Genomic DNA, 60948 nt, shown 5'->3' with positions numbered 1-60948 from the left:
AAGTTTCAGGAGTTTACCTCTACACAAAGCTCCCCCTGGAATATATGTCATGAGTTACCAAAAGGTGGATGGTCAGGGTTAACAATTGCATAGTATCTCTCTTGTTAGGAAAAGCACTTTATCTGGAGTTTCTGATCCACACTGACCCCAAGCTCTTTTGAAGTGTAGGCCAGAATGGGTCATTCTGATCTACTGCCATTTGGGATTTGCTTATTCGTCATTCTCTACGTACTTTTCATTACCCTTTCAGGAACAACCAAGTCTCTCATCTGCTTCTTCCTCTTCAAATGCTTGTCTGATTCTTTCTGAACTGTTACCTCTTCTGACACGTATCTGATTTCAGTTGGAAGGTGAGTAGCAGGGTGTTCTGTATTCTGCAAGGGCACATTCATCTGGAAAGAAGAAAGGAAGATGACATTTGCATGAGCGTGAGAAATCATTCTGGCTGCAGTCCATATGCACCTGTGGCTAACACATTATGAACCAAAAAACATTTGATAGAGTTTGTGGTAGTCTTCCAGTTGTCAAGGCAGGCAGTTGCAGGGGTGCACAGTAAGAACCCAGTGCACTCCTCTGGCCATTTGTCAGGGCACATCATTGATGTGAACATGCAACGTGGATCTGGTGTCAGAACATGCACTCCAGAGTCAATTATCTGGATACGGCTGCTAATCTGCTAATGTACAGTTCCCAAAGATTGTTCGCAAGCTTGAGAAAAGGATGTGGAAACCTGCATCACAATTTAGAGAAGTTCCATGACTGGGTAATGTCTGATACAATTGTAGTTCCTTGAGGTCAGGTTGAGAAGAGCAGTCAGGAACTTCATTTTCTAGTTAGGTGCTTACCTCCTCTTGAGGTCAGTGGGGCTGTCATTCCTACTTAAGTATTTAAATTACACTGAGAAAGTGCTCTCTGACTGTGGCCTACTACGGCAATATAAAGCAGTAATATGAGACAACCTAGATCAGAGAAGTTAGGAACACTGCTGCCTTTGAATTACTGATTTTAACCATCGTGTTCAAACTGTGGGAAGAAAGTGGAAACACACTTCTCTCTGTATGTAGTTTGTAAGAAAGCAGCTCCTGACATGTCACTTTCTAACCTGCTTTATGTTGAAATGAAGCAAGAAATGAAAAGCCGGGAAGCAGAAAGTCTCTATGCTCTGTAGATCTTTTGCAGGCTAGTAATCAAAAGCAGCAGAATTGCTGTCTTGCTCTCCACTTTTCTCTCCTGAGGAAAAAAAAACTGCAAATGCAGAAAAGTGAAGAGAAGCTTGCACAGAGAAAGCAAGGGAAAATCCACTGGCAGCAGCCTATAAATGTTGAGTTCATAGGTTTTGTTCAGGCCTCCTGAGGTCACCTACCCGTTTCATAGTAATCATACATATGTACTGGCGCTGGTTTGATATCTGAGACAGGCAGGCTTTGCTCCACACTGAAGGCGAAGCTGATTTCCTTTTGGGACACCTGGAAATGGCAAGACAGGGAAATGCATCAGACTTTCTTTTCATATCTAACCCTGAGACTAAGGTTGAACAGGTGCATTTTTGGGTCAGACTGGGTGACAAAGTGCCATTCTACCATTCTCTCTGGATTGTAAATTTGATGTCAAATCAGATAATTGTCTAAAAGCTGTTGCTAAATAGGTTTTGTTACTAACACTGTGTGCCCTTTTCTTTCTTCCTCTTCATACTTCTGTTGCCATTTGCCCCAGCCATTCCTTGGTTACTGCTGTTTTCAGCACATCAGCATTCATTTTGTCATTGAAAGTTGCTGATAGTTTCTTTCCTTACCAGATAAAGTCATCTCAGCACTCTTATGACTCTTATCCCCACTTTTCTCTCCTTAGTCCCTTTAAATTCAAGGTCTTCATCGTCCTCTGTTGTTCTGTTCCTCATTCCACACCACTGCAGCCAAATGTTCCCAAACTTCCCTCCTTACTCATCTTCCTCAGCTTCTCAAGCTTTCTCTTGTATGCATGAGACTACACCCTTGTTCTCACCTTGTGCTTGGTTTTATCTTGCTGATCTCTTTGTAGGAATGGAGCCACGGACAAGGGCTCTGGAGAACTTTCTGTATCACTGGTGCCCTGATAGGTAAACTTCACACATCTCAACGTCTCAGCCTCTCTGTGAATTCAGGATACTGTCTCCAATCTTTCTGATTAGATTCTTGCAGACCAATTAATAAAAATTACCATATGAGAGATAGATATTATGATTTCTTTTGGCTTCCTCTCTTCCTTCCTTCTGGTATTTTAAGATTCTTTGTGTTTTGATTGCCATCTTTTTCCTTTCTCATTCCTGTTATTAATGCTATTAATGTGGGAGGACTATTCATAACAAAATCTCTCTGAAACGGATGGGATGATACTGATTTCCTATAAAACACTCTCAGATCAACTAGGAGAAGCATTATGTAGAGGCTGAGGAATATCATATAGACTGAGTACAATATGGTATAAAATAAAATATATAATATAATATAATATGATATGATATGATATGATATAATATGCTATAATATAATATAATGTAATGTAATATAATGTAATGTAATATAATGTAATAGAATAGAATAGAATAGAATAGAATAGAAATTTATCTGTATTTGTGAAATCCAACTTAATCACACAGCATTCTTCACAACAAGCAATAAATGTCTATCTCTTCACTGTAGACTACAAATAGATTTGTTGTTGGACTGAGTGAAGTCACATTACGTCTTTAAGTCACTTGGATTGCTAACCTACTGTGAGATTTTACTTTTATCTGGGAGCTTCCAGTTTAATAAAACCAAAAAGAATCTCTCAAACTTACCTTCTGAAGGTAGAAAAGGATGTGGTTGTTCTTGATGTCTACACGATCGACAACAGAATTCTGGTCCTGAAGCTTTAAATAAGGCAAATGATAGCAATGTTATGATAGGAGACTTGCCAAGGAGACTTACAAGTAACTATTCCATTGCAAAACATGTTTAAAAGAGCTCCCACGCTCCTCTTTTGCTATTCCGCCATCTCGTGGCCGAAAAGAGAAATGCAAGCTAGGGATTTTCATGACGTGAGGAGTGCAAACAAATCACCCTGATAAATAATTCTGGTTCAGCACTGATGGGTGTCACTTTTATCATTGGCTCAAGAGTGTTCTTATTCCAATGCGAATTTACAGTTACATGACTGTTTCTGCAGGTCGAGTTGACTCGCCTGTCCGTTATATTTTTTAAAAAACAAAAGTTGAAAAAAAAATTTATAAAAGCACATGAGTAAAATTATTTAACAGTAAAAACACACAAAACCAAAATATTCCACTCGCTAAAACACAGCTGGTTTTTCCCAAAAAACATATAAAAAGGAGTATGATGGCAAGCAGTGTAACACCACCTCAATGGAAAAATCTTCCAAATAAAAGTTATGGATTTCATACAGTTCCATTCAAAAAGGAAATTCAGACCTGAATGCTGAATGATTATGAATGCATCAAGCTATGAACAAACTCCACAATGAAGCACATTCTTCTTCTTATCTACTTGAAGGTTACAGCTCATGGCTTGAAGCTAACGCATTTGTTGCAGAACCTAAACTGCACTAGGAACTGAAATGAGGTGCTTATCAGAGGTCTCCCTGGCATTGTTGTCATCATTATCAAATTTATGGATAGTAAAGGAAGACCAATACTCATTTTTCATTTGTTTGTTAAACTGTGCTGTTGAGGAAGGAATAAACATGTCACATAACATTGCAAAATGCCCATTTGAGCAATTTGACTATCACGGAAGTATTTCTTACATAGATTGTGTTGTGTGATTATAGGCTCATACACACAAACACTAAGGAGGACAGGGAAGCCCCAGTAACCTGAGCAGAGCATGGGAACATCCTGGCCCAAGTTCCCTCAGGGCTGCTACAGGGCAGTGACTACTCCTATTGCTAGGAATGGGACTCACCAGGTGAGTCAACAGTAGGGTATCCCTGGATCACCTTAGAGAATTAAGAGGAATGCTGCCTACAGGGGCACAGGGATGCTGGGAGTCAAGAAAGAGTCATTACAGGATGCTTAGGGGAAGAACCAGAGGAAACTAAGGATAATAAAGTAGAGGTGATAGAGTACATTTAAGAGCAAAAAGAGTAGAAAGATGGTATAAAGGGGACCAGCTCTGCATAAATCAGTTGATGGGCAGTATACCATGCCCTGTACCTGGTCACCACAGTCTCTCCTGCCTTCTTGCTAAACTCTCTTCATGTCTAATTTCCTGGATGAGAAGCTCTCTATTCTGTGTACATGTGTACGTGTGGAGTGCCAGCCACTGAAGAGAAGACCACAGATCACAGAAGCTGTGAGTGTAGGGTGCTGGTGTCTTGAGATACCAGACTTCAGGCTTATGCATAAGTATGTCTGTTAGTGTGTGATTACTAGTGAATATAAAGTTGGACTAGCTGGTGGGTGAATTTAGTGGCTTGCCAGCCAGTTACTGAAGCAAGCATAAGTCTGGGACAAACACTGAAGATACCAGAGGATCTGAGTCTGCTACTGGAGGGACCAGAAGGTCCAAATCTGTTACTGGAGAGACCATAAAGCTTTGGGGACACATATTGGTTAGGCTATTGGGCTGAAGCAGCTAGTGGAGACTCATTTTTGTGTGTTTGTGCACATGTCTGTGTGAAGCAACTGGGAAACCTGGGGATCCAAGCCCAGCTGCTGCAAAGGCTGTGTGTCTAAGGCTGGTTATTGGAGATATCCCTCATGCACACATGTGGGTGCTGGGAGGCTCAGTTCCAGTCACTGCAGTGGGATACAGCTTCGAGGATGCCAGTGAATGGGTAGAAAAAGTATCCAGACAGGGCAGACTGAGTTTCTGAAGTCAGCTGCCAGAGAGATCTGCATTGTCTATTATGTGTGTGTGTATGCATTTATTTATTTATCTTTTCCACAAATCTGCTTTCAGTCTGATCAGACAGAAAGGGAGATAGTCTAAGGCCATCTGTGTTATCTGTATTTATATTCTGTCTCTGTTGGTCTATGTGGTATGTATATGTATATATATATATATATGTAACGTGCATATCTGCCTATTGGGAGCACACACTCAACCTTGTTATTAGCTGAACCTGGGGATATGAAACCACGGCAATCTCATCTCTGTTGGGCTACTGGATTTGGCAGCTCATAACACAGTTATCTTCAACAGATGAATAGCTGTAAGTCTAAGACACAGAGTATGTAACAGAAGGCTTTGCCCAGAAACTCTGCAGGACTCCCATGGGGCTCCAATTTGCCAATCAGACTATTTTCATCAATTTCCTGTATTTTTAGGGTTGACTATTCACTTTGGTCCAATTCTTTACCTTTTTCAGGGAAGATCTCACAGGGACAAAACCAGACAGCATCTTCACATCAATAATAGCCATGTTGGAGACTTTGCGGCTTCCTGTGTAGCTGAAATGAGAAAAGTTCTGTAAGTCTGGTCTGCAAACAGAGAGGAGACAAGTTAAATTTTCAGCTTCCAATGATCCTCTTTATCTTCCTGCAGCTGCACAGTAGCAGCTAACTGCCAGTTGCTCATATCCTTTCTTGGATGCTCTACCAAACTGTGAATGCAAGGCAGTAAATCAACAAAAGGAATTTACCTGGAAGAGAGGACAAGGTCAAACTTTGGTGGGAAGTTGCTTGTACAGGATACATTGTCCATCCGTATGGAGAGTGAAAATCCTGCAACTTTTTTTGGCAAATGGACGTTGTACCTCAGGGTGGTCTAAAAGAGACAGGAAGTGTGAAATGGTCACAGGCTTTGGCATGAGGTATGGAGGGGAATGAGGCATGGTTCTGAGTTTCCAGTTTGCTTACCTGCAGATAGACACAGCCAGTGCCATTCACTTCCACACTGTAATTTCCTGGAACAGTGGATAAGGAAGCCTGCTGCAGTAAGAAACGGTTCTTCTTGTTCACCTGGAAAGCCTTGCTGGGGGAGTCCATGAAGTTGACTTTGACTGTGTTAAGACTTTTTTTAGAGAAGGTGATGTACCCATACTGGGCTAAAGCTTGGAGAGCTACAACAGTGTCCTGAAAAGAACATGATTCCTAGTTAGATAGGTAATCAGTTGTAAGGTGGTGCATGAGATTAACACAGCTCTTCCTTCCCTGGTGCTTTGTCAGTGCTCATGAATGGAGAGTGTCTTTGAAAAGAGCTAGGGAGATATGATACAAATTCTGGGACAATTGATTAGAATTATCACAGAAAAACTGGCATAATACTATGTCAATAGTGACTTTACTGCTAACTTGATATTTAAGTAAATTCCTATTTCCTAAAAGCAAAATATATATGAAACTACCTATGAAAATCATGATGTGCACTGACAAGGAGACTTACGTGAGCACCATTTATCTAATATTATGCAAACAAATATGCAGTCAAGAAGATATATCATACTATCAAGATCTAGCTTGCAGACTGGACTGCTCTCAGCAGCTTTTCTTTTTACCACACCCAGCTCTTACCTGGCTGGAGGAGAAACCACCATAGGGGTTCTGTTGTTTGACAAGCCAGTGCACAATACGAGAAATGTAAGATAAGTCTTCTAGAGTGAGTTTTGCTTTCTTGAGCAAGGCCAGGAGTACATAGCTAGTCATTTCTACCTCAGCAGAAGGGGCACGGGAATAGAAGACAGAAAAATGTTGTGCTGGTGGCTTATTTTCTCTCTGCCAATGAACTAAATCACCTGAAAATAGAGACGTGGAGTGTAAAAAGCATAGAAAACTTACTTGCTGGTTAATTCAATACAGTATCACATGGGAGATAGGCATACAATTCCCACTCTGCCTTTACCCAAAAATTTTTTCAGTCATCAGTGTCCTGAACTGGGGAAGTTTTAATTCTAGGATGGAAAAGAAAACAGGAAGGGATGAAAAGAAATTTAATAAAAGGAGGCCATATAAGTCAACAAAGAATTCAGATGAAGGCAGTGTAGCAGAGAGATACCAAGGTAGTCACAGACTGGAGCACATGACACAGTCCAGGGAAGCAGGTTCGTTCAGCATTGTGGAAGAGGAGGCTAATGGAGAAACTAGGTAGAATCTTCCATTACCTTGCATTGAGACTACCAAGGCTCTCTCTCCATCTACATTATTTCATAATTCTAAGAAAATCAGGCCAGATCTCAATCTTTTTTGAAGCCAAAAGAGACAGACAGAGAAGTCCATAGAGATAAACTCAGTGGCATGGCAGACGTGAAACGGGAAAGGAGGAGAATGAGTGAAAAAACTACATCAGAGTAGCTACTGTCATACCACAGGCCATTCCATCACCTGTGTTGCCTGTATCACAGTCATGCTGCCCTTACCATCTCTAGTAGCTGTTTTGTCCAGCTTCTTAAGGAAGAATTGGCTTCTTTCCTCTTTGTCAGCTAAGCCATAAGCATAGGCAAAGAGGGCCTGGTTATACAGGTTGTGGATCCCATTGCCAAATGCAGTCTCCAGACAGCTCATACCACTTTGAATGATAGGATGCTGGTAATGCAAAACATAGTAATCTTGTCAAGTACTTGGATTTGTGTCTCAGCCTCACTTTAAGTGCTTCCATCACTGTTTAAGTTGCCAGTACAAACCCTTCGTCATAAAAATGTGCATGATCCATAGCATATTTAAGGGCCTACAGTATGTATCCTGTAAAAAATGTCTTTCTAGTGGTTCTGCCTTCTTTCTGCATTTATTTACAGGAAGGATAGCTGGACTTAGCAGAGCACTCATTCTTTCCCTGGCTTGCAAGATGTCCATAGAGAGGTGAATCCTTTGTCCCCTCAATTGCATTAGCTCTAAAATGTGGATCATTTTTACAGAACTATGTAAAGTGTATTGAGACCTCTTGATGAAGCAGGTTCTCTCAGATGGGTGCTATTACTCATTTGCTAGCTATAGCTATCAAGATAACTTTTCAGCCCTTTTAGGTGTACAGGTTATCTCTGTGAGCTCTGTTGTAGCTCTCATCACCAGCATATCCTCCCTGGGCAGCTTCAATTATAGATGTGGCACCATGTTTTGGAGCTTCTTGAGAAGATATTGGGAGCTAAGCTCATGTTGCCAAAGTCCTATTTGATTCGGTGCAATGTTTTAATCCCCTCAGTCTCAAGTACTTTTATGATGCCCTAGTCTACAGTATCTGAGAGACTTGAAAAACTTAGCATACCTACAAGATATTTTTCTTGTTGGGAACGATTCTCATCTTCCTCAATTCACAAAGAATAAAAAATTAGCAAAAAAACTCTGTTGGTCTAAAGGACATGCAGGAATTATATTACAGAGAACAGAACTCAGCTTTCATTCCCCTATGCCCAGCAAGTATTCAGAACAGCATCTCATAATTTTCTTCAATTATTAACAACAACATACACATACAGCATCTAAATGCATAGAGAGACTTTGTAGGACTGAAGATTTGGATAGCTTGGACTTCAAACTGAGTAAACTCAGAGAAAAATCCAAACTGAACTCTGAGTGGAGTGGGGAAATTTTTACTGGACTTTGCTCCTACACAGACTTCCATTGTTTAACACAACTGGATTTCTCAGGGAGGAATTCATAGAAACTAGATACAGAATCAATCTGTAACACTCATAAAATACTTATAGCAACTGTATAGTTCTGGAGACAAATTTCCTCAGCTAATCCTACTGTCCTACAGTCAGTATTTATCACATTGCTAAAGAATATGGATGTAAGGACTATGACTCATACACTGTTTGACAAATGCCTGACTGGACTAATACAGCTAACAGCATCAAATACCTACCGCAGCAGAGTGTCCAGCCTCCAGCAATGCTGCTACAACATAGGCTGTGAGGGAGTGTTCACCTTCTTCTCCACCCTGATATAAAAACAAGCAAACAACAGGTTAATACAGATGCCCTAGAAAGAAACAAAATGAAAATTAGTTCATAGTTCAGATACCAATTAGATTTGAGAAGTAATTTCTGTCTCTCTGTGTTCACGGGAACAAGAACAATAAGCCAAAGTTATTTGATGCATTTTCTTGGCTTTTGCATGTATGCAATAAAGCACATTAGAACATAACACAGTAGTGGAAACCGAAACCTGAGGTTTCTGACTCAGAAAATTCTACTTGTTTCTGCCTCTGTTTCTACCAGACATGAGAATCATGCCCTGCTTGTATATGAGAGACACAAGAGAACAGAACTGGGAAGAATAAGGGTGTGATGATAAGCTTGTATCTGGCAGAAATTATTCAAATCAATCCCGATGGCAGGACTAGAAGTTTGGGACTGTACTTGTTTCAATTACCTTCAAAGCGTTGTTGAAATGTGACCCAGCATTTTCAAAACAGCCATCTGTCTTCTGCTTGCTTATCAGCCAGATCAAAGCTTGAGACTGGACATTGTCATCAATGTAGATGTAGTGCCTGGCTTGTGCAAATGACTTGTACACAAAGGCAGTGAGCCTGCAGGTGAACCAGAAACAGAAAGCAGGTAAGGTGTGAACAAGATCAAGAAGGTTTACCAGCAAATGGATATGCTTAGAAAGTGACATAAATTGAGCTCCACAATGTACAAGGTAAAAAATGAAGTGTTTTGTAAGTTTTAAATAAAAACTATAGTTTATATCCCAGTGTTAAAAAAGAACCTGAGGTTTCTCTGTCAGTTCACTGAAACCACTCAGAGCAGGGGTAAGTGTAGGCACAGTTTGATGACTGATGACAGTAATTTCTAATCTTAGTTAACAAAATTATGAAATTAACTGGGTAGGAAGAATGTCTGAAAGTCTCCAGTATGACTACCTGCTTAAACTAGAGCCAACTTCAAAGCTCTGTCAACTTGCTCAGCCTCTTGTCTGACCACCAATCTGAAGAGATATCTACATCCTCTGCGGGAATTTGTCTTAGTGCTGTGGCCTTCTCCTTGGGAAGAGGGGGTTTTTTTCCCTTCTATTCAATTGGAGTTTTCCCTGTTGCAACTTGAGTAAAGGGCAGTTCTTGTCCTTATTCTGTGCATCCTTGAAAAGAGGCTAACTCTGTCTTTTTTACACTTCCCATCTAGGTAGCAGAAAGCTTAACCTAAGTTCCCCATTAGCCTCCTCTTCTACAAACCTCCCCTTGAACATTATGTACTCCAGTCCCCAATATCCTTTTATTACTCTCTCCCATGTAGTAATCTCTCCTTTACTAAGGGGTTGAAGTTAATTGAGCTGTGTCTATTTAGTCTTTTAAAAACAAGAATCTTAATGCTTACATTTAATCTTCTGTCATTTTAAAGCCTAAAGATGCTGCACTAGAGAAATAGAAACTGTCATTAGTTACCATACACTCCCTTCCTTATCTTGAGTCCCAAAGGAGCTGTAGGATCCATCCTGGTGTTTGTATGACAGCTGTTTTTGGTATCCTGAAAGCACAATAAAGACGACATATTTTCTAATCAAAATTAGACAGATTTTGTAATCTAAAAGGACTAGTTCTCTTGTTTAGTCAACTGAAGCAGTGAGACTTTTGGATTTAAGTGATGTATATCCAGTGAATAATGTCAGCCACTCTGAATTCTATGAGCTTTTGGTCTTTGAAGTACAACATACTTCTTTGGGGTGCCGTCATTGTCTTCTTCTATGCAATAAACATGGTGTTAGAACTCAGAGGTCAGTGTCCATCATGTAAAGCTTTAGAATTCAATGCACACAATCACAATATTAGATGGAAGAATCTGAGAGTCTCTCACCCGTGGACAAATATCCAATACCCTTGACTCTAATCTCTTCAGTCAGCTGCCCAGTCTTATTCAGATAATTCAGGGCATAGATGTTGGGTGTGAATAAGGCCATGTTCTGTTCTCCACAGCCATAAGGCATATGGAGGAGATTCTCCATGTTCCTCAGGGCTGTACCCAAAATGTCTCCTGAAGAATGAAAGACAGGAGAAGTCAGTTCAGTTCAAACATGTTTTTATACAGCAGTATACATTACTTTATACTACCTTATTATAAACCCAGGAACAACAACCAATATAGAGTTATCAGAGTAACCAAAGATACAACTTAGAAGAAAAGTTTAAATGCTCCCATTTTTTATATTTCATGTTGATGCTAGACACCTGGGAGAATGTGAGAATTTGAGGAAAATCTGAGCACCAATACTAGCTAGCATGGATTCTGTGAAACAGCTCTAAACCCTCTAACCTCTGAAGGGTTAAACTTCCCTGCTGTTTACAACCTGCTTCCCATTTTGTGTGTATGTGTGAGAGTGAGGTGTGGGGTATGATGCTGATGGGCTACAGAAGCTGTATTGTACAGTGTCAGCACACCTAGCACTGGCCCAGGCATGCAGAAACAGCTGTACTTAGGAGGAAAGCTGAGTTCAGAATCTCAAAACATTTCACGGAAGAGAACTGTCAGTCTTAACAATGACTTTGAGATTAGTAGAGCTGATTGAGATTTGAAAGTCATTCTACAAGAACTTGTCAGCTGACAAATGTTTTCCATTGTGTGAAAGTACAATTGAAATTACTCAGTCAGTAAAGGTCTGAAATCTTCTTTCTAAGAAATCAATTTTTTTTTTCAAAAGTGTCTGCCTTATCCTACTTTTCAGTTGAATTAACCATTTTACTATAAAGAATAGGATATGTTAATGCAACATAACCTGAAAATCAATGTGTTGAAACAATGTGACTATTTTGTCTTCTTTTGATAAGCGAGAATTTCAAGCAACCTCTGTCTTTCACTGCTATTTTGCAAAGTAGGAAACGTTTCCTCTAGAATCAAGATTGTTTCCTCAATTTACATTAGTTTTGCACATGATGGCACTTAGTGCAGCACAAGAGAAGAGGAATTTACTTTTGTTTTTAGTATATGTACTAAACTTACCAATGACAGAAAAATAAGCTCTGGCCGATCCCTTAACTAGGTTTCTTGGCAGGCTGAGAGACATTGGTTCAGAAACTGTTATCCCTGATGAGAAAATGTAACAGGAAAAAATGTTAAAACCGTCTTTTTTTTTTCTTTTCTTTTTTTTTTTTTCCAGAAGTCTTCACTTTGTGAGCTATTACTACAGTGGCTCTTAGAGTCTGCAGTCCTGGTAGTGAAAAATGCTACAGACACTTGCCCAATGAGTCACGGATTTTCACTCTGAAAATCTTGAGTTGTATCTCAGCACCTTGACCTGAGACTCTCTTTTTTCCCCTGGAAGGTTGTCTGGTTTTACAGGACAAAACCTACGAGACAGTGAAGTAGTTCCACTGACTCCCTGGAAAGAATGAGTGAACTTGACTTACCTTTTGTACAGATGAGGGCGCTCTGAGTCAATTCCTTTTTAATACCTTCAGGCTGTTGGATTGCAGAAAATTGATCAGGAAGCAAAAGAAAAAGGTAGAACATCACCATGAAACCGTGATAATTCCACAGTATAGAACAGTATGTGGATGTGACTATCCAGACATCATACCCCTTGTACCCAATCCTACCCTGTCTCCACTAGAACGTCTTTTGGTCTATGGCTCCCACTCTCTTTTGCCCAACATCCTGTTCAGATCACCTTCCTTCTTAGAATACAGTTACAAAATAGACATTTCCAGCCTCTGAGAGGAACTCTGTCTAATTAATCCTTTGTGGTTGCTGCTTTATGATGCTCAAAATAAATCTTTTTGCTTTTATATCTGTCCTCCACTCCTTTTCCCAGTATTAGAGTCACAGGTTAATGTCACTTATAGGTAGCTATGGAATCTTGTTCTGGTTTAGCAAGGAGCAGCTTTTGGCTTAGTAACAGGGGGAGCGGGTTGCAGTGAAGACCCGGTAAAGAGTTTGCGGACCCTCCCCCGGCTCCTGGGTTCAGACCCACCTCCGGCCCGGCTGGGCCAATCTGGCGCCTCTGCGATCACTATTTAGGGGACGGGAATTTGGAATGCGGGTCAGGAGGTGTAAGAGGGATACAAGATGGAGGTGACCACGCGGACCCTTCAGCCAGAGGAGGAAGGAAGGAGGAGCAGTAGACCGGAGACCCTTCTGCAAGCCGTGGCGAGAATGCAAGCTGTGCCCCTGAAACCTGTGGAGATCCGTGGCAGGACTGAGAGCCACCAGCAGCTCCATGTGAGTGAGCCCGGACGGGCGAGGGACTGTGTGGGGAGACGGCCGTGGCCCAGGCAGTGTTGGAGAGCCTGTGCGCCGCAGAGCAGCCCCACACGAGAGGCAGAGAGGAGCTGCAGCCTTTGGAATGGGTGCACGTCGGAGCAGCCCGTGCAGGGCTGCCATGTGTGTGAGTTACCCCACGGACTCGCAGGGAGGACTGGTGCGGAGTTCACCCGTCCTGAGGAGGGACAGACGGCAGAAGCTATTGGGAGCAGACTGACTGAGACCTCCCCTGCCTGCCCCCCCGAACCGTTCGGGGGGGGCAAGGTAAAAACCCCGGGATCAGGGCTCTGAGCCCGGGAAGAGGGGAGGTGTGGCGGGAAGGTGTTCTTAAAAAGGCGGGTTGGGCTTTTCATTGACGTATTCCTCTGTGTTGTTTCGTTTTGGTTATGTTTTGGGTTTTTGTGGGTATGTTTTAGTTGATGTTGCATTAAATTATTTTCTGTTTTCTTCCCCAAACCGAGTGGCCTGGTCTGTTTTGTCCTGAACCTTAAGCGGCAATTAAGCCCTCCCTGCCCTTGAGCAATTCTCAGCCTCTTCGGTACTTGAGGCTAGTCGTGGTCTTTGTTCCCTGATGGGCCTAAACCACGACAAATCTCATCCCTTCTGGCTACATCTCTATTGACCTTGTGGTCCCAGGAAGGAGACAGTGGCAGGAGGACACTGATTGCTGTCATTTACATTCTCATTTTCACATGGAGAAGCATAGTGTACACAGCACCATTTGTGTCAGATGTCTTGCCTCCTCATCCTAGCTAAACTGCTTCTAACCATCCACAGCTACAGAAATTGCAGTTTCCACAAAGCAAAAATCACAGGCACATTTCCTACCGTACCTCAACAAGTAGGGTTTGAACCAGAGTGTCCCTGTGAATTGTCTCCTCTTCTGGGGATGTGCTGTTTCCAGTATCTCTGGTGATCAGCTTGGCCTCAGCAGTAATCATGAATTTCACCTCACCTGGAAAAACACCCACCAGCATAAGAAAAGAAAGTTAACTAATGTCTACAGTTACCGCTTGTTTTTATTGCTGCTTCTGGGCTGAGGTACTGCTGAGAATTCTTTCTGAAGCTAGCTCAGTAGAAAAAAATTTCATGAAGGTTCCTTGTCTGTCTGCTAGTGGCAAGGTGTTGTTGGCTGCTGCCCTAGCATGCATGAAATTAACTTGGGGTGATCTTGGACAAAAAAATGACAGTACTCACTACCAGTTTCCACCTGTTCTTAGCCTTAGTGCTGTGTATTTTCTGGCCTAGGGCAGTGTTGCAATAGTAATCTCTTCTGTTCCTTTCCTTCAGATGGAATTTTTTAACTGGAGAGAAGCATCAATGCTGCAGAAGCACTGAGGAATCACCCTAAAGTGAGTAACTTTGCAGATATTGATCACTTAACCCCTGAAACCATTGCAAACTAGAAATCCAAAGCGGTTTTTCACATGGAACAAAATACATTATTATCAGAGTTATCAGAGAGAGACAGCAGCTTTCTTTTTTTCCATTTCTACAGCATAACCAGTTTTCATCTCCTAACTTTGTATCTTTTCCAGTGAATTCAAACAAAATCAGTCATACTGAATACACGGTTTTAGAAATAATCTTTTCAAGAAAATTTTCATCTGTGGTTCATTTTGAGAAAAATTTTGCTATTTAAAAATTTTATGTACTTGAACTTTTGGGGCATTTATACATGCAAGTTGTTGTAACTGTATTTTAAAAAAGACAATGTTGACTTGAAGTCAGTATGAATTAACACAGATGTAAAAAAAAGGGGGGGAGGAATAATGTCCTCTTTGTCCAATAAGAATCCAGTCAAAAATTATTAGCAAATTTTATTCTTGCTAAACACATTTGGCTAGGTGTAAAACCATCAGCTGAAAGATCATAGGCACATGAAATCCTTCCTGCTACTATTTCACACATAATATGAGAAGTGAAGAGTTCTTCCTAAAATGGACAGGAAATGGACTACAAAAAAATCAAGAGAGATAAAACACCAGAACAATTCATCGTTCATTCAGTGAGTCTAAGGGGACTTCAGCTGAGGTCCAACACTAAATTTGTGGAGCACTTAATAGAGCTGTCCAGAAGTGCATTACTGTGAATTAGTGACGCTGAATGAAAAGGTGGGAAGGACAGAAGTAGGAAGATGAAACAGGGATATATCAAGCTGATGGAAAGATGAACTTACCAAGTGTGTGGGGGCTAACAGCCCAAATATAGGTTTTTCTTTCATTAGCACACAGCCTTGCTGTGTTGCCCTCTGGTGAAAGGATTTCCACCTTATAGTCACTCGACTTTGCCAATATGGCACTGATCTGAGACAATGAAAGATAGAGCAAGATTACAAATAAAGTAGGCTGCCCCTAAAATTAGGCTGCTGAGCAAGAGAGACTGCCTGGAGAAGCTGTTTTTCATTTAGTATTGTGAGATGGCACCAGGGCATTTCTGAGGAAATGGCAAACCTGTCTCTTTTCTGCACACCATTAGTGTCTATTTCTGACAGAAGTATAAGAAAGTGTCTGTGCTCATTAGTCAAGCCTTCTTGTGAGTTACTGCTATATACAACATGCTCAATATGTATTGTGTTTTGGCATAGCACAATACTCACGCCTTCTGCTCAAGTTCCTCCTCCAGGAGCAAAAAGAACAGCTAAATTATGTAGGCATAAGGAGAAAGTTCTTTATCTTCCATGGATCAGCCACAGTGATCATCAGTCACATTTTCCTAGTGTTAAAACCCATGGACGGGTCCAGGGAGATGTGTCAGACTAAAGTGTAAACACATATTTCTGCATTTCTGGTGCGCTATCAGGGAGAACTCTGGGAAACAGATGAACCATATAGGAAGCAAAGGGGAACTTTATGTACCTCAATGCATTTGTTGATGTAGTTGAAGACGTTGGCTATTAAATTAAATTTTTCCCCTCGAATGACAGAGTACGGCAAGGTGAGATCCACAAAGAATGGTTGGAATGCTGACAGTGAAACAGGTGAGGAGATGCCAAACCCAGCAGCATCCTGCACGCAGAAAGCGCTGGCTTTCCATTCTGTGATGGTGTCAGGAATGGTGTAAGAGATATCTGCCTCTCCACTGGAACTAAGGAACATAAGAAAAACAGAAAGAGAAATTATCTTTGGCATTTTAAAGCTGAATTATAGAACAGACGAGGCGTTTTTGTTTTGTTTTCATCTCACTTTCTGCAAGATATCTCTCCAGATTTAAAAAACAAACAAACAAACATTTTAAAGCTAGAAGTAAAGGGGATGGTGCTGGTGAGCTACATGTTAAAGTGCACTTGGAAGAACATTTATCATTTTAAATTTGGAAATACCCTGTGTTTATATACCATAGTGCCCAAATGTCCATATTAGAACCAATAAGTTTGGATTAATGTTCTAGAAAAGCCCCTGAATGCACAGTTAAAATGGGGATATTCTCATTGCAAATGCTGTGATAGCCTGAACCAAAAACCAGAAGAGCTTCTGTTTTTCTGCTGCCGAATTTAAAATGTTAGGAAAAACAATTGATTTTACTCCTGTTCTCTTGTAAAAAATTGCTTTTATTTACTCTTAGCCCTTATAATTTCTTCCCCTCAGAAGAATGGAGGACAAAGCACAGAACAGATGTCATTCATAGCTCGAGTAGGTTTGACACTGTGTGCAAGGTTGGGAGCTCAACGATCACTGAGCAAGATGGCAAAAGACACCCGCATCTACAAAGCAGACATATGCTCTATGGCTCCTTCTCAGAAGTAATTTCAGCACCATATATCAACTCAAAAATCCACATAGGAGGTAGGAACTGAAAATAAAAATACTTGCTTGGTATGAACCAGATCCCAAATCCAGGTCTCAGGGAAGAATTTCCGAACACTGTGACCACCACTCCCACCAGTTATCCTTGACTCATCGAGATCAGCACCTATAGTTAAAGTATAATATTAGAAAGGTCAGGCAATAAAGAATCTGCACTTCCATTACACATGCTCAATACCATAAATGAATGCTAAGTAATCTGTTTTGAGTATTTTCCCATTCTTTTTCCTATAAAAATGGAAAATTCTAACATATCCTGGGAGTGGGAAGAAATAATTTCTTATTTATTCTCTTTTCCCATGGGAAAATACTAGAAAATTTAGCTATTTCACAAGACATTTCCCTTTGCTTCATACTGAAAGGTCTCACCATCCAGTTAGAAAAGTAACTTCATCATGCTCTACCATTAGCTCCCTTTGATTTGCAAATGAGCAATGGTAGCTGGTATTGTTATTGATGCTTATAATGCTTTACGAAACTCCCTGAGAACTCAATCATTTTTACCCTGTTCACTAGCTAAACTAGAGCAGAATACTCAGGCAATTGAAAAAGTACTTTTGTTCATGTAGTACAACTACAGGTCTGATATTAGTAACAATGGTCCTCTTTCCAGTTTTGCCATGGACTCACTGGTGATGTCCAACAACTCATTTAACATGGAAGTACCTCAGAGTTCCTATCTGTGTCATGGAAATAACATTACTTTCTTATCTTGGTGGACTTAGAATCATGGAATTGTTGAAAAAATCTAGGTTGCGAGAAACCTCTGCAACTCTCTAGTCCAATCTCCTTGAAGTAGGACTGACTTAAAAGTCAGCTCATGTTGCTCAAAAGTCTTGACCATATCAGTTTTGAAAACTTCCAGCCACAGAGGTTCCAAAACCACCTGGAGAATCTCTTCTGGGGTAGCATGGCTGTCATGGGGAAGAACTTTTTCCTAGTGTTGAACACCAACTTCCCTTGTGGCAACCTGTGACTTCTACTTTTACTCTTTTGGTGAACAATCTGACTTGGAGAAAGATAATCATAACTCTTGCTGATATATAGAGACTGTAAGACTACATGCTAAGTATGCCAAGTGCCATGTGAATTCTTGTCATTGAGACTTGCCATTATTTTTCTGCTTTGGCATTTCCTTTTAACTACTTAATTAAACTGTGATTTGATTAAAGGTTCTAACCTGTATTTGCTCTGAACCTAAGTGAGAGAGGATTGACTTTACTGTAAGGACTACAGAAAGAGATTACTAAATGCAAACTGGGACATATAGACTCATTTCCCTCAAAATACCTCAGTGTACTGTTACTATATACAGACAAGAGTTTTGAAGACCAGGTAGATTGGGACTGGAGATACAGAATGAACTTTCTTTTACCTCCACCATAGCCAGCTATAGGGATGGCACCAGACTCATAGCCAGGGTAATCTTCCATATCTGACTTGTCTTCATTGCACAGAACTGGCTTCCGTAGCACTGAGTTGGTGAAAACCTTCAGGCCCATATCCTGAATGTGAAAGAATCAATCACGTCATTCAGGGCATGCACTAGCTACCAGCATATGTCACTTCTCCCACCCAGGTTATCATACCTCCTTTCTTTCCTTCCTCCTCACGTCTCATTCTTTCAACCCTAAACGTCACAACTGTTCCTCTTCAACCTCTATGCCTCTCTTATGGAGCAATGACACTTGGTGTTTGTCATGGTTTGACATGACAGCCTTTTCTGGTAAGGGGGAAGGGGCTGTAAAGATGGGTCCTGTAAGAAGTTGCTCACAACTCTCCCCAGCTCTGAGCCAGACCCACTTCTAGGGCTGAGCCAATTAGACACTTCCACGATCACTTTTTAAGAAGAAGCAGGAAGAGGAAGTTTCTTCCTTCTTCTCGTTTCTTCCTTCTTCTGTCCCTTCTTCTTCTGGCTGGTGGTGGTGCAAGGAGCAGGAACAGTGAGAGAAACAACCATGCAGACTCCAAGGTCAGTGATGAAAGAGAGGAGGAGGTGTGCTGGAGTAGAGACCCCACTGCATTCTACGGAGAGAACTGGTGAAGCTGAGATTTATTTTCATTTCTTTAAAGAGCCCACAGTAGCGGTAGAGGCTCATTTTGATAATGACTCTGTATCAGGGGCAGAGACTCGTTTTGCTAAAGTTGGCCCTGGACTAGAGGCAGCAGAATTGCTTAATTAAAGGCCCCAAGCCAGGGACAGTGACTATGGCCAGAAGAGGCTGTGTCCCTTGAGAGGGATCCACTCACTTCACTACAGACCCCAAGCCAAGGGCAGTGATTTTTTTCTTTAAAACTATGGCCAGAAGAGGTTGTGTCCCGAAGGAGGGACCCTTTATCAGTATGGCCAGAGCAGGCTGTGTCCCAAGGGAGGGACTCAATATCCACAGCTGTAACTGTGGGAAGGAACTTGCGACAAAGTAGCTTGTTAAACTTATGCCCAGAAGAGGCCTTGTCCCAAGAGAGGGACCCTATAACTGCAGAAACTGCAACCTTGGCAAAGAACTCACGACAAAGTTATCCACCAAGGACTGTGTCCTGTGTGAGGGATCCTGTATTGGCAGAAGCCACAGCTGTTGGGAACAATCCACACTGGAGGAGTTTGTTAAGGACCGTGTTCTGGGGTTGGAGCAGGGGAAGAATATCAGGAGACATCCTCATATGAGAAGACAGAAGCGGCAGAGCCCATCTGTGAGAGACTGACCACATCCCCCACTCCCTGACCCCCTGAGCCATTTATAGGGGGAGGAGGTAGAGATATTGGGAGAAGTGAGCTGGGCCCAGAAAGAAAGGAAGGATAGAGGAGAGAGATCTTAAAGTGCTGGTTGTAATTTCCTCATCATCCTACTCCCTTTTTGCTTTTATTCCGTTATGTTTCTTGTAGAATAAACTTTCCTACTTTCCTAAGTCGAGTACTGGAGTCTGTTTCACCTGGAACCATAACTGGCAGAGAGCCCTCCCTGCCCTTGTCTTAATCCACAACAACCTTGCTTATCTTTTTACTCCCATTTTGCTGGGGTCTGTGCCATCCTAATGAGGGTGAATGGGGGCATGGAGCGAGAGACTGTCATGGAGCTGTTGTACTAGCTGGGCCAAATCACGACAGTGTCATGTGAAGAGTGGTAGTAATGGAGCTCATGTTATATCTTAGGCAATGAGGCCAGTGAGGAGTGGAGGCAGGTATATTAGGAACAAAGTGGCCTGCATTATCAACTCAGATCTTTGCTAGGAATGCCTGAGATCATGAGCCAAGGTCATGGTCCTACTTAGGAAATGTCTAGTGAAGTATGGGCAGGATCGTAACAAATACATCTAATAGTGATTTTCAGTCTTCCTGAGACAGAGGTGGGGATAAGAAGGCAGTAACTGAGTGATCTGAGCCTTTAGGCAGTTAAAAGCACCAGCTGTCTTCTCGTAGTAGTAAGAATCACTACCTGAGAAAGTTGAATGCTAATGTGCACAAATTATTCTGGAACACCTCCCACATAAAAGAACCACACAGAGCACATACCCTGAAAATCCTGTAGGCATCACCATCACGACTGACATTCACAGGTTCATAGTATAAGCCATCAAAAAACATGGTTTTGACTGGTGTACAGCCCTCTGATTTGTCATCTTCCAGGTCTATCCCATTATAGTAGTAGCCATATAAATCATTCACACGAAGTTGGTAATATACCTGGAAAGTGAGAACAATCAGTATCAACACAAGAAAGATCCAAGGCAGGTGCAATATCACATATATTCAAAGCTGATGTTGATCCCCAAGTAATCCTGTTGGGGAACTACAGTGAATTTGCCTAATGATACCTAACCTAGACACAAATAAGCAATTTGGCTGGCGATATACAGGAAGGACTGCACTCTAACCTCCTCCTTCTGAGCTGCAATGACTTTGGCAGGTGAATTTCAGAAAAGAGCATGGAGATATACTCCTGAGTTATGCAAAGGCAAGACTGGAATCTGACAAGGTACTAGCTGACATCCACAGTCTTTGTTCTGGGCCCAGAGCCTATTTGAGTCATAGAATGCAATTTTGGAATAATTGCTTCCCAAAGAATAACTATGCTTTCAAGGACATGTTCTTGGAATATGTCTTACACTGCCATGCTTTCCAAAAGCAAGTGTTCCACTGTCAATTTATTTGAATTGTACAGTTGCCATAGACTTTTCTTTAATCACTGAGATGTCAGTTTCCAAGGGAAGAACAAAAATACAGCCACCAGCAGAGAGGTGGCAGGTGGCAACTGGCATATCATTCTGAGTGTCCCCAGGTCAAAAGAACACAGGACTGGCGATGTGACTTACCCTCTCAGCAGATAACTCTTGTGCAGGATGAAGTAGAAAGATGCTCTGATCTACAGCTCGCAGAGCACAGTAGGAGTTGGCAACAGCTTCAAGTTGGAGATGGACTTTAGAGCCTGGGAGACCCTGCTTCTCAGAGAACTGGAGCTGGAGCTAGAAATTAATAAATCCAAGACAATGACATTGAAATTAGGAGGATCAGCTTGGCACACAAATCTAAATCTTACTTTTACCAGTGCTTACTATAATTCTCTGTGAAACAAAGCTTCTACTGCTACACAACCCTTCTGAATCCCTCTTCTGTAAAAATTCACAGCCTCTGTAATTCCCCAGTCACCTCCCTCTCCCCACTCTATTGAGAACTTAGTCTGAGTCTGAACTTAGGCGTCAATTTCAGGGACAGCTCCTCACATTCTCAGGCACATCTGTACCTTTTCTATTCTGAGTGTGGAGCTCTTGATGAAGTCATTGCCTAATTGTTCTCTCAGCAAAGAGACGGTTAATGCAGGCCTTAATAAGAAAGCAAAAGTTTTCACCTTGTTTTTGAAGCATACATCACTGTATATCCTAGAGCTGTCAGCCACTACCTCCCCATGAGGATGCACCGTGTAGAGCAACAGTCTGGCACTGAGGGCAAGCTTCTCAGTGGCAGTCAGTGTGAAGGAGAATGTACCTCTGGGAGCTGTAGCAGGATCATGGAACAAGGGAGAGAGAGCCAGAAAAATAAATTAGACAGAACTCAGCTTGAGTGGAAGGACCACATACTTACCCATAGCCTATCAGCACCTACAAAAAACAGAGAACCTGGACTTTGGAAGATTTCTCTCCCAATGCCTGAGGAACACCTCCCATCAACAAAGCAATAGATACAAGCTGGAGGGTGATAAGAGCAGGGTGTTTTGCAGAGACCTGAGTAAAGTTGGAAACCTGTGCATGATGGCTAAGAAAAGAGTACAACATTACCTTTGGGTCTCAAATCTAGAACCTCCTATGCCAGAGGAGATAGGCCAATCTCCTGAGGTAAGAAAGTGCTCGCTTAACAGTAAGAAATTTGAAGTTCTGATCTACGTGGATGACAGCTACTGGAGTAGGTACAGGAAATAAGGCTTAAGACCAAAGATGACAAATACTAAACAAGTTTTATATGTGGAATGAGGTTTACTTAGGCCATCTATTCAGGACTAGGAACAGACCAGAATCCACAAGAAAAGATGTTTTTAACAATGAAACAACAAATTATTGATATTTTGTCATTGGTGGGTATCTGGAGATTTCTGAAATTCCAAGCAGTTAACTGCTAAATAACCCTGTCAAATGGAACATTTATTATTTCAAACTTTAAAAAGATTTAGTCTTCCACTTCGCAAAGACTTAGATGTCACAGAATAACTAAAACTGCAAATGCTCCTTGATAAGAATTAGAACAGGAGAAAGTCATATTCCTTGTGTTCAGTTGCCACAAAGTTTTTGTCTTTTCAACTAACAAGATAAATTTGATTATTGGCTAGATGCTACAGCAAAAGCAAACGATACTGTGAGTGGTGACAGGTCATGGGGTTTAAGAAGCAGCTGCAGCTCTCTGCTTTCATCGCTTCTTACAAAACTCACTAATGCTCTGGTTCTCAGAATGATGCTCTGAAGTATCATTAGTAACATGGTCTAGAACTTACCATCAGAGATACTGACTTCCTTCTGGCCACTAAGAACAATTTTTCCTTTTGTCATCACCTGGACATAGAAAAAATTAATGAGACAGGATCAAAATCACCTTCTCCCTTCCCTTATAAAATCATTGATTTTTAGTAGTGTTCTAAGAGGCTTCAAAGGGCATCAAGTCCATCTATGACCTGTAACTGCTCTCTGGTCTGGAGATTTATGCCTTATATGGTGTTCAAGAGAAGGTGAAAGAAAAGAGGTGTTTGGGGAGTCAAGATAGCGCTTACCACATAGTAGAAGTTTGTGTGTGTGGCATTCCTGTAGCCCTCTCTGTTCAGGACATAGTGAACGTTGATCATTTGTTGCTGGCCACAGCTGAGCTTCTCCTTGATTGGCTCTATTTTTACAAAGCTGTTAGTCCGTGAGTAGAAACGCCGGACAAAGAATGAAGCTTGTGGCTCATTATCATCCCTCCAGATGAAGAAGTCTTCACAGTCATCTGGTGCCTGCCTGACCTATGAAGCCGAAAAGTCATATATGGGGAATTATCAAGGGGGAAAATCAAAAAATGACAGGTGGGTGAGAGGCAAAGGCATCTAAAATATTCTGTTTGTATCCTGATTTTGTGGGGCTGTTTAAGCCAAGAGCAAGAGCTGGTGTAAAAACCTTATGCTTCATCAGTCCAGAGCAGGGAGGTTTCCTGGACAACTTAGTATATTCAGACATCTATGACATGTTATAATTATTTCAGACTCTTGCAGGCTAGGGAGAGGTTGTATAAACTGCTAGGACTTACTATGAGTTAAAATGGCATTGTTGTCAAAGAGCATTCCTTTTCTCAGGTCTTTCCATCACAGGCATGGCAACATAAGAATAACATATGATGCTAACAAGCATGAGTCTCTGTCAGCAGAAACACAGGGAAGTAGGCAGCAGCAGTGAAGGAGGATGATGTGCACCCAGGCTTGTTGGGGAACGAAGGGCAGTCTGTGAGGAAGGTCCCTCTATTGCATGAGAGTAAGGAGAAGATGGCTGCAGAAAGGTCTGCTGAGTGGAGGGAAAAGCAGAGGGGTGCTGAGGATCACCGTAGCCCAAACACTCCTGGGATGCAATCTGCCAGTTCTCAAACACTGATGTTTTCTCATATTAGTTTCACACAGGTTGCAGGTGTTGGTGGATGGATTGCCTACTTCTCTCATCTCAAAGAATCATGCCAGCAGCCACTGATTGCTTCTAATCCTCCAATGAAGTATTTTTTTTTTTTTAGGAATTAGACTGAAAGCTGTATTTACTTACTCTCAACTTAAAACTAGGATCAAAGAAGTTGGATGTGTCAATAGAAAAAGCAGCAGTGCCGTTCTTGTCAGTGGTATAGTTGGCCAGATAGTTTTCATTGAGCTCCAGCAGGACGGTCTTGTTGGCAACAGGCTTGTCATCTGCATTCATCACAGTGATCTGAACCCAAAGAATACCCAAGGGATTCAGAAAAAAACACCCGAAACAACAAAAAGAACAGCAAACCTCTGCTCACCAGAGGATGCACACTTAAGCACTGAGAACCACTGCAGAGAGTAGAAATCAAGAGCAAAACATATTTGAGAGGCAAATGGTCCTCAGTATTTTGAAGGAACAGGAGTTCTGTGGCAGACAAAGGCAGGCATCAGTACAAGGACAAACTATATGTCACAAAGGAAGAAAGGCCATATACATGGTATTGTATAAAATATTATTTTAGTGATAAGTACTCTGCTTCTCTTCAGTTTCCATTTGATCAGGGCCATTGCATAAATTTAAAATTACCAAAAGGAGAAATATTGGTTTAAATTCTTACCCTGTGTTCTCCCTTCCTGAGCAAATACAAAGATGGGCTCCAGAGCACATACTCTTTGGAGAGCATCAATTAACAAGCCTAAAACAATCAGATGACTGCATGGCCACAGGTAACCTATGGAGCTCATTAGCACTGCCCAGCTCCTAGGCATCTGTGCATATCCTCTGTTCCCGTTGCTTATCAGGATGATGCTCTGCAGCTCATTCACTTTTCTGTGCCTGGGTTTATACTACATGTGCAGGTTGCCAAGAAGTGGAAATATGCTCCAACAACTACACTGCTTTAAGAAAACACCTCTGGGACTGTGTGATGCAAGGCAGGGTAAATTCTACCTTCAGTGTAGGCACAGCTGTTGCTGAAATAGTTTTGAGACCCTAACACTCTAGATAGGATGTAATTTTGTCTTTTTCTCTAGGGACATCTACTGCAATAAGAGAACTGTACAGCAATCATTGTTACACAGCCTCATCATGGGAAATTGTCAGCAAGATTAAGGGACATCCATAAAAGGAGCAACACAGTGATTACCATGCTACACATCAGAGAGTCTTGATCTACATGTATCCTGTCAGGTACTCACCTCACCATGGTAAGGAATTCCCCTCTTGTAATACAGATCCATATTTCTGAACATCACTCTGTCCTTTTCTTGATTGACTGCAACATAGTCGTAGTCTTTCATCTGGATACCTGTGAGGTGCACCCAGTATAAAGGGGAGGAAACAGAAGTCAGACTTCGGCAAAAAATTGTCTTTTCAAAAGCTATATGGAGTGGTGGTGCTCTGGAGGAAGAGCTACAGGAAGAAAATGGTGCTTGCTGGTTGTTTGCCACACAGATCAAGATCCAGCAGATTTGTCTAAGAAAGTATTAGCTGTAGTCAGCTACTCTCAACCTCCACTTGGTGTTACCTGTCCCATTTTCAGTGACGATGCTTTCGACATTGAGGCTGACGTACGTCCTGGCATAGCTGCGGTACAGCTGGAGGGTTTTGACAGAGATGACAGTGTTGAGGCAGCCATCCTTCCCCAGCTGAAAAAGGAGCACAAAGGGGAATGCCCGTTTTCCTCAAGGTCTGGAAAATTGCTCCTGAATCTGTATTAGTGATTCTCTGAAGAGCTTCATTGCCTCTGCTCACATCTTCTTCAGCTGTTCCTTTCTGCTGGCTCCCCTATTACCTTACAGTTCTCACTTCCCGGCTCCCTTCCCAGTTCATTGTTTCAGTACTGTTTACTCTTGCATCTGGAAACCTGTCTCCTCAATGCTCACACTTACTCTTAAATCCATCTTGCATGATGCCTGAACTCTGATCAGAGCACTTTAAGTCTGATCTAGTGGAGAAATTAATCCTTAGTTTAATTTTAAGTGTCTTCAAAGACTCTCAGTAGAGGTCTGATGATTAGACTTGGTAAGAACACAACTCCAGTGTTGTAGGAATGATCACAAATTATATAGTTTGATAAATTTCCCTCCCTCCTGCTGACTCTTTCTGAAGGAAAAATCAGAGTCTCCTAATCAGGTCATTAGTAAAAGCTACCTCTGTGGGCTTTCAGTGTTGTCTGTGAGACAGGGAGAGTAAACATGCCTCTGGAATTGTCTCTCTGGATTTCCCCAGGAAATGAATGTGCTACATGTTGGGTAGTAAAGCAGACTGGGAAGAAAGGCCTTGTCCCGATTCATACCAGTCCAGTGATGGTTTCACAGGTTTCTTTCTGTTTTTGCTCACATCGTGGACTATAAAAGCGCTGCTGACAGACATTGATTTGGGCATTCCCTTGCACCGGTTGGCCATAAGTGTATCTAGCAGAGGAAGAGACACAAGAATCTCATCATGTGGACTTAGCATGGAACCTGCAAACACTGCAGAGCAATGCAGACTCTAAACTCCTCAGGAGTGCCCAGATCACACACAGAAGAGCAGCTGGGAATTAGGACCATTTAAGCCTAAGAGAATTCCCTTCAACTATTTTTAGACTGTTTCTGGCATCACGTTAAAAAAGTCTGTTTCACTGTTGTCTTGGTGTAGTCATTCTGCAAGGTCAGGTACTGGACTCGGGATTGAAACAATATTCCCTGCTGCTTGCTTTTTCTCATTAACACCTTAACACAACACAGGACATAGTACAGAAAGATCCTACCCACCCATTTAGCTCATGCCATCCTGTCCTTTGGCAGTGTCACAGGCAGCAATCTTAATGATAGACTCTTCTGTACTATTTCTCTCCTTGTCTGTACTTGGAGAACTACTGAGGACTTACTGTTTGATATCTTCAAACTGTTGGACACATACAAATCTCCCAGTTTGCATTCTGTTATGCAGTGGAAGGAGAGTTATTTCATGTCATGGAAGACATAGCTAAAGGAATTGCTTTTAACGCATACTCTGAATCAGCAGCATGGTCCCTACATTCCAGCCTGGCACATGATCCTCTGTCCCATGTTTCTTGTGAACAAATGTGTTCTTCTCAGCTCTAATACTTACAAAGCACAAACGTTCACTCTGACTTCTTCATCAAAGAAAGAAATGCTCTTTGGCACGGTGGTTGTCACTTCAAATTTTGGCAGCACTAGGAATGCAATGTGGATACGACTGATCAGCAGTTGCATGCCATAGGCAGGTATGGATGTGTAAGACAGTTGAAAAAAAAACAGTTGACAAAGGCATTTTCAACAGAAAGGGAGAGGAAATGATTCAAAGAAAGGTTTATCTAGCTGCTGGCTGTAGGATATTATTGGAGAAAAAGTAACCTTTAATGGTAAGATGAATAACTTCTTTAAAATGCAATAATAGTCATACTAATAATAGGTTTGATAAAAAGCTGTGGAAAAAAAAATCACTTTAATTAGCTGTACATTTTCTTCAAGAGAAAGGTGAGAATAATGCCAATGTCTGAAACTACTCAAACCTTAAAGGATGTTGTCCAGGCCTGTTTAAGGAGAAAGGCAACAGCTTAAGTGAGATGGTAAAATCAAACAGATTGCTGTCATTCTCTCTTTTCAGCTTATCTTTTCTCCCAGATCACCAGCAATAATGACAACACAGCTGGCAAAGGCCTCCTTCTCATGCACTTGTACACAGGAGACTGGGAGGTATGAAATAGCTCTGGAGGGAAAGCAAGAAAGAGATTTCCAAACACCTGAGAGTTCTCAAGCCTTCTCTGGGGACTACTAAGGAAAACTTGTCACTAAAAGATGGGAAAACTCCTAAAATCAAGCTGAATTTAGCAACTCCCTCCATATGATCTATTCCAGAGAGTAAGCAGATCACTATGAGGGCTTTGCCATCCCCAGTACCCACTGTTTGCCACCTTGTGCTTTCACCAGCTTTCCACCCTCCCTGTGTAACAATCTGGTACCTATCATTTAATCTGCTTGGTAGATAATATCTTCAGATTTCTACTGCATATTTTAGTCTACTTCTTCTCATATGATGAAGACCTCCACAAAACAGGACAGGCCTGACTCATTCATTTTGCCTCTGAACAGATGGGGAGTGTGAAGCCTGAGTGATAAAATGTGGATCCCAAAGTCACACAACGACTTTTTGCCAAGTCCAGAAAATAATTAGACTCCTAATCTAATTCGTGGAAGATGCTGCCGTTCTTAGAATTTCCTGTTTTCTTTCTTGCCTTCACTTTCTGCACCCAACTCCCTCCATGTCTTTTTTGCTCAGGCATGAAATGGAGAACTCAAAGTTGTCAAACTGCACTAGCAACTCCTATATGACTGACACATAGCCAGCCCCATTGCTGGTGCAAGGCAATTTGAGACCTTTGCTTACCGTATTCCTCCACTGTGAAGAACTGGTACTCTTTTTCACCCGACTTCTTCTCCACAGTGATGTGGTAGGACCCTAGAATAGGCTCCGGGGTTAGTGGAAAGGAGAGCTGGACAATTCCATGCTTAGATGTTATGTCCAACCACTGGAAGATCTTATTTCGGTCCGGATCCTGGAAAGTGGGAGAAAGAGATGTACCAAAACGTTTATAACCTTGTTTCTTGTCTTCTTGCCTTTTTGGTGTACTGGCATATTGATTAAGTGCATCACAGAGTGAATGTGAGTTTGGGCTGACAACATGTGCTCTGATTTCCTATTAATTTTTCATATCCATTAATGGATTAAATCAATTGAAGTTTATATTTGACTGGAATTTAGATACATTGCCAGATGGGACTCAGGTTGCTTATTTGTAGCTCTTGCATAAGTCTTTCTGACTCAGCACTGTCTGTAAGATGGTAATATTATGCTGTTCTCTTGTAGAAAATTCTTTGAGATCTAGTGATGTGAAATGTTGTAGAAGACTGATTTGTTGTTAACCTGTTCCCCAGCAGAACATAGCACTTCAGAAAGTTATTGTTATGCTTGTATGAGAATGAGGTTATTTCACCAGCCTGTTTATTGTAGTCCTACCAAAGATTACATTGAACATTCTTGTTCAAAACCTAATGAGAGACACAGCAGCAATCCAATGCCACCTCTGACTAACATCTCCAGTTCTGCTGATTCCTTCTCTTCCAGTGTTTCATAATGGGTACTGCCACTATTCAATCTCAACTTTAGACAGTGTGCTCTGGATGAGCCTCCCTCAGCTATTGACACTATGGTGAGTGATGAAGCATAGTCTTGCCAAAGTAATTTCTGTTTTAATGACACTTTGCATTTCTTACCTCGATGATGATTCGGGGATACTGGAGGAGGGAAAAAAAAAAAAAAAAAAAGGAAAAAAACAAATTGTCAAAATCCGAAGAAATTAACTGTGAACCTTGAGAAATACTAGAACATAAAGAAGGCTGTGAACAGCTTTCTCTGGATGCAGAAAACTGGGCCAAGAGAATAGTTGGAAGCTCATGTCTGTAATTAGATAATTTTAAGAGGATAATCTGTTTGTGAATTCGTTTACTTTTCAAAAAGACCCAGTCTCTTTTTACATAACTGAGGCAAGTGTAGTGTCTACAAAATCTGAGTACTCTGAGACATTTCCAGAAATGCTTTCAGACTCTTTGCCTTCTATAAACGTAGGGAAAGAATGGAACATGAAACCAAGGAGTTATTGCAGTTCTTCAAAAACATCAGGAGGCCTATCTCAGGGACTTATTTTTTCAGTGTCTCAGTGAGCAGGTACCTCAAGAAGGTGCGTGAAAAATCTTAATTATCATTCATACTTACTATCTCCTCAACAGGTCTGAACTGGGTGTCCAAAGTGACCACACGAAACAACACTGAAAAAAAATGTAGGACAAAAAAAAAGTCATTAACAGTTGTAAGTAAGTTATTTTCAACATAAAACTGGAACAAAGTTTGCCTGGGATTTTAGGGAGAACTAAAGAGTCTCCAGAGAAGTAGAAAGGATTTTATTATCTTCTCTAGTGAACAAGAAAATCGAAATACACTTGTCAGCTCAAATGTCTTCAATTTTGTCCCTCTGGGACTAAAGTAACTTCTATAGTAAATCCAAATACACTGTTCTGCCTTCAATTCTTCTTGAAGGACTCAGATTTTTTTGAGTGTTTCCTAAAAAAAGTTTATAGAAACAAATTCAATGAAAAAAATAAACAGAAGGAAGAATTTGTCTTCATTCTAAGGATAAGCACTGAATTATACTAAAGAGATGGCTAACTATACCACAGCTAGAACTGTCATTTAAATATTGTGATAGAATCAGCACTGTTAGTTAGATTAACAGTCAAACAGAAAGAGACTTTGACAGGAAATTACATCCTTTTTTTCTGTGCATTTTATTATCTACAAGATTAACCTATCATTCTCTGTATTTTTAAGGACAATTTCTATGTGACTGACATCAGTAAATCTGGCAGAACTCAAGATCTTGTAAATGCAATTAACTCAGTAAAAACAATTCTGTGAATCAGTTCTATTTTTCACTGAGTTTTGATGAGCCCAACCTCAGATGACAAGCATATACTAGTTGAAGGATTACGTATTGCCATCACAATCCATGGTCTTTTATTCCACAAGAGGAAGTTCTTGTCATTCTAGACCCACCCTTGCACTCAGTTTCACAGTTCACTAGCTGACTGAAATTCCTCAGCTACCTTTTTGTCCTGGTTTGTAAATGGGTTTGTCTGTCTGGATGAAGACAACGTTATCCACATTCTGAATCGCCACTGATCTTCTCGTAGCTAAGTTCACTGTGGTGCCTTTGGCAGAGAAGGAAATGAATGCCAGGGGGTCAGAAGTAGCAGGAGGAACCTGAAGAGAAACAAAATCCCAAAGGAAAAGTAATAAATGAGGCATGTTGAGGTTCCAGGATGCCTAAGGTTCTCGGGTAAGATAGTGACTGCCACATGAATCATAAATAGATTGTGCAAAGTCATGGGAAGCCCTGTCTTTGCCACTGAGATAGTCTGGGAATTTCTGCTGTGAAAGTCTCATAATCTGTCATTAAGTACTAAGGTTTTAAGCTATGCCCTGTCCTATGCATTTCCTCATCTCATGTAGCTACCTGCTCATATGCAAATTGTCCCAGTCATATAGCTCAACTCTGAAGTATCTTCTCCTGCTGCATGCTGGAAGACTTAACCCTGGGGACTTGTTTGTCATATCTGTCCAAATCTTTCAGAGTCATGGGAAAGGGAATGAGCATGTCCCAGCTCCTGGATTCTCCAGCTTGACAATTATGACAGTTCCATAAGGTGCATGCACCTCCTATGGCAATCAAAAGCTTACTTCTTTCTGTGGAAGGAGATGGAAAGTCCTTCTCCAACTTCCCCCTACAACTCATATGTCTGTCTTTTTCCTGTCTATATTGGCAGCCTTTCCAGCAGTTTATCATTTTTTATTCTGTTCCCTGCCTACATTCCTTGTCTTTTTGCCCTCACTGACAAGAAGAGTTCCACTTAGGGGTGTTTCCAGCTTCTATATCCTCTTCAGTAGTATCAAAAGAGAAAATACCTTGAACTCGTAGCACTTGAAGAAATCATTCTTTGTCACAGATTCCTCAAAGAGAGTCTTCTTAATACTGCCATATTCCAGGACTATGCTCAGGGACAGCGGTTCACTGAGGTTGTGGAGCTGCACACAAGCTGTCTGTGGAGAGTCACTCCTCACTACTGTTGGGACCAGCAGCACATACTGACTGTAAGAAGGCCAGACCAAATCATAGAGTTTAGTCACAGAGGAAAGTCAGGGCAAACAAGACAGGAAATATCACACAAATAACCTATCTGTGAAGGAAGACACAGTCCAGAGCTTTCTCAAAACAGTGGAAGGACTAAGGAAGTACAGATGACAAATTTTTGTCCTTCACAGCTCTTTCTGAGCTGGAAGACTGGCATTATTTTATGTAGTCTCTTACTCAGCATGATACTACATCTTTCCATTCCAGGTATTTACATAGCTCCAATTACTAAAGTGTCTAAACACCTGACAAGCACAGCTGTGTTTATCCTCCCATGGCCTGTAATGTATAATTAAACCTCTGGAATTTCCCACAAGGAAGAGTGATATTTAGCTTCTTTTTGAGGTCAATGACAAAAATACTAGTTAATGGTTGCAGCAAAATTTTAATTTATTTTTCTCTGGATATTTCTCCCCCTGGATAAGAATTCACGTATATTATGTCAGTCAGCATGATAAACAAAAAATGATCCTGCTTTTACATTCTGCAGAATGTTCCAGGGAATGCTCAATCTAGCCTGCATGCTCTATTCTGTTTCCTTATATCTCTGTTGTATCCTTTGCTTCTATCTTCCACTGAACCTTTGCAGTTATATTGCTCTCTATAATTATGGCAGTCTTCCTTCCCCAAATTCTTCCTCTGAAAAACATTCCTTCAAATTTGCTGTATAGTTCTATTGCTGGCTGCCAGTTCTCTGCTGCCCAAACTAGTCTTTCCAAATAATGTATGACAGAATCAATGAGTTGATTCTGCAGCGTGGCATGACTCATATGATCTTTTCTTGATAATCCTATCCTTTCCCTGTTTTTTCTCCCACACCTTTACTTGCTCTCATTGCCTTTGTTGTTTTCATTTGCCCGGTTCAGTCTAATGTTCAAAGACCAAGAGTAAAATGATTAATACTAATGAGAGCTAAACTCTCTGACTATCACAATGTTTTCCTTTAGAACTTTCAAGAATAAGTTTGAAACTCTAATATTGGTGTATTTTTTTAAATCATCACTGAAATTTTCTGTTTGTATAAATATATATATATAAATATCTGTTTGCGTATATATTCTATTTGTATAAATATATATATATTTTTATATATCTTCTGTTTGTGTCTTTATATCCATGGACATGATAGTGCTGCATAAACTGAGAATCACAGTGTGTGTAATACTCATATACTCAGGTTCATACACTCATACTCATACTGTACTAGGATTGCGATTCAGCACAGGCGCTGGTACCAGTCATCATCTGGCCTGTAGCACATCCTCGTACACCATGCTTACTCTCTACTGCTGATGCATACCAATCCTGATCATTAGTATTATTTGCTAGCCTAGCCTTGAAACTCCTCCTCATTTTACCCATGCATTTCAGTCTTCATCTACTCCAGTTCTAGGTTTCTGTCATTCAAGACAAATTTCATAGCAGTTTTAAGATGGAGAACATCATTCCAAATCACCCTTCAATATCATCTACTTCCATTTCAGATGCATTTCAAAACCTAGGTCCCAAATAACCAGTTTATAATATAGCAGTTTCCCAGAAGAAATAACCTGTTGGGAAATAAAATACGTTATCACAAAAACATAGAATATATGATCTCTTACGGTTCAGAAGACACTGATGCAATCCAATTCAATGACAGAATACTCAGAAGAATTCTTGACCACATCTTTGTTCATGAGTAAGAAAGAAGAGGGACTGATCTCAAGTGGACAGCTTGCCTTCTGACCTTTAAACTGCCCGGAGATGATGCTCCTCCTTCACAGATTAAAACATACTCTGACAAAAGGTACCTATATAAAATTTGCATAAGTTCATCTTCCTCTGTTCTCACACTCCTTGAACTCTCAAACAACAGCTTGGGGAAGCTATCATATTTCACATAGCTTTCTAATTTATTGCAAGCCAAACCGGTTCCTGTTCATCTGAATGCTTTATTGGAGCCTGCTTCCCGGATTTCTGTGTCATTGGCTGCAGGTTCTTTAATGTTTCAACCTGTTAGTATTTGCCACTGCTTATGTATTTCCTACTTCTGTGAAGATCTCCTGTAGATATGTCTCACAAAACAAAAGTAATCATAACACAGTGGTGTTGTATGCTTTCATGGGGGCCTGGGCAGAAATAATACAGCTGCATTCAGTATGGCACAGAAGGAAACTGCTAATTGTAATCTGAATTTCTTACTGCACATAGTAACATTCAGCAAGGAATGATGTTGACTAGCTGTCTACCACTTTTGCAAGTGGTCAGGACAAGCGTATCTCTAGGGAAAGGAATCTGATAGCATTACTTCTTTTGTTCACTCATCTGTCTATCAGTTTGCTTTTTCCTCTGATCCATGCCTCCCATATCAAATCACTTGTAAACCTACTGGTGAATTTGTAGTAAATCTGATTGACAAGAAGCTTCAGAATAACCAAGATGCAGAATTGTAAAATAATTTAGATAGAAAGGGAACTCCTGACATGATGTGGTCCAATTTCTCCTTTCAAGCAGGGCTAGCTTCAAAGCTTGTCCAGTCATGTTTTGAATATTTCAAGGATGGAGTGCCCAGATCATCTCTGCAAATCTAGTCCCATGCTTAACCATCCATATTGTTAAGATTATGTTCCTTAAATCAGAATTTCTCATAGTATAACTTGTGTCCATTGCTTCTTGTTGACGCTTCACTGCGCATCCCTGTGAGAAAAATCTGTCTCTGCCTTCTCTATAATCTCACTTTATGTAAAGGATGACTGTAATTATGTTCCACCTTTAGCCTTTTTTTCTCCAGGCTGAGTAGATGAGACTGTCTCAGTATCTTTCTGTAGGTTTGTTCCAGTCACTGACCAACCCAGTGACCTTCCACTACACTCACTCCAGTCTGCCCACATCTTTCTTACACTGGAGAGCTAAATCTGGACACAGAATTTCATCTGTGGTCTCATAGCTGCAGAATAGAGAGGAAGAATCTTGATATGTTGGCTGCACTCTTGGAAATACAGCCTGAACACAGGAAACTTAAATAATCTATAGTAGTGAGGGACTGCATCCACACCCTTACACAGGAAAAAAGACCACAATAAAAATAAGCTAGCAAATTAACATGTCTGTAACTGTAACCTAGGGGAAGAAAGAGGCAATTTCCCTTCCTCTTCCTCAGCCAAACAGGTGATAGAAAGGAAGGGGAAGGTGAGTATACTGTAGGAGTAATTAGGGACATAAAACAGAGCTAGGGGCTCTGGATAAGGTGTAAGGGAATGCAGAGTGAACCTGAAAGTCAATTCTGTGCTAAGGGGTATGTGAAGGAAATGAGGAGTATTACAGTGATGTGATACAAATGGATGTGGGACTGTTAAAAGCCAGATTTTATCAATTTTGCTTTTCATGACATTCTTATTATGATTCAGCTATGCTTTTTTCTTTCCATCAGCATAGGTGATACCCTAAGCTATCCATGCCTAACCAGCTTATCTTTCCATCTTTCCCAGAAGCTGTTTGATGACCAAGTTAGAAAATAGTCTTGGGTGCTGTAAGAGATGCCATCTATTCCCACTGAATTACTAGTAAGAAATATTGCACAAAGCTTTCCGGAATGACCTGATGATAGTGCCAGGTGGATGATGTGAGAACAGGGCGGTCACGTTATGAAGAAAGCCACTGCATTAGTTGTTACAAAGAAAGCTAAGAATATATTGCAGGCATGTTTGTATTTGCAGCTTTGAAACGGCTCAGATCCCATGTCTTAATTTAAACAAGTACTAAGTAATAAGCAAAAAAGAATTAAGGAGAGAGAAGGAAATAGTAATCAGTTCCAGGGCCCTGATGCAAAATACTCCAGAAGCTTATCTTTTATTTAAGTGCAGCATGCCTTTAGTATGAATGTAAGAGTGTTTTCTTGTTGATACACAGTCATGGAAAAGAAAATTACACTGTGTTCAGATCAATTGAAGAGCACATCTTTCTCTGGAAACAAGCTATTGAATTAATTACTTCAGTGAAATTACTCATCCCAGAGTAAATATATTGTGGTAAAAAACTAAGCTCAGATCTTTATGCACATCATTACCATGTCAGGACTAATTCTTAAGAAGACCACAGGGCAATGGGGAAATTACTCCATTTGTCTTTGGTAGGAGGAAAAAAGAAGTAGTTTTTGGTTGTATGATTAAGAAGCTAGGAGCATGAGGGGATCATCTGGAAGAATGAAGATCAAAATTTAACATGGAGGAGATGACGAACCTCACGCTAAGCAGCTGTTACAGGATAGAAACACAAAAGATTACTTTGATATTGGATGTCATATAAACCAATCTGTTGACCTAAGACTGGCTCTGTTTTGTAATTCACTTAAGGTAAGGTGTAATTGGAGATTATAGTTTAGCTAGAAAATAGCTGAAATGAGGAATGATGCCAAATGCACTTCAGGACCAAAACAATGCAAATATAGACTCAAGTATCACATACATACTTGGTTTTCAAAGTAGAGTCATGTTGCATACTCTTTGGACAGCAGAGAATCAAGACGTCTTCAACTCATTCAGTCCAGATATCAGGAAGCTACTGCATTTGCTCTCTCTTATGAGAAATTTTACGGACACATAATTTTTTAGTCCTCCCTTCTCTAGATGAGTCAGAGTAATGATTGTTGCAGTTGCATTGGAAGCATAAGTTAGTTTTCTTTCAAATAAAGATCAATTTGCCATTTCATTTTATCACATCACATGCACCTGTCTTCACTTTTACACTGGACACATGTACATGGCTAGACAATTAAAAGTTTTTTAACTAACACTGTTTCTACTCATTTTCTGGGAGCAGTTAGATTCAGTGTTTTGCACATTTACTACATTCACAACAGAGAATTTTATGATGTTTTAACTAGCCTACCTACACTAGCTTGTGTAGAGCATCTCAGATGTTCCTACGCTGCCCCAAAATTCCCAGTATAGCTCTATATGCAGAATCTAGACACTAGATGTAGTCACAAATTAGGCAATAAATACCTAAAATAAATAGAACACTGCATAGTCTGAAAGCAGAGTTGAGAATTTTCGGTCAATACAGATTTGTCATGGCTGTTTACCTTTGTGTCAGAGAAATAGAAGGAAGTTCAGTGGGAATATAAGCAGCTTTCAGCAGTGAAACCTTGGATTTTCCAGATGAATACCAGATAATTACTTGTTTATCTTCCATGGTTCCACCTTACATTTGCATAATATTTAAGGACTGAGAGTACTTTCTAAGTCATGACTTCACCTCAGGGGAAGTACAAATGATCCATCCCACACTACAAGACCTGTTCTATTGTCTAGTTTCTTTCTCTATAATAGGTAGATGTGGGGCCAGAGCCGTACCTTCCATTTTATTCATGCAATACCCACATTAACAGTCCCAGGCTACTTACTAGTCCATGATCTTATCAAGAAATTAAACTGTGATCAGAGAAATGCTTCCCCACCACATGCTTATCAAATCCACTCTGACAAAATACTTTGTTTCAAAAAGTCGACATATCGCTGAATAGTATTGTATATGTATCAGAGTTCGATACTTTCGATGAATTTGCCTACACAGCCTTCCGCTCTTCTGAGACACATCCCAGTCTGCAAGCTTTTAAGTTTTCAAGTGGTAGTATTTCTCAGAATGTTTGTTGCAACAGGCAGCTCGCAGTTCAGTTGGTAGAGTATGTTGTATCATTTCACGTTAAATGAATGGAACATATTTTGATATTGGTCACTTTCTGTAACAGTAAAGATCAGGTAATACTATGCATTGTAACATTGCTATATTGAGAAGAGTAAACAGCACTCAGTTCAGTCCCTGCAAGATTTTCGTTACAGATAGACTGATAGTAGCTTAACTAGTATGCTGTCAGCATCATCTTTCTGGAACATATGTTAGCTTTGCCTATGAAAAATAAAGTATCACAGACTCATATGGCGTGAAGCACTTGAAACAACATCCATTTGTCCCGATCTACAAAGTGTAATGTATACAGGCATCCTTGAAAACTCCCTGTTGAGTCTAAATTATGAAAATCAGGAAGTCTGCCAGAGAATATGCAGCGACGTGTGATGAAAAGGATGGAAGATGAGGTCAACAAAAGCGCAGGATCAGGGTAAGCAATAACTATTATTCCTTATTGTTTTAGTTTAAAAAGTATTAAATATTGCTATATTTAAATGAACTATTTTCTATCAAAATTTCATTTATCAAAATGTAAAATACCCAACAATCTACAGACAATGTAATTCTGATTCAGTAATTATATTGTTGCCATTCTGAATTAGCTCAAAATCTTGAATCAATAACATAACAATTTAAGATTTTATTATTACAGACCTTTGCCATAAGGAACCATGAGTATGCATTTCATTCGATCACAGAGGACAAAAATGAGTGTCAAGAAGGCTTTTAAAGGGTAAAAATGATTTTTCCCTCAGTAGAAAACTTTTCCTGTCTTCACTATTTTCCTTCTTCCCTTATTTATATTGTTCTATTGCTTCAGGTGCTAACAGGCAGATTGACTCAATATATTTCAAAAAAGGTAATGATTAATTGAGTTAAAATAAATAAAACCATATTTGAGAGTGTTTTTTTTGAAATGTCAGCATCTCAGATCTAGGATTCTACTACAAAGAAAATTAATTAGAATAAGTTTCCTCCAGATTGAAACTCTAAACAACCTCCCACTTCATCTGGGCTTCATATGTAAGGGTTTTTTTGAAAACCAGAGAACAATACACCAGTCCACAGACTAGCCTACTCAACAGCCTCTCATTTCATGAAACTCTCTTGTTTTACCCTTTTGGAGACATCCAAACTCTGTCAGTCAAAGGAATATTTTGTAGTCACAGGGATGATCCCTTCCAATAGATATTTCACGTGCTATGCTCAGGTTGAAGCTGTAGTTGGTCATGAGCCAGGAAAGACTCCCACTGCTTACTCTATGGCATCAGCTAGAAATGAATCAGAATAAGTGCCTGAGAGCAACAGTTATTCAGCTGTATGGTCTAATGAGCCACTACCAAAAAATCATAAAGACAAGTGGATTACCAGATGGATGACCAGGAATCTTAATCATTAAACACTACAAAGAATAAATGATCTCATGGATAAGCTGAGAACTTGTTAATATGGCCTTATGGGTTGCCAGTGGTGTAAGAGGGTCAGTAGTTTAAAGACATGAGAGATATCATACGAAGTGCTGACATCCTTCTTTATTTTAAGACCTGATTTTTCCAGTCTTTGAGCAATTCATGAGTAATGGCTTCAACATATGCCTTGCAACCCCAAGGCTTCCATTTAGCACCAGGCATTTTTCGGGTATTTTATTTCATCTAACAAAGGTTTATAGGTTTCTGAAAACTTCCTTGTGGTATGAAACTTCACATGCTGTTGTTTCAGGCCATAGGCATCTCCTGTGCTACCTACTGTAATTTTGCAAGAGACAATGCTCAGAAAGTTAATCTTTAAGCAAAAGGATGCTGTAGAAGCCTTCAAGAGTGCCTTTTCAGGCAGCAAAACCAAGACTTTTGCATACCTCCCCATTTTACCTGAAGAGCCAGTCATTCTTGAAGGGCCCAGGGACCCCTCTGCAGCTCAAATCACCTTGTGTGTCAACCTCGCCTTTGCCAACCAATAAGATCACACTGGAGATTATCTCCTTGAAGAATTTGCCTTCTCCAAGAGAAAGACTCTAGAAGTCACAAAACCCTGAGAGAGTTACACAACCTTTCCACTTCCAACACCACTACCACATGATCATCCACTGTCCCTTCAGCTAACACTTCATCTTATGAGTCTATCTGCACTGTCAGATCACTTGGCTCCTACATCCTGGTTTCGATTTTGTCCAGTCTGCATAGATGTCAATTCACCACAGGGAACTATTTTGAAATGAACAAATCACTTCCTTCCGGGAAGTAACCTAGGTATGGCTCTGTAGGTAACTCATGTCAAGGAGCACTACTGATAGTCATGATGGGTTGGACCAGAGTATGGTAGGTCCCCTTTTTGCTTTGTCATTTGCATTGCACTGACAGTCACCTCAACATGCATCCCTTGTGCATCTCAGCATATGACACCTTGTGGACTGCAGCAAAGCCTTCATATTACTTCTGTGTTTATAGAGAAGACCTGTGTCTAATACTATGCAATTCAGTCACTCCAATCTCTTCCCATGTTGGTAGACACAGGATATTTGGCATCATGTGATCTGATCAGATAATGCACCTAAAGACAGTGCATTTAGCATCTGAGATAGTCTTTGTTGTCTTCATTTGACTGTCCTTTGGTAACAACAGGAAATATTGGAGCACAATGTGTGATATTCAAGGTTAGTTTTCTCTGCAACAGTGCGGGTAAATCTGTTTACATTCTTCAATGCATGTCACTCTTTCCTGCAGTTAACCTGAAAACCTGCAGTTCATATTGAGCCATTTGAACTCTGCAGGTCATCCTGTGGGATAGTGGCCAAAAGCAACTAACCAATTACAACCTCAGTGGGAAATGCTTAGGTAAGACATGTGAACTCCCAAGTGTCATACAGGTCATCCTAATTTTGTTGTCTAAAACCAAAAATTCAGCCTACAGACTAGTAAGGTGAAATACAATACAGTTGAGAGTCTGGATCTTGATGAAAATGTGTTAAATATAATGTATAAAGTACTTTTTGGACTTTAATTACCAGAATATTTTTTCTCAGTCAGTCTGTATTTGGAATCTGATGTTAGCAGAGCATTGGACTGCAACACAGCTGATTGATAACAGCAGCGTGAACTTAGTGAGTTGCTAGGTAACAACAGAAGCCCAACTCTGAAGCTCACCTGATATTGACACCTGGATGTTTCCAGTCTCACAAAAACAAGAAGCTGCTTTCTGCCAATGAGGTCTGGAATCAAAGGCCACAATTGGAAAAAAAGTGAATTTTAAGTCCTAAAGTTAATTTGGGAATCTTATAGATCCTTCTATAGCACATTCAGTGCACGGAAAGCATAATCTGTCTGTTTTACCTGAACTGATAATATTTTGATTTGCAGGAGCACAGCTGCCAATTGGATACAAGTTGTACGTGTACATATGTATTTCAAATTACTGGACCTCTATCCTGCACAACCAGGAAGGAAAAAAGGAAGGAGGCTGTTGATGCCCTTTGTGTTCATGTGAATGTTCTGCGTGTCTGTAGATCTGTGTGGCAGCCATGTTTGTACGTGTGTCTGTGGTAGGAATATGCACTTATGTGCGTGTGCATGAGAATAGCTACTGATTACATCTGGGGCCAAGAAGCTGCAGGAATTTCACCTCTGCTGAACTGGAAAATTCTGCCCTCCCTAAAATCTTTTGCAATGTGTCCATTATAAAGTACATTTAAAGTTTCAAGCAGAAGCAGGGCACTCTGTCTACTATCTGATTAGTGAAGACATTTCAGTAGAGTGGATGTTGAAGATACGAACAGAAGCATTTTACATTGTTTAAAACTCGCATCTGTGTAGACTCAGGTATTCTCATAAGAGGAAAAGATGATAAGCAGGAGTACCAGTGTCCCAGTCTCACTCCATTCAGTGTAAACATCATCAATTTATTAGTATTCCTAGCTCCCGAGTTGATAAAAATAAGGCCACAATCTAAAAAACATTTCTTTACATTAGCAAAAAAAAAAGTTTTCAAATGTGATTTGTATTCAGTGTTCCTAGAGAACTTCACATATGACTGCATGACTGAACACAGGGAGGCCTTACACTGCAAGTTGGGTCTCTAAAGTAGCAGTATTTTTTTGTAGCTGAGAAACATCTCAGAAAGGCATTTGCAGCAACAGTAAGAGAGTAAGTCCAAGTGTGGTGCAATCCTGCATTTCATTGGATAAATCTTTATTTTTAGTATAAGTGCTTTTGATTGTATAAAGAAGACCCAAACCCTTTCCTTTGTTAGATTAGCAATTGTTCTAATTTTCAGTGTGCCTGAATATTATAGCAATAAATCATCTCTCACTTGCAGCAGTCATTACAGTCTGATCAGTGCTAAAAGCAAGTGTTTTAGGCCACTGACAAGTAGAGGAAAATAAGAAGATCCCTCAAACTGATCTGTGTCACTTTCCAGTCTACAACCAATCTGCTTGGGGATGGGTGCTGCCATGGAAAAGGAGACTACTGAATTCTGAGCCATTTTTGCAAAAGTCAGATGGTAAAGGGACATCTTGAACCTGAAGGAGTAAGCCATTATCACAGCAGTGACACTGGCCACTATGTGGTTTCCCCATGCTACTTTGAACGCTAGATATACATTCTTTATAATCCTAGATTACATTGCAGTGTAGCAGCCTTTTGAGTCTTGTTCAGGATGCACATCAGGAAATAGAAATAGCAGTTTCTGAGGGAGCACAAGAACGAGTCCTGCCACATAGCTCAGGACTATCCTTCACGTAAGTGAAGGAAGCCCTCGAACCACAATCTGACATAGAGCTGTTAGAGAGATGATGCTGCAGCTGTAGGATCTTCCCCTGAGTCTCTTGGGTGCCAAACCACCCTTACAAGATGTGCAATAGTATCATCATAAACAATGATTACAGTTTTCATCACCTGGAGATGATTACCCATTTAGATAATTACCCATTAAGTAAGGATCAGTCATGCACAGATCTTTAAGTGACGTCCTAGGCTGTCTTGGGGCCTCTGGGAACCAGGAGTGGTGGCCATGTGTGTGGTACGAGGTGTATGGAAAAGCAATCAGGAAGTGAAGGGAAACTACAAGCAAAGCTGTCACTGTATACATGTTTCTGAATCAAGTAGAGCAGGGCAAATATGGATGAGAGACAGGGAAGTTGTGCTGATAAGATGGTCACTCAACCAGCAGCACATCAGTGGGGATGACCTGTCAGCAGGCTGGAGCAGGTATTGGCCAACCGATGTTTCAGGGAGTCCAGGAGTCACCTGAAGATCTCCTCAAGCAAGACCATGACACGTGCAATCTCCCTACTCTGTGCTTATGGGTAGGCTGTGGCTTTCCAAGCAGCAGGTGAAGCTCTTTGGCCGGGAAAGGGTCACTGAAAAGAGCAAAGGAGGGATCTTGCAGGGTGGGCACCAGCAGCGGAACAGAAGCATGGTGCCACCACCTCAAATGCATTTCCCTGCTGTGAGCAGATCGAAAATAGCCCTTGTGCCTCCGTTAGCCAAACCAATCTGAAAACTTTGCTGGTAGCAAAGCAGATTGTCAAGCCCAACATGAACAAAGCACAGGCTGCTGAAGCAAGGAATAGGGTTTGGCTTAATCTGTGCTAAGGGGGAAGCTAGGGAACATTTCAGTGAATAAGGCAAGGTCTGAGAATGAAGCAGATCAAAATTTCTAAAACCAAGAATGGGGTAGGAAGCATCACCTCTCAGATGATTTTTCTCTTTATTTGCTGCACTTTCTCTTAAATATCTCTGACAGCATATTCAGACTCTCACAAGACATCTCAGATGTCAGCCACTCTCAGGTAAATGCAGCTGATCATTAATTCATAGTTTTGCACTAAACTCTGCAGATAGGTTAAATGCATGTTATTAGAAAAACAAAATTGACATGTAAGCTTGTCTCTACGGCAGTGCACTGAAATTAATAAACTTTAGTTAGGTCAGGCAATTAATGTTTCCATATATATATTTCTTCCTGATGCGTTGTTGTGTACTGTTGGGCTGCTTAAAAGAGCATTTAGTGCTTTCTGGGGCAGTGTGGTTCCTTTACTTTCACTTTTCACAGGTTGCTCACAGCAAATGAGCTTTTTTAGCCTGATACTGACTTGGAATTTACATGACATATTTTGGTGTTATGCTTTTTAATTAAACCTTCTTGCACAGTCCTTGAATGCTCCTTTTTGTTTCTTGTAGGTAGTGTCCCTCTTCTTTTGCTGAGTTAGGAGTTAAGACAGCAGTTAGTGTCTCAGAGATGGAACAACACAGCGGCCTCTGCTCAGTCTGAAATGTCTATTGCATATTGAACTTGCATATTATCATGAGTGTTCTATGTTCACAGTGTTCTATGCTGCATTTCTCCTCAAGAGGAATGAGCAGTGAACTGTATCACTATGTGCCTTCATAATATGCTTTTTGTCCCATGAAAGGGCAAATGTAAGAATCAGGGCAATTATTTTCTTTAAAGATTTACAGCACAGCCTTTCTTACTTGCAACATTTTGAGGGAAGATGGAAATTTCTCTTTCCAACTCACTAGCTCTCTGCAGCCACTAAAAGCTCTTGACTTCTACATTTAATCCAGATTGGATTCTAATGTGCTTTCTTAAGGCTGATTAAAAGTGTGTTTTGGCTAAAAGCTGCGTCTTGGAATCTATTTCACATGCTGCAAAGATGCTACAAAGGTGCTTTCCGGGGGGGCTTAATGACACTGAGTTGTATTCTAGAGTTTGATCCCTTCATCCTACTGGCGAAAGTGAATCTGCATGTTAGTTAGATGAGCTCTGATGTTTATAAACCAAGCCACTGTATCTCTTTTCAACACATGTGGCATTGGTTGAGCTCCTCACTTGCAGTTTCAGACAAGCTAGGCTTTGAATAAAACCACATAGAAGTAATTGCGTTTTCTGCTGATGTCTCTCTAAAATGAAACTGAAAGGTAGGAGAAACAGAAGAAATTGTTTCTGCTGAGTTTGTATTCAGAAAATAAGATGTAGAGGACAGTTCTTAATGCACTGCATTATTTCCAGACTGTAGCATAGTCCTCAGAGAGTCAAAAGCAAATATGAGTGGGGCAATCTCCATGTAGCACAGGGTTGGCCCAGTTCTGAGCCTAATGCTTTTTAGTAGGTTGGGGGGGTTCCCTGGAGGATGTTTTCCAGAGCAGAAAAGAAGACGAATCCTCGGGATCAAAATTTTACAGACTGAAAATCACTCTTTTTATATAATGATGCTTGAGTAGTAAAGTTCACTGAGATGCACTTTGCTTTAGTTTTTAATACAGTGCATGATGACTGCAGCAGGCGTATGGGCCACATGCTGAATGCTGCTATATTACTGGAAAGAAATTACACTTTTAAAACACCCATTTCAGTGATCTACTGTCTTAGTTTGCAATTCTCTCTCTTGTTTTATATTTTAAACTAGCCTGCTGTATGAAACTGTTAGTGTTCCACCAGTAAGTGAAAGAGATCTGCTCTGTATGATGTCTGTTCTTGCTGATTGCAGATCTGCTCCATACATTTCAACATCTGTTTGTATGAAGAAGAGTGTGTCCAGCAGTTTGAGGGAGGTGCAACTCTCCCTCTACTCTGCCCTGGTGAGACCTCATCTAGAGTCCTGTGTCCAGTTCTGGGCTCCCCAGCTCAAGAGGGACAGGGAACTACTGGAGAGAGTCCACCTCAGGGCCACCAAGATGATCAGGGTCCTGGAGCATCTTTCTTATGAGGAAAGTCTGTGGAAACTAGGGCTGTTCAGCCTGGAGGAGACAGAGAGGGGATCTTATTAACACAAGTATTTAAAAGATGTCTGTCAAGAGAATGGGGTGGCACTTTTTTCTGTTATCTTACGTGACAGGACAAGGGGTAACGGACAAAAGCTGGAACATAAAAAGTTCTGCTTAAACATAAGGAAAAATTTCTTTACTGTGAGGGTGATGAAGCCCTGGCACAAGCTGCTCAGGGAGGGTGTGGAGTCTCCTTCTCTGGAGATTTTCAAAACTCACCTGGAGTTCCTGTGTGACCTGATCTAGTTGAATCTGCTTCAGCAAGGGGTTGGACTAGATGATCTCTAAAGATCCCTTCCAATCCCAACCATTCTATGATTCTGTGATGGTTGTGGGTTTTGCTACATTTGGTGTACTTGATTGCTTGCTTTGAAATGTGCTTACCTAAGTGTCTGAGTTGCCTTTGTCATGGTTGTAAAGCACTAGCATCCAACAGGGAAAGCTGTTCCACTGTTCTGCTGCTTTTCATTTGGGAGGATCCAGATGGAATGATGCCTATGTGTAGAATGATGCAGAACGTGATGTCTGATCTGTACTTGTGTTTAGATGTCAGGAGAAGTGTATCTGGGAATATGTAATACTACAGTACAGGTACATGCTCCAGTATTCAGCTACTGGCTCTGGCTCTGAATGAACATGACCTGCGGGAAGTAAGATGTGGGTCCAGTAGCTTTGTTGTTTCATGTGCTTTTACTCCTGAAAACATGCACAATACTAAATTTGATTTTGAAAATGTCAATCTCCTTTGTTCTTTAAAAGCAGGAGGTTGCATTGGCAAGCAAGTCCCAGCTTTCCCATAGGTTTGTGGAAATCACAGTACTGTAGGTAAGCCATCTGCAGCTCACCAACAGCTGCACATCCTCATCTTAATGTCTTTCTTGGTGTAGCAGCAGTTTTCCAGCTGCAAATGCTTCCTAGCCTGTTGAAACTGCAAATTGACTGTTGGGGAACATTGACAGAGTCATATAATTATAGGATCAAGGGATGGCTTGGGCTGGAAGGGACCTCCAAAGCTCATCCAATCTTTGGTTTGCTGAGATCCAGGAAATGTTGGAATAATAAGATGTCTGTATTAGGCTTGTACATGTGATACCTCTTGTGCTAGTGTATTTTGATTCTGGAGATATTCTCTCCTCCCTGAGTGACTGATGGAACAGAGTCACAACATGGTTTGAAGCTGAGAGCTAAGATTTAAGAAAAAATTGCTCTTCAGTTGGGTTTTAGTTTCTGAAGCCTGATGATTATAGGCTACTCTTCTGAAGGCATTTTGGAGTCCAACTAGTATTGTCCAGGCAGGAATCAAAGTGTTAGATGCAGGCCAATGCCTCTGTAAGCCATACTCATTACCAACACTTATCCAGCGCATCCTAACTTTTAGAGCAATCAAAAACTGTTCTGAAAAAAGCTATTTTTAAGTAAAATCATCTCTTTGTGCACGGAAGTGAAGGAGGGAGCAGAAACAGAGGCTCAAAACCTTTCTGTTTCCTTGGAGCTACTCTGTATCTTATGAGATTAATTAGAAGACTGATGTTTTTTACAAAATTTCAATGTAAAAAAAATGCAGATATCCTCTTGATATCTAAATTGATATCAGTTTCTGAAACTATGGCAAAATCTGACCGGAGGAGGAAGGGCATAACAAGGTTGAAGAGATGAAGGACTATTTGTCTGTTACAAGTAGAAATATTAGCTAAGAAATCTCTTTTTCCTTTGCCCATGAATATTTCAGGTGGAAAAGATTATTGTGAAGACAGAGACCACTTGTTTTTATCTCAGGGCCAAGCCCCTGTAAGAACAAAAATGTCACTTGCAGGAGCAGCATGTCAGACTGCAAGTCTGACTAACTGCAGTTGTTGTCTTGGTGCTAAGTGGATGGAAAAGTTCATTAATATTGAATTTTGCCTACCATTATTTACCTCTCCATACCAATCTCTTATAGAGATGTGTATAATGGGAAGAAGCCTTCTTTAAATGAAAGTTCTTGTAGTGATGTAGGATAAAATGGGAAAATTGAAGAAACTGGGAGAAACTAGAAGTTGTTTTAAATTTGTGTGCTTTGTCCCTAGTTTCCTAGATTTAAAAAAAAAAAAAAAAAAAAGAAAATATGAATCCTCCTGGAAGGGAGGAAGGGAGAAGAGATTTTTATTTTAAGCAAAACTGATTTCACTCATTGAGACCTGATCTAGGTCAACCTGCTTCTGCAGACTAGATGATCTCTAAAGGTCCCTTCCAACCCTACCATTCTATGATTCTATGCACCTTCTGCCATAGATTTAACTTACTCATTCGCTCATGTTCACAAATGCCAAGGCATGTTTGTTGAAGTAATCTGGGAAGCAATAATTGCTACAGAAGTGAGCTGTCAGCAGCTTCTGAGTTCTCACCATGTCTTTAGAAGTTTTTCTTGATTGGCAATCATTATCAATTACTATTAACAGAATTTTGGTTGTACCTTTTGCATCTGCCATGAGTAGAGATTTACTGAGATCTTTTATCTGACTGCCTTCTCCTGCCCCTTGCAAGTCTGAGGGAAAGTTACCAAGTCTCAGTGTTTATTTTCCTACTTGAGTATTTTATGGCTGCAATCCTGGTTTTCATCTCTTTGTCACCTCATCTTTATGGCTTTAAATTGCTGCAGTCCCTGTTATGAGATTATTTGAATGACAACCTTCTCCACCAATTAAGATATGCCCTGTCTTTATCTCTTGTTCTGTTTCTTATTCAGATTCCTCTTCATAGACATTTTCATTCAGATGCTATTTATTCCACACTGGAGATTTCTATTACAATGATGCAGTTTAATATGGTATTTACCTCAGAAAAATACACAGGGCACATGTGGATTGCTTTTCATTGCTTTGCACACCAACTATAGAAAGCTGTTATGCAGAGGACGTGCAAGCAAATGTACAAACATACTTGAAAAGTATGAAAAGTTTACTAGAAAATACACTTTTTGTGACATAGCAGTTAAACTAGCAGGATTTTGTACTTAAAAATGCATCTTATACTCCTTAATTATTTTTAAAGTGCACTATGGTATAGAATAATAACATTGTAAGTTGAAGACACTAAAGCTTGTTCTTAGGATGTTATCAAACAGAAACTGAATACATTATGAAATCTCATGTGTTGAGTTTTAAATGAATGTACATTACTCCCTAGCTAATTAGTGCAAAATTCTTATATAGATATGACCAAGAGCATATGAGGGATGAAACAGGAACTGTTTTAAGATAAGCATTTTCTTTGTCTCCTGCTTATGACTGTCTGTGTAACACAGACATCAGTAAAATTTGCCTTTGTAGAACAGTGAAACCACCAGAAATCTTGGAAACAGAGGGACTCTGTATAGTTTCAGTGTGTTGACCTGCTGCCATCTTCTGGTCATGGAATCATAGAATTCATTTATATTGGAAAAGACCCTTAAAATTCAGTGCAACTGTAAACCTAACACTACTAAGCTCACCACTAAACCATATCCCTAAGCACCATGTCTACCTGACTTTTAAATACCTCTAGGGATGATGACTCAATCACTCCCCTGGGCAGTCTGTGCCAGTGTTTGACAACCCTTTTGCCAAAGAAATTTTCCCTAGTAGACAATCTGAACCTTCCCTGGCACAACTTGAGGTCATTTCATCCTGTTGTTGTGCTACAAACAAGTTAAGGGCACTTTGCAAGCCAGGACTGTGACAAGATTTGTTCCTCAAAATGATCGCAGTGGGTGCTGTCATCCCATTCATATTTCCCTGTGAGGTCTCTGCAAGCAGATTTTTAAGGCTTTTTTTTTTTTTTTCAGAATGGTTAGTTAAATGAGAAATCTTAACCCTTGTGCTCCAAATTTGAAGAGTTTTGACCCCCTAGACTGGGTGGAAGCTGGGTCCCAGCTTCCTTATACAGATAAACAGCACTCTCTCCCTATTTTGCTTTCTACTTAGTCTGAAGAAACTACTTTCTGATGACAAAACAGACTCAGCTCCACGAGAGCTGGGGCAAAAGCTAAGTTGCAGACATTTATCTTCTCAACAAGTAGAAATTATTATCTTTATTAGACAGCAGGCTTTTATGAGCCAAGCAAATTTGAATTTATTTTGTGGCTTTATATAAATATTTGCAAGTGAACGTTTCTACAACATGTAGGATTTTATTCAAGCCGAGTCATATGACATCGGGAATACTGGCTATTAATATTAAAGGTAGATTTCTACTTTCCAATATGTTAAAAAAGCCAAGAAAACTGAACCAAATTACTTTTGGTTCAGTTTTGGTACTGACACACAAATATTTATTCTATGAAGAATTTCCTGCTGTTGGAGAGATCATGAATATCAGGAGCCTTGATTCATGGAATACATGTAAGCAACAATGCCACAAAAGTATCAGGGTTCATAAATACTAGTTTAGATCTGTGAGTACTTACAGAGATTGAAGCATTAAAAATCAGATTATATCAAAGGTAAGAATTCTGGGGAAACTGGAAAACAACAAGAATTTACTATTTGTACCAGAAGACACATATAAAACGGAGTGCATGTCTGTACCCTAATGGTACAGACATTTGAAAATACTTCAAAATTTCTGAAAATACTTCATGCATGGAGGATATTCACCTTTCTGCCCATCCCAGAGAGCAGCCACAAAACTCCACAAGTGGGAGATATTGTTCTTATATGAAGCGGTATGAGTTGTCTCCTCCACATCTCTGCTACAGATAATCTGGAAAAAAGGAAAGCAAGTCCAGCTGCCACTATTTGGTAGGCACAGCCTCTGCATCACATCAAGCTGCCATGTTCACAGGTGTCCCTGAATTAAGAAATGGAAGAGCAGATAGTGGAAAACATTGAAAAGACATGGCAGGAAGATGGGGCCGAGGGAAAGAACTGGCTTTGCTATTTGAGTTGAAAGTGTGAAACCCACTTTGGGCAACATGAAGACTTCCAAAGTACCTAAATGACAGGTTGGAAAGAGTTTTTAGTAAGAAAAAAAAAAAAGTAGAAAAGATAAAAATTACTCCTCTGTGCCATCTGAAAAACTACCAACAAAAGGTCTTCTCCACAAAAGCAAAAATGTGGAATTGGGTTGGATAGGGTTGGAGGGGAGAGACAAGGGCTGAAGAGAGAGCTGGCACAGGGCAGGGAGGTAGGGAGGAGGACATGGAAGATAAAGGAAGGGAAAGAAGAGGAGGAGAGCAGTTGGTGCTGGATCAGCTGCCTTTGCCAGGCATTGGGAAAGCCTCTGCCATGGACAAGAGGAGCAGAGTGTGAGTCCCAGGTGTACACGGAGCTCACTCACAAAGGGCAGAGCCCACAGGGATGGTGAATGTTTCTAAAGAGCAACATCTAGAAGAGCTGGATGTTCCCCCTGCACTGAATCAAGGGGGAATAGGAGAAATAACATTTTTCTGATGTTATGTGGTTGCAAGCAGGCCCTGGCAGCCATTGCCATATTGCAATAAGGGGAATGCAAGTAGGAGTTGCTTGGACCAAGTCAGCTCAAACCAAGCTCGTAAGAGCCTTTTGAGACTTTGTGCTATCTTTGAGCAAACCAGAAGTAGTAAGAAGCATCCCTGGGGAACCTGAGGAACACATAAAGGAGAAGGGAGGCATCACTTCCAAGCTGTGAAGAGAACTCAACTTCACCTGCCTCGCTGGTAGATGTCTTCAGAAGTTTCTTGTTTTCTGCCAAACTCTTGGTTGGTAGAAACCAACTACTACTGTGTTGTAGTGGTGCAAGCTATATTCATTCAAAGATGTAGAGAATCTAGGTAATGCACATGCAGAAACATACACAGGCAACAAAGTACAACCAACAGAGTTGACTCAAAGCCACCCTTCCTTTGCTAGCTACTTCCTTATATGCTGCCTCCGCCCATGTGATCACCCAGAGCCCAACTGATTAACTTGCAGCACCTATTTCTGGTAGTTGGAAGGAGCTTGCCAGCTGCATTAACTTGTCCCTACCATTTTTATTCAAGCTGGCTGGTCCAAATCACATTTGTGCCTATACTACTGTGCAGTGTGGTGAAGTGGTGAAGGTGCCTGGATAAAGGGAGATGATACGGCTTCTCCTTGACATGGCAGACTTTTGCACTGTGTCAGCCTGGTCACGAGCCCCACTTATCCAAGCCAAACTACCAAGAATCAAATACCTCATCACAGTGGACTTGCCCTATGGTCATTGGACAGTATCTGAACCACCAGGTTCTGTCTCTGGACCTGCCCACTTTTGTGTACCAAAAGACTGAGCCCTTGCTGGCATGGCTGTCCCTTTGGCCAGCTACCAGCACCCCATCCCTGGCATAGTAGCTGGTTCTTGCTCCTCCCTGACACTTGGCACCGGCTGAGGCAGCAAGTCAGAAGCAACAGTGGTTCCAACACTGGGCTTGCTCAATCTGGCAGCCCAAGAGAGGCCAGGCTGCTGCAGCCCTGTGTCTCCAGCTCTGAGCAGCAGGGAAGCTGATCATGCAGTATCAGTGGGAACACATGCTCCCCTACACAACACACATGTGCATGTATGCACAAATGGATGAAGATTACCACAAACAGAAATCAGCACTCACATAGACATGAGAAGCATCTATGGTCTCACCCTATTCCCCTGTCCAGCTGATCAGGATGAAGGCCTCTTTGTGGAAATACATAGGTACATATATATATATACATATATCTTAACAATCAAACCTCATTGTGACCACTATATGGATCTTGCAAGTGAGAGCAGAAATCCAGTGTCCAGAAATAATCCTGTGACATTGGTTGGTGAGGAAGGTAGGAAATCTCTCCAAAGGACCTCACGTCTTCAGGTTGCAGACATGATGAACTCTCAGCCTTGGAGCTGGGCTGCCTCTTCTAACTGCAGTCCTCTGAGGGGGCGTTTGTGTTTGAAATTCCCCAGTGGCAGCTGCTATGGCTGCAGACATATGTAGAGAGTTGAGTATACCCTGCCCTTTGGCAATCCTCAGGTCTTTGGTACTTGAGGCTAATCGTGGTCTTTTGTTCCCCGATGGGCCTAAACCATAACACAGGAGAAACGAGAAAGGTGAGAGGTTGACAGAAGTTGCAGACAGCACCATGAATAATGTCTGGATTTCTCACGTGGTTAAGGGGCAGTTTCTGTCAGAAATCCCTGTGCTTCACAGACAATTGGAAGGAAGTGTTGGTGGCAAGAATTTTGCAAGGCCAGCCATCATCAAGGTATATTAGTAATACCAAAAAATATAGGGCCAAAATTGCCTAGATAACAGTATTGTAAATCTCAAACTAGGTACCAGAAGTAGTAAAACTGGGATCAGTGAGAAAAAAAGAGAGATATGTGGTTGATATGTGAGAAGATTGCAATGGAGCCAGTTGATATGCTAATCTTTTCTTTCCATAATGCTCTCAGCTGCTGGAATGGGTCTGGAATTCTCAAGGAGTTAAGCTCACTTTCTAGCTGAGCCCTGAATGTGCTCTCAGGAATTTACCTTCTGACAAGGATCTTCCTAAGGGACAGCTACCTGTTCTTGTTTGTTGAGGTGATAATCTACAGAGCTTGAAAAGGGAGTCATTACAGTAAAGTAACAGAAAAAAAACTATCTTCATCCAAAATAGATATGGATTTGACCCTCAAATATGCCATGGAGACATTCAAATTGCACAGCAACATAACAAGATGAGAAGAGCAATAAGGAAAATCTTTTTGCTTCTTTTCAGTAGAGGGACGTTTCTTCATAATGAAGCCATCATAAAGCAGCTTCAACAGGAATGAGCCAAATATAACCAACATGCCAAGACCAGGCATGAAAATGATCCACTGATTAACTAGTTCAGTTGATATTTTTTTTTCTTATACATCTTCTCTATTAGATAATGCTGATCTGTTTGGATTTTTTCTCTCCGTCCTCACCCTTCCCCCCCCCCCCCCCCCCTTCTTTCTTTTGCTTCTTCTTAGTCTGGAATTCTGCTTCCCTTCTACCTCTGAAGACTTCTTGTTTCTCCAAACAAGTCACCACACCTTCTCTTGTATTGATAATATGTCATATTTTGTTAGAAACCTCTTCTATGTTATTCGATTCAAAGAATAAAATAACTACAGAAGTGCTATTTGATGCATATTTCAGGGGAGCAAGGTAGGATAAATTTCTGATTGTCTGAGTATTGTGTCATTTAAGTCAATAAATGGGTTCAGGATGTTATATTTCTCAGGGGAATAATGAGTTTCTGTAGCCCCTAACAACTCTTCTTTGGGAAATGAATCTTTCCATTGTAAAATCCCTTTTCCTTCATAAAAAAACCCCAAAACCAAATCAAAACAAAAAATGGATTTAGAGGAGACAGAGACCACACTGTTTGGAACACCTTTTATTAACTAACAGTTACGATTCATATTGCCAAAAGCAGGTGGCTATTCACAAAATGCATTCTCTTGCTGCCCTTATGCACCTCACACAGTTTGAACTCACACCAATAGCTACCTGATCAGAGAAGAACAGGTGAGGCCAAGCACTGCAGTACACTCAGCAGCAAAAGGCTGTATTGACACTCATGGCAACTTCAGAAAGTCCCTCAGGGAGCCCTGAGTTTCATCACATCTATGCACATCCCTTTAGCCTGCCTTAGAAACATCAGCCACCGCTCCTCAACAATCTGGGTTACTCTGCGTATTAGTAGGCTACAGATTTGGTATTCAGGGCTGACAAGATCTTGCAGCTCCTGAAGAACTTTTGGACTACAGAGTTTATCAGTCCTTGGGAGATTTCTTCCCTAGGACCTGTCTAGCATATACTTCCCTTCTCCTTGTCTTAATGTTGTCTGGTAACGTCTACATCAACGAAAACCAGTACCTGTGGGATCCATTCATACAAACTCTCACAAAAGGCTTACCCATTGCAAAGCAGCAATCACAACTCATTGCTACTAGAAACAAACAAACTGAGCATCAAGACCCAATGAAGAAAAAACGTCTGGATAAGACAAGCAATAAATGAAATAGTCGTGATTTCTATTAAGTGATCTGCCATCACACTAGGGTCAATATCTAGGAAAACTAAGGAGCAGAAGGTAAGAAATACATGGGAGAGTACAGTCAACCCTTATTATTGCCATAATAGTGACATCTCTGGCAAGCAGGTCTACGATGGAAACTTCTAGGAAGAGCACAAGCTGGAAAAGAAACCTGGAAAATTGGAGGATGATTGTGAGGATTTGGTTTCCTTTTTTCTTTTATGCAAAATACTTCTGCTGGAAAGAATGATCATAAGACAAACGAATAGAATAACAGTATCACAGCTTAACCCATTAGAAAAGCTGATCTTTTCCCAAACTGTTATAAGAGTTTAATACTAAATTACTGCAGCTTCTGACTTACTTAGTACTAAACTAAGACTCTGGAGGAGTTTAAGCCATGTACCTAAAAACCTTGTGACGGGAAAGTCTAAATGCAAAGATAAAAATGAGGAGGCTTGCATTAAAAACAAAGGAAATAACAAAGCTGAGGCTGATATCTTCTGGGAAGAGATGACATTTTTCCCTTTACCCGGTGGTTTGGTGTTAAACATCCTTCCTCACAGATTTTTGAAAATTTGCATCACAAAAATGCCAATTCTCAGATACAGTGTCAATGACTTAGTGAAACCTAACTCACACAGAGTGTCGCTGCGTTTCACACCTGACACAAATATCATTTATTTTTTCCAGCTAAGAGGCAAGACTGGAATAGAGGAGGGCAGAATGGATGCTGGTACTGAAACATTCAATGTCTAAGTTTTCTCACTGTTTAATACGTCTCTACTCAAGACCCTTCAGAGGTGATCTGCCCTGACAGGCAGTACTCAGCAGGACCCAGACCTATGGTGCGGAGAGGAGAGGAGAGGAGAGGAGAGGAGAGGAGAGGAGAGGAGAGGAGAGGAGAGGAGAGGAGAGGAGAGGAGAGGAGAGGAGAGGAGAGGAGAGGAGAGGAGAGGAGTCTCTGCCATGGACCAGAGGAGTGAAGAGTGGATTGCAGGTGTGTACAAAGTTTACTCATAAAGGGCAGAGCCAGTGGAGATGGTGTCACCCCTGACAACATGTCTCAGTGACATCAGCATGAAGCGGAGAGGTGAAGTCACAGAACAAGTCCTTTCCTATTGGCCCCACTGCCCCTGTAGAACCTGAGCTCCTCAGCTCAGGGGAACAAAGGGCCAGAGCCTGCGCAGGGGAGGGCCAGAGCCCAAGCCATTGTGCCACAGGCAGCAGCTGCAGCACGGCAGCTGTGGGACAGAGCTCCTGTGCTCTCTGAGCCTGGGCAGGGCAGGGGCAGGGTCAAGTATCCTAAACCTGAGCTGGGGAGCAGCCACCAGGCCCAGTGAGGAGACCCAGGGCAGCGGGAAGGAAGGCAGCATGGAGGATGTGCTACAGGACTGTGCTGCCAGCAGCCTGTCCAGAGCAGAGTTCTGCATGCTGCCTGAGCAGGAGAGGGAGCCCTCAGGGACACAGGCTGGGGACCCTGACAATGGCAGCGAAGGGAAAGCCACAAAGAGCCGCTCGTCCCGCTCCTCACGGGCTGGGCTGCTCTTCCCAGTGAGCCGCGTTGAGAGGCAGCTGCGCAGCAGCCGCTTTGCCAAGCGCCTCAGGGCCGAGGCCCCTGTCTATCTGACTGCAGTGCTGCAGTGCGTGACAGAGGAGGCCGTGGCTGTGGCTGGCAGGATCGCCAAGGACCGCAACCAGAGCTGCATTTCTGCGCTGCACTTGCACACGGCGCTGTACAAGAGCTCTGTGCTGAAGCAGCTGCGCTGCAGGAACAGACCCTCGCACCACGCAAGGGCTGGCCAAGAAAGGCAGCGCCGGGCCTTGGCCTCCAGAAAGAAGGCGACCAAGCGGAAGCAGGTGACCAAGAGCCAGAAGAGACAGCACAGGCTGAGGGCTGCACCTGCCCGCTCCAGGGCTGCTGCCAAGTGAGCAGGAAGCAGAAGCTCGTGCCACACACAGGGGCACGGGCTGCTATACACACAAGGCTCTCTGGCGTCAAATCTGTCTCTGTGGCTTAAGGGTACATTAAAAGTTTTGCAATGTCATGTGGGACTTGGGGCATTTTGTACTGTGGGATGGATCAGTGTCTCCTGGCTGGCCGGGAGCTTGCAGCTGGAGGCAGGCAGAGAGCTCTGCAGAGGGAGGCTGCAGCACAGCCCTGGCTGGGGAGGAAAGCAGGAAGCTGCCTGGACGGCAAGTGGCCATGGTGGGCAGCACCTGCCTCAGCTCAGGTTTGTCCCTGCTTTGAAGGCAGCTGAGAGGGGCAGCGGGGCTCTGCCCCGGAGAGGATGGGCACAGGCTGTGAGGGATGGTGAGGATAACTGTTTCTGAAAGAGCAAAGGGCCCTGAACGTTCCTCTTACACCATCCCAGCGGGAAACAGGGGAGGGACAGCAAGTGCCCCACAGTCCAGCCATATTTGCCCCTTCTGGGTGGAGAGGGCAGGGAAGCACTTGGCAAAGGAACTGCCTGGTCTGGAGCTGGCTTTGCTCATGGTTCTGGGGTTTCACCAAGTGTCATCTGCAGCCCCTGACATCATCACCAGCAGGCCTGTAACTGCTTTGCCAAAGCAGAGCTCTTAACTTTTAACAACCCCCTCTGTGGCCTGTGTCGTGGCACAACAGTAGCACTGGGAATCGCGCGTGCAGGAGCACCCTCAGGCTTCTCGTCATTAGAGCGCTCACTCCTTAACGATGCCCAGTGCAGCAGCTCTGCAAGTGCCACGGGATGCTTCCCTGAGCCGTTTGGGCAGCACAGCCTCATCCCAGTTGTTCTGCTCCACGAAGCACTGAGCAGGGCTGTGAGTCTCACGTACTCGGTGGTGTCCTGGCAGAGCATTGCCTGCATGGCAGGTTGGGCCCAGACACCGCTGCTGCTGGAGCGTTTGTTTCTGAATCGCTGTCAGATAAACATTGGGATTTCTCCCTTTGCTTGGCTCAGGTTCCGTTCCCTTTTTAGCCACTTCCTCCTGCATTCTTCCACCCACTTCTCCATCTACGGCTGCTCCCTGGAAGAGCCATTTTCTCCTGGTCCTTCCTTTCCTATTGTGCTCTTCAGCTGGGCTTCTCTTGTCCTCTCAGGGATGAAGGGAATCCTGTCCGATACCCACTGCGAAATCCCTTCCCAAACCCTGAGGCTGTCCCTGCAGACCAAAAAAAAACGAGATTTCTGCTGAGACAGCTGCAATCAGCTGTAGGGAGGTGGCGTGGGGAAAAAGCACCTCGTGGCACAGCATGTTAAACATCTGCTGCAAGTCAGATGCTCAGCTGCCCTTGTGGACTTGGCCTGTGGTGGACTGTCAAAGGTGAAGGCCCTGCAGGCCTGGCCTGTTGTGGAGCACAGGATCCCATTTTTGGGCCAAAGTCAGCCATATTGTCAAGGACTCAAACTCAGGAGAGCTTAAGCTCACAGACAATTTCAAGCCCAAGTGTTGTGAAAGATAAACCTCCTTGCAGCAATCCCTGTCGCTTAGCCTAGTCAGTCAGGGCTCAGCTGTGCACAGTCTTTAAAAAGGAGTGGGCAAAATCTTGAGGGGAAACTTGGAGTCGGTGAACTCTGTGCATGCTCTGAGCAAGTTGTTCTACTGTGGTCTGAGATGTTGTGAGAAGGAAGGTCATTTATCATGGCTGAGAGAGTGTGTGCAGGAAGGGAGATCAGGAACTTCAAACAGTGTTCTCAAGTGGGAAAAAGGTACTCACATGGGCAATGGGTAACTTGGTGTTTGCTTCTAATCTTGACTTGAGGACTTGAGGGAAGGAAGTGAAAGTAAGCCTTGGCCATGAGCAGAAAAAGCCTCAGACCTTTCATCTTCCGCATCTTCCACATCTGTACTTCTTACTCAAGCTCTAAGTTGGGCGTGCACAGCTAGTCCAGCCTTAAGTTAAGGTGATGTTTTACAGCATGGCAAAACTAGGGCAGATGCTTTCCCATAGTGGAGAGTCAGAGATGGATCAGCTCCCTGGCTGGACTTAGCAATAGCTTTGTCTCCCTCCCATCAAGACAACAGGTGCAAGTCACCAGGGGTAAAGCAAGAGTCACAGTCACTGTTGCTGTTTCCTCTGGCCATGCTTCAGGTTTGTTGCTGTAACCTACCTCCTTAGAGCAGAAGGATGTAAGAGCCAGTCTCTTTCCCTGCTTTCAGGGAACTGGTACGTTCCAGATGAACAAGGTGCTCCTCAATCTCACAGCAAGTGGCCAAGAGGAGAGGAATTGCAAGCCCAACTGTGCTCTCTGATAGTCTCAGCTTGCAGACAACATAAATGGGCATGGAATTAACAGGCAGTAGCACTGAGGCCTAGGAGCACACTGTGCCATGGGTCTGGTGAAACTCCAGAAGCTTTGTTCCTGGAAGAGAGGCCATCATCTGCTGGGCTGAATGAGACTGGTAGTTTGTTGAACAGACCTGCCTGTGTCACAAAGACAAGATCATTCTTCTTCCCTCTGCAGGGTGATATAAAAGGAGGAACCAGTTCTTCAGGACTGCACTGGCAATCTCAGGGCTTGGCAGCAATGATGCAGTAATACAAAGCGCATGTGCCAGGAGGTATCCTGTTTCAGAAATGGAGTGCTGGGCCAGGTGACCCCCAGACAGTCCTGCCAATATAACTTCTTCTGTGAGCTTATGTATGTGGGAATTATCTCTGACTGTGAACTGAAAGCCAATGTGGGGGTTAAACAGGATAACAAAGACAATGTAGCTCTTTTAAAGACACAGATATCCAAATGTGGCAGGTAGCACGCTAATTCTGAAGTTTTTCTTGCTGAAATTAGGAATGATTCACTTTATGGAAAGGATTTTGCTTTATTCCCATTTCTTTTTATCTTTTTAAATTCTTTCAGATTTTTACTGGGTTATAGTTTTTTTTCATGGTATGGGTGCCTTGGAAAAGGGAATTTGGTCCCTCAGTTAGCTCAGTGTTCCAGAACCAGTTGCAATGTGTATCTAGCTTTACAAATATAACTTTGAATGTTGTGATTTGATTTTCAGGTTATTTTTTTGGTTCAGTTCTCCTTTCTCATGTTCAGTAGAAAAGGCCAACCTTCTGTAGGACTCAAGTAGGAATGGACTAATGTATCTACTTTATCTATGCTCAGGGTTGAAACGTCAGCAATAGTCTCCTTTGGTAAAAGAACAAATGCTCAAAACAGATGGTAAGCATCTAAGTGATCTTTGACATTTAGTGTGTTTGCATCAGGGAACACAGACGTGGCTGAGTCCTGTTTCTGAAGGGGGTGTCACCTTTCCCATTTCTCCTCTTTTGAAAGAGGAAAGCCATCTCAGCTTTTGAACAAACATAGAAGGGATGAACCTTCAAAGGCGTGTTTAGGATGATGGGCAGGGAAATTCTTTCTTCTCCTCTAAAGTTGTGCCAGCTAGAAGGATCATGGGGAATTATGTGTTGAATGTAGTCTATTATTTGGAAAAACCCATCCCAGTTAGCAGCCTTAATAGCTGTAAAGAATGATCCTGCAGACAATTAATTCCATGAAAGCTGATAGACTGGTGGAATATATAATGCTTTTCAGCCATTAGACCTGTTAGTTATATATGTCAACATAGAGACCAGAGGAGATTTTCCAAAGAAGAATTTCAGCAAATAGAGCTGCGGAAAGAAAGACACTTGAAATGTAGGTAAACATAAAAGGCATTAAGAACCTGCACGTTGAGTCAGAGTTAATGAGAGAACTACACTGCAGAGTACAAATACCTCAACTATCTCAGCCCGAGGAACTGCTGTGGGTAGCAGCCTGGAAAAAACACACAAATTGAGTTTCTGCACTGCAGTGGTCATCATGTTCACTTCCTGCATGAGAGGTGACAGACTCAGAAGTGTGCAGAAGGAAAATCATAGGCTCGTTTACCCTCCTGAAAAGCAAAGTCCATTAGCACTAAATTCTCTTTCCTTTTCTTTCTAATATTGGAGTTGAAGCTTTAGCATCCTAAGGATATAGGAAATACAAATATGGTAGGGCAAAATAATATCATATTAGATCAACTGATAAACTCGGGGAAAAAATCTGCTCAGGAAAAAAACCTGCTACACAGTAATTTATTCTGACTGCTCGTTAGAACCAAGAAGACATTTTTTTTCCAGCTGGGTCAATAGTTCTGGTAAAAAACACTCCTGCTTGGATGTCTGCTTATGAGGAAGAATAATTAGTTATCTCTAATGAAAAGAATAATAATTAGTCATTTATGTTGTGATATTCTTTAGACTCATACAAAGAAACAGACAAATGCATTTGAATTCTCTCCAGTGTTACATTTTAAACACTTCAAATTCAGAGATAAATATACAAAGAACTCAAGAAGAACACAAAGACAGGAGCCCAGTGACAGCCTGGAGCCCAAACTACATGGGATGAAAGACTGTTTTCCTTCTCTGAAGCTTCAGCAAGGCTTTTTTCACCTGCTTGTTCCTCAAACTGTAAATCAAGGGGTTGAAAGTGGGGCTGACAGGACTGTAGAAAAGGGAAAGAATTTTTTCCCTCCCAGGTGAGTTACTGCTCTGAGGCCCCATGTACATGAAGATGGCATTTCCATAAAACAGACCTACCACGGCCAAGTGGCAGCCACAGATGGAGAAGGTTTTGTGCCATCCTGGTGCAGAATGGATGCGCAGAATGGTGGCTAGGATGTGCAAGTAGGAAATTATGATTAAGGCTAAAGGGAAGAGGAGG

The 60948-nt window shown here is 41.6% G+C and overlaps 3 protein-coding genes across 3 annotated transcripts in view; 1 reads left to right on the top strand and 2 right to left on the bottom strand.

The window, feature by feature from the left end:
• Positions 1–339: 339 nt before the first annotated feature.
• On the bottom strand, positions 340–37023 carry LOC104552582 (ovostatin-like). Its single transcript, XM_062010560.1, has 36 exons — positions 37009–37023; positions 33453–33517; positions 31623–31806; positions 30764–30920; positions 29877–29929; positions 29378–29398; positions 28491–28659; positions 27192–27276; positions 26392–26509; positions 25621–25741; positions 25292–25401; positions 24177–24335; positions 23168–23395; positions 22895–22952; positions 21761–21906; positions 21228–21377; positions 20428–20598; positions 18282–18421; positions 16923–17000; positions 15969–16197; positions 15290–15416; positions 13944–14065; positions 12258–12309; positions 11851–11934; positions 10711–10887; positions 10302–10383; positions 9290–9446; positions 8781–8855; positions 7336–7501; positions 6494–6714; positions 5840–6055; positions 5623–5747; positions 5341–5431; positions 2819–2890; positions 1364–1466; positions 340–392 (listed from the first exon to the last, which is right to left on the bottom strand). The coding sequence occupies exons 1-36, from the start codon at positions 37021–37023 to the stop codon at positions 340–342; spliced, it is 4380 nt and encodes a 1459-aa protein (XP_061866544.1).
• Positions 37024–55639: 18616 nt separating this feature from the next.
• On the top strand, positions 55640–56197 carry LOC133627132 (uncharacterized). The gene has a single exon (XM_062010435.1). The coding sequence runs from the start codon at positions 55640–55642 to the stop codon at positions 56195–56197; it is 558 nt and encodes a 185-aa protein (XP_061866419.1).
• Positions 56198–60620: 4423 nt separating this feature from the next.
• The window catches only part of LOC104562011 (olfactory receptor 2A12-like), a 939-nt gene continuing 611 nt past the window's right edge, over positions 60621–60948 (bottom strand). The window contains exon 1 of the mRNA XM_010207906.2: positions 60621–60948. This exon is cut by the window's right edge and continues 611 nt beyond it. Coding sequence (XP_010206208.2) covers positions 60621–60948 — 328 coding nt within the window.

The sequence above is a fragment of the Colius striatus genome, chromosome 1 (genome assembly GCF_028858725.1).
Source record: "Colius striatus isolate bColStr4 chromosome 1, bColStr4.1.hap1, whole genome shotgun sequence".
Taxonomy (NCBI): Eukaryota; Metazoa; Chordata; class Aves; order Coliiformes; family Coliidae; genus Colius; species Colius striatus.
The sequence above is the reverse complement of the archived record's forward strand: the minus strand, read 5'-3'. Positions and strand labels throughout refer to the sequence as shown.

Coding starts and splice junctions, on each gene's coding strand:
- LOC104552582 (XM_062010560.1), bottom strand. Junction 28,660..29,377: donor ATCCCCGAATCATCATCGAG/GTAAGAAATGCA, acceptor CCCACTTTCCAG/GATCCGGACCGAAATAAGAT. Junction 5,432..5,622: donor GACCTTGTCCTCTCTTCCAG/GTAAATTCCTTT, acceptor TTCTCATTTCAG/CTACACAGGAAGCCGCAAAG.
- LOC133627132 (XM_062010435.1), top strand. CDS start 55,640: ATGGAGGATGTGCTACAGGACTGTGCTGCCAGCAGCCTGTCCAGAGCA.